Source organism: Mastigoproctus giganteus, chromosome 11 (genome assembly GCF_048544385.1).
Source record: "Mastigoproctus giganteus isolate SK-2022 chromosome 11, ASM4854438v1, whole genome shotgun sequence".
Lineage (NCBI taxonomy): Eukaryota > Metazoa > Arthropoda > Arachnida > Uropygi > Thelyphonidae > Mastigoproctus > Mastigoproctus giganteus.
In genome coordinates, this window is record NC_143585.1 from 30729663 (window position 1) to 30801751 (window position 72089).

The 72089-nt window shown below is 38.2% G+C and overlaps 1 protein-coding gene across 1 annotated transcript; it reads left to right on the plus strand.

The window, feature by feature from the left end:
- The first annotated feature begins 17646 nt into the window (after positions 1-17646).
- trus (programmed cell death 2 like trus) lies at positions 17647-51068 on the plus strand. The gene is made up of 7 exons (XM_090384381.1): positions 17647-17857; positions 26903-27069; positions 33796-34021; positions 41620-41801; positions 44335-44448; positions 45777-45934; positions 50926-51068. The coding sequence occupies exons 1-7, from the start codon at positions 17756-17758 to the stop codon at positions 51066-51068; spliced, it is 1092 nt and encodes a 363-aa protein (XP_090240507.1). The 5' UTR covers positions 17647-17755.
- Positions 51069-72089: the final 21021 nt, after the last annotated feature.

Sequence of the window (72089 nt, forward strand, 5' to 3'; positions counted from 1 at the left end):
ACTTCACGCCCTCATGCATAGCACTAGTGGTATGATCACCGTCCTCCCAACACCGGGTGGAAAAGGCCTGGGTTCGAATTCGTAAATGACGCAAGGAACTCTTATGGGCCTTTTTCCAAAACGTGGTTCAGTTAGTCGGTCTCAGGCGAGGACAGCATGGTTTTTTCTCACGGCAAATTGGATTTTACGTAAAGAAAACAACAAATCGACCACAGGACATACACAATTTACAAACTTATTATATAGGGCGCATTATGGTGTGTTTCTGATGCACCTAAGACCGAACAACAACAACAACAACAACAACAACAACTCGCATATCTTGAGTAGCTAAGGCTGCTGTTAAGGTTTTACTCACTTGTCAATGCTTGAAGCTCAATTGAAAAAATCAACTGTTGTCTTCTGTGAACTCCGTGCCTCATCATTAAAAAAAACAGAAAAAAGAACTAAACTATTTTATTAGGGTCACTTGGAAATTTAATTTTAACTACCCATGTGTATTGTGTCTGTTAATTGCGTGTGTTCGATTTCCTGTTTGCTGGACGAAAAACCCAATTTTCCAGGAGAAAAAACTGTGTTATTTTTGCCTGAGACCAACTAACTCAGTCATGGAATGAAAAAAGTTCCTCGCGTCATCGACAGGATTCCAACCCGTGCACTTTCCACCAGATACGTCCCGTCCGCTCGAAATAAATAGAAACGGGACTCATCAGACTAGGAGACCCGACTCGAAACATCCAAGGTCCAGTGCCGTTGTTCTTTCACCCAGTTGAGGTGTAGAGTCCTGTGTCGTGGTGTTAGCAATGGGACTCTGGTGGGTCGCCGGCTCCCATAACCTATTGTGGCTAATGATTGCCTGATGGTCTTGGTGGAGACGTTTCTGGCACTTCCCTCGTTGAAGTCGGTGGTGATTTGTACCACTGTTGCTCTCCAATTGGCTGAAACAATGAGAGACAGAAGTCGTCGGCCATGTTCATCCAGCATATTTTCTCCACCCATATTGCTGCCCACGATTAGATATTATTCCGAAAATGGCGTATTCCCGAAACAATCTTGATATTGTCGGGGATAGTGCAATTTCTGTACCACCTCTGCGATAGAGTGAGCCATGCATCGGGCATCCACTACCATCCCTCTTTCAAAGTCGGTTAACTCACGACGTTTATCCATATTGACATCGAATTACCGTCTACGTGGATGCAGTGTACCTATATACATGCCAAGCGGTGGTTTCGTCCACGAGAAGGGTGACAGCCCAAAAACCAGGTATCCCATGAATTTTGTCCTTTTAATGTACAGGGTGTCTCAAAAATATTGGTACAAACGTTTAGGGGATGCAGGTAACATCTAAAGGAATATGAATCCCATAGGAACCCATAACCGGAAACGTCACCGTAAGTCGGTACACGGCGCTGTTCATCAGTTCGCGAGAGGGAAAATTTCTGGTTTACTCATTCAAGCAGCAGTCGCCGCACGAAGAGCATCCATCGATATACGAACTGTGAGCTGACAGACATGCACCTAGTGTATGGATTAGCAGAGGGCATGGACGTGCCGCTCAACGAATTTATGGAGAATGCTTCCCTGACAGACATGTACCGGACCACCGTTTGTTTGCCCGTGTGCATCAAAATTTGTACGATTATGGGTCATTTAGAGGTAACAGGAGTAGTGGGGGCAGACCACGTTCGACGCGAACTCCCGCCATGGAAGAAAGTGTGTTGAATGCCGTCCAGAATAATCCTACTACCAGCACACGTGCCGTTGCCTCTGCCTTAGGAGTGTCTGGCACGACGATTCCTTACACCTATTTCATTCTCCAAAGGGTTCAGTTACTGCTCCCCGAAGATTATCCTGCATGTGTGGCTTTTGTGCAGTGATTTCTCCAAGAAAGTGTTCAAGACTTGAATTTTCCAGCCTATGTTTTGTTCACGGATGAGGCTTATTTCACTCGGGAAATCTTATTCAATCAGCACAATGCTCATGTGTGGGCTAACGACAACCTACATGTTGTGCCGAAGGGATATGTGGGCAGGAATGGTCGGTGACTGCTTAGTCGGCCCATACCTGTTACCATCCCGCATGAACTCCGCTAAATATCGGATCTTTCTTGAACAAGTTCTACCAGAGTTACTTGACGATGTTCCAGCAAATGTGAGACGCAACATTTGGTTTCAACATGACGGGGCGCCTGCCCATTATGGACGGTGTGTTAGTGACCATTTGAACAGGCGTTTTGGACGTCGATGGATTGGCCGTGGTGGATCCGTTGCCTGGCCCCCATGCTCACCTGATTTATCGAGCCTTGATTTCTTTCTGTGGGTATCCCTCAAATCCATCGTGTATGAATCGCCTGTGGAGACGGAAATGGATCTCGTGGCGAGACTCGTCTGCGCTGCTGCTACTTTCTAGGCCGCCGTAGCCTAGTGGTCAGGCGCGGAGGTGCATAAGTACACGTGCCTTGAGTGACCGGGGTTCAAGCCCGTGACTACTGAATACGGTGCTGTTTCTTGTATTCCATCTATCTTGTGAACTCCTCTGACCGTTTGGTCGTCCCGGAGTATAAACAGAAAATTTATTTTACTGTCAAAGAAACTCCAGGTGTGTTCAACCGTGTGCACCAATCCATGCTGCTTCGGTGTCATGCATGCATCGCGTCTCATGGCGGAACCTTCGAGCATCTGTTGTAACATCATGAAATGCATCCAACTCGTACTCCATTGTTAATATTATGTCAAATAAATGTTTGCCACTAATTACTGCCTTGTGTCATTTCTGCTTCTTGTGCCTCTGCTACTTCTTTCCCGTGACGTTTCCGGTTATGGGTTCCTATGCGATTCACATTCCTTTAGATGTTACCTGCCTCCCCTAAACGTTTGTACCAATATTTTTGAGACACCCTGTATATATGCTGCGCTAATGTTCTCTAGTATGTGTTGTGAGTGTGAGGCCTCTTTGCCACCCGGGATCAGCCATCACATGGAAAACTGCTGCCCAGTGCTCAGCCTCAGCCCGTGGCGCCGGACCTGTTTCCTATCTTTTATTGCATCTACTGGAGGCAGTGTAAAACCAGTGAATACACTGATCTCCTACTCAGGTTGCCCAGTCCAGAATATCGTACTCTCGTAGCCCGGGTCTTTTCTACTGTCTGTGCGCAATTCTCAAAATCCTCACATCAATAATAAAAACTAAACTGTTATATTCCGGTCACCGGGTAATTTCTTAGATATACACGCATTTCTGTCTGTAAATTGCGCATGTCTGGTCGAGTTGCCTGTTTTTTTGGACAAAAAACAGTTCCTTGGGAAAAAAAAAAAAAACTTGCTGTTTATGTCTGAGACTGACTAACTCAGCCACGGAGTGAAAAAAGCCCATTAAAATTCCTTGCGTCATCGAGGGGATTCGAACCGGGGTCTTTTCCACTACATGTGGGGAGGAGAGTGAGACTACCACTGTGCTACCGGGTAGACCCTCATATCATTAAGTGTAAAGTGTAATTGTGTCTAGCGGCACCGGGGTTTCCCCCATCTCCGCATTGCTTTCATTGTAGGTGTAACAGTTCACTGTAAAGGCCAGAGATTTAAAAGTGTATGGATTTTTTAAGTGTAGTGTTGTGTATCGTTGTTCTTCTGGCCATTTAGACGCTAATCCCCTGATGGGGTACAACGTTGCCCACACTTAGCCTCATGGAGGCAGACCAGGTACCCAAAACCCGAAAGAGTTTTGCGTGCGCGGTTTGAATTTGGACATGTTTTAATTTTTGACATTGTGTGGGACATTATTTTATCATCATTATCATCATTATTATCATTATTAGCCATATGGTACAAGGAAGCCTGAGGCTTATGCTGCACCAGCAAAAAAAAAAAAAAATTCCCATTACCCTGAGAGAGAGAGGAATCACCAAGAAAGAGAAGAATCATGATATCCAGCTCAGGACCCTGGGTTTGCCAAGCCCATACTCACCAGATGTGAGCCCCTGGAGTTGATGCGCTGGTGTATAGACAGAGTAGGGGAGGAAGACTGAAGACTGGGGGGAAAAGTCAGGAGTATGGGGACAATAGAGTAGGTGGCCCCAAAAGCAGTGGGGTAGGCCCATACCAGTGACTTAGCTACCATGTAGGCTGGTAAGGCGATTGCCTCCGGGCCCGGGCCCTTTAGGGGCCCGGGCCCGGAGGCAATCGACGTCTTTGGCTGTCTCCCCTTTTTGCAATTTTCATTAATTAAGTGGGGGCCCGAACATGTTCTTTGCCTCCAGGCCCGAAAAAGGTTAGCTACTGGCCTATATATATATATATATACCCCAGAAGCGGGAAGTGGCAGGGGAGGGAGGGAACAGCAAACCATCTCCCTCCTACCAGGGGATTGGGAAATAAAGGTGAATAGGACTAGGGAGTCCTATTCAGACCGCCATATGGCGTGCCGCAGGTAGTTCCTGCATTTATGTCCAGTCCGAGTTTTTTGTCAATTGGTTTGTTTGCATGCACTCATCTTCGTCGGGGAGTTCCTGTGGCTGTGTCTGACCAAGTTCTTTGTCACTGCTATTTTCTTTGATCTTTGTAGGATCCCATTAGGTCCTTTGATCAGTTTGTGGCCTCACTTCGGTCGGGGTTGTCTTCTTCCATGCTCATTTGATTTCCTCTTGCTCTTTGCAGTTTTATGGGGTGGTAGATTTTCTTCGAGTATGGAATGTCCTTTTATTCATTGTGGATGGCAATTTCCGTTCTTCTTCGATCGAAGACTTCTCCTGCAAACCGGCTGACAGCCACATAGTCGTCTTCTGTGTCAAAGAGATGATGTTCTTGGTTTTTTGGTATTTTAGTTATTAGTACGCTTCTGTGTTCCTCATAGTACTCACAGTCGTGCATTATATGATGCCATGTTTCAGGCTCATGTTCAATTTTGCCTTGAATGGGCCATGGCCCGTTAGTAAGTAGGTTGTATTTAACCCACGGAAGGGGACTTTTGGATACATCTTGGCAACCAGTGGTATGAATCTCTTCGTCACTTCGCCTTTGTTTGATGCTGTCCATCTGTCCTGCCACAGCTGTAGCAGGTGTGCCACGATTCTATGCTTTTCTCTTTTGCGGTTGTTGTTTGGTTCTAGGGTGAGTCCATAGATTGTAGTGGGTGTTCCCTTAGACCAAGTGATACATCAGCCCGCAGCGAGTCACCTCCAGGTCCAGTGGGAGAACTCCTATCAGGACGTGGATGGCGTGCGTGCTCACTGTTCTGCATGCATAGGAGATGATGAGCATAATGCTATACTGGATTGTGTCCAGGTGTCTTTTATTTACTACTGTTCCTGCTTTTTTGTACCATATCGGGGATCCATAGGTAATGACTCGGATGAAAATTGGTTTGTAGTACAGGGACAGGGTTTTTCTGTTTAATCCCCAGTCCCTGCTTGAGACTCTTGCTATTAATGCTGCGCAATTCCTTAGTTTTTCTTTCAGGTGGATGACGTGAGGAGTGAAGGATAAATTACTGTCGATTGTAATTCCTAAGTATCGTATTTGTTTTGCAAGTTCGATGATTGCTCCTGCTATCTTTATTTGCAGTGGTCTGTGGATGTCGAGCACCCCTTTCAGTAGAACAGAGTTCCTCTTCGTGGGTGAGATCTTCAACACGTGTAGCTTCACCCAATCCTGTATCACCTGTATTGCCTGGTTTGCATGAGTCTCCAGGACCGATGTAGTCCGCCTCCACCATCAGAACCAAATCGTCAGCAATGCCTGGCAGTTCTCTTCGCCCAAGTCCTGAGCCAGGAAGTCGTCAAAGACAATATTCCACACGAGCGGCCCCTGGACCGAGCCCTGTGGGCGGCCCGTGCGGACCCATCGAGCCACTTTTCGAAAAGGTGTTAGCACCTCAATTCTTCGGTCAGTTAGGTAATCCTTTATACACTTGTAGAGGTTTGTTGGTGGGAGCGCTGCCGAGGACGTTCGGCCACCACAGGATGTCGAACGCCCTGGCGAAGTCCACTGCGATGACTAGGAAGTATTTCCTGTCGCATTGGGTTGCTTTGAATTGGACTGCTTCTATGGTTGATAATTCCGGTTTGAATCCATATTGTTTTGGTGATTCTAGGTTTGCGGCTTTGTAGTGGCTCATAATTCTTTTATGCAGCAGCCTTTCATATAGTTTACACAGGGTAGCCAGTAAAGTTATCAGTCTGTAGGAATCTGATTGTTCTGGTGGCTTGTTAGGGTTCTTCAGGATGAGTTTCAGATTTGCAGTTTTCCAGGAGGTCAGAAATTTCCTTGCTTGCAGGCAGCAGTTTAATAGTTTGAGCAAGAGGCGAGGTATGTGTTCCATAGCCTTTTTGATCAGCTCTGGCTCCAGAAGGTCCGGTCCCGGGCATTTCCTATTTCGCATCGTGCTGCAGCATTTTGTAGCTCCTCCATGGTGAAGGGCGGCTCCATTTGTTGCAACGTGTATGCCTCGTTCGCTTGGGAGATTTCTTTCTGCTTGTCACTAAGGATGTCTAGGGTTCTAGAATGATTGTATTTAGAATGTTAATAATTGAATCATCCCATGTTGTAGTGACGGATCCTTGAGGCGTTTTTGTTGCTGTCGTTATTTCCCCCCTGGGGAGCTTATTTGTGGTTATTTTGTATACCACCCCCCAGGGGTATTCATTTCCGGTCGCAGAGACTAGTCGCTCCCAGGAGGCTTTCTTATTTTTTCAGTGTTGGCATTGCGTAGTTGTTGGTACTGTTGTCTCAGATAGGCTACCTCTGCCGGTGGCCAGTTCTCCGCGCCTTCTGGTATTCTTTTCTCTTTATTTGGACTTGCTTTCGTAGTCTTTGTAACTTCGGGGTCCACCACGACATGGCTCCTACGGAGGGTGTCTTCCTTTTCATCGCCATTTCCGCTGCAGTGGTTATAATGCAGAGCCTATAGTGACTTTCTCCTGCATACTGTCCACGTTTTCCATCCCATCTCTCTCCCGTCCGGTCACTTCCTCCTGTTCTTGTGCTTTGCGGATCAATTGTTCTCGAAAGAGCTCCCAGTTTGCCTTTTTGATGGCGAACATGCTCGCCATGTATTTGCCATTTGTTGGTCTTGGCATCGTTCTCTTGATATTGAAGGTGATAGTGCGGTGATCCGATGTGGTCCAGTCGTTTTGCACAGTCCAATCGGTCACATGAGCTTCTATGTTTCTTGTGGTTAGCATGATGTCTATGGTTGATTCCCATAGGATGTTGCAGTATGTCGGTAGATTGAAGGGTTGATTCTTTACAGTGAAGATAGAATTTGCTAGGACTCTTCAATCCTCTGTCCATTCCTGCTACCTCGTCAGTCCGGTGTAGTGCTGTGCCAGACAGGGGAGCGGCAGTTTACATTGGCGCCGATTACGAATCCTTGTCCTGCTAGGGTTTCTTGCACCGTTTGTAGGTAAGTGATAGCGAAATCTATTTCTATTCAGGGTCTGCAGTACAGCAAGATCCTATAGAGGCTGCCAACAGAGTTAATCATATGGGCACATGCTGCCCATGGCGTGCAGAGTTGTGGTATTTTTTCTTGGTTATCTCCGGGTTCCGTACTACCACCGCTGCTCTCGGTGTGTCTTCTTTGCATTGTACAATTTTATATCGGAGCGGGTTGGCCCTGACTTGCCCTGTGTGAGTGTAGGGCTCCTGTATCAGGATAACATCTGCGTTAGCCTCTCATCAGCGTTTTGCCGTACTTGGTCGGCCACTGCTCTGGCCCGCTGCGCGTTTATTTGGTGCACCACTAGGATTCCGTTATTAAATTTCTTATGGTGTATCCCCCATAATTGATTCGTGACTGGTATGAACTCTTAGCTTTCTGGAAGGTTGGGTAGTTTGTGTCGCGTGTGGAATAGCATGATCTAACCTCAGAGATTTGCAGTTGGTGCAGATGGGATCTTTTTCTTTATTTGGGCAGCTGTTGTAATTGCGGCCCATTTCAGAGCTGTGGCCACATGTTGTTTCTTTTTTGAGTGCAGATGTGCGTTGTGTGGCCATACTTGCAGCATCGCAAGCACCTTGGTACATCCACACGTTCTCTAAATCTGTGACTTCTCCACTCTATGTATATGGTGTTTTGCATTCGTAGGATCTGCCATGCTTCAGGGGCCAGCTCTACCATCCAGTTGCAGTTTGCACTATTTCTAGATTTTATTCTGTACTTGGGTATAATCAGCTGTTTTTCATCCTTGTCAGGTGATTCGTTTCGGAGGTTTTTCCTGTATATCTATTCCCTTAGACTTTCAGATGTCATGTCCTGGTCAATATCAAAAATGATTACAGATGGCCCTTTTCTTTTGGGGGCCTCCGCGGTAAGGCCTAGGGTGAAGATCTTAGGGTTTGTTATTATCTCCTGTGCTTCTTCTTTGGTTGCAGTTTCAACAACTATTCCGGGGTTCCTGGTTTTTCGGATAGCTTTGATTCTAGTTGCGCCGAAGTCCTCTTTCAAGTTGTCTGTGACTTTCTCCTTTATTTCCTCACTGGTGGATTGTTCATTCCCTACTGGTCGTACAACCACTTTGTTGGGTGTGGGCAGAAGGGTTTTTCTTTGGACCGGTTGACTTTTGGTCTGTACATTTGTAGGTTTCCTCGGCGTTTCTGCGTAAGTGGGTGCCCGCTGTGACATTTGTTTAGCCGCACATTCCATATAGGCCTCCAATTTGGCCTTATTTGTTACCGCTTCTACGTGGATCTTCTGTAGAATTGTTTTCAGCTTGGTCCAGATGGTCCCGATTTCTCCTCTGAGGGCAATGGTTATTCTGCTAGAGCTCTTGTTTTCGAGTTGTTTTCCTTCAGCTTGTTTTCGAGTTGCACCGGGAGGGCCAGCATCTGGTCCAGAACAGGACCCTCGGGCAACGTATGGTCCATGGCGGGGGACTTCGCATTTTTTGGTGCGTCGTTGGCATTCCGTTTGTCCTCTGTAATGTCATTCTGTGTGGCAGTTACTTCATTTGTCTCCTTTTACTCTTAACGGAACACCTGCAATCTATCTGGCAAAATAGATGGAATCTTACCACAAAAGGGCAAGTCACCAAAAAATTTATACCCGATGTCAGCAGGGTATATCCTATTTCCCCGTCCTGGTTTTCCCCTGGCTTGCACACCACCTTCCTTCTTACGGGACATGGCTCCTTCAGAGGAAAACTCCACGAGCTGGGAATCTCTGACAACCCGAGCTGTAACTGCGGTGAGGAGGAAACATGGGAACATCTTATCCATGACTGTGACAACTACGAGGACCTCAGATGTCAGCTATATACACGCATCAACTCCTTGCTAAAAAACCAAGAAGAAATAATATTGCAAGAAGAAGATAATTACCGGGCTTTCACCGTCTTTGCCCGCGAACTCTTTGAAAGACAAAGATCCCTGCCACATATCACTAACCTATGAAAGACTGCGAAACTCTGAACTAGTGACCACCTGAGGCAGATACAACACATGAGCGTGACGAACTGGACCTGACTTCTGGACTTGGACCACCACTGAACCAATGCAAAGACGAAGATTGCAACTTGGACTCGGACCTTGAAGATTACATCTTATGATGCCATACAGCCATAGTGCCCTGGCTCTGTCTAGCCTGCTTTTTACTCCTCTTTCCCTAGCAAGGGGGGGAGGGGACGGCCTGCTGTCTCCTCCCCCTCCTGCCACCCCTCTTTCTCCTCTGGCGGGGCATGGGCATGCCCCACTATTTCAACAGGGGTCATCTTCCCTATAGACCCCTTACTTCCAATTTCCAACCCCCCAGTCTTCCACCTCCCCTCCCATCTTTCTCTTTACAACAGCGCTTGCCCCACACGTACAAATTTAAAACACCAAAATTCATGCCCGATCCATTAGGAAATATTATTACCTCCAGCGCTTATTCCTTATAGCCCCTCTAAGTTGCGTATAATGTACCATCTGTGCCGAAAAGAAAAGAATTATTATTTTAATGTTTTTTTTTTTTTTTTATTATTATTTTTATTTTATTTTATTTATTTATTTATTTTTTTTTTTTTTTAGGTCCTAGCCACTGAAATCTCAGGAAAATAGGTGGTAGGACCTGCCAGAGCAAACTATAAGGGAACACCTGGCTGGCCTCCACGTGGCGGAGTACGTAAACGACAGGTCCCATCTGGGGCCTGGCGGCTAACAAGCCAGAGGAACAATGGGCACAACATATTACACAATACATGATCCACACACTTTTAAACCTCTGGCCTTGACAGCGTACTGTCCTCGATACAAAGAACATACGCGGAGATGGGGTAAATCCCTGGTGCCGTTAGACCCAAAAAAATACTCTATACTCCTTTTACTCGGATTGCGAGCGTGTTTTCCTTTCTGATTTCGGGACGGTCATTTTCCAATTTTTTTCCTTTGGTCGGGGGGGGGGCTCCTGAGCGGGGGTTCTCCGTCTCTTCTTTGTTTTCTATCAATATCGAGTCATTATTTTGATCTTGTTCCGCTGCGACGGTAGTTCTGTCCGATTTTCCCTGCATTTTGTTGGTACTCCGGATTAAAGAGGTTTATCGATTATCGGGTTTTGGGCGTGCTTCTTTAAAGCAAGGCTCCAAGAGCTGTCGATGGACACTAACCACAAGTCTGTAGGTTTATTAGGTGTCTTGCAACTGTTAATCGCAAGCTTGATTTCTCCCCTTGGTCATGTGTTGAGGGAAGGGAACAGCCAAGTACTAAAATGCACCCAGAGAGATGGTATTAGTTCCCTGTGGTGTTTTCGGGGAAGACGATAGTGACATCACGATTTCAAAGTATCGCACGAATAAGAAGTTCACGCGTCACCATGGTAAGTTTAAGGGAGAGGGGGGAGGAAGCACAAAAGTCATGATTTCCTCTATAATATCGCTTTAAACAGTCCAGAAATATTGGAACATTGTTTCTGTCCAAGTTAACACAAGGGGCAATCACTATGAGGGTAACCTCCCCAGTCAACGGCCAGATACAAGCGTACCAGCCACGTTATATTGGTCAGCTCTCTATTTCCCTGCCGTCAGCCACATGGTGATCAGTGCGGTCCGGCAACAAAGGAAACAGATATATGACGCTGGGATCTAACTAAATACCGGGTAGAATGCAAAACGTTTCTCACCAAGGGACTCCCACTGTATATCTTCTTGAGATTACACACTGTAGAACATAAACTGTAGTTTAAACACATTTTTTACACAAAAATCACGGAGCGATATATCGTACGTCCGAACACAACGGCGGCCATATTGGAGTCCGACCCTCACATCATTAGTATGCAGGAAAAATTTCGATTCGTCAGACCACATCACAGCTTTTCAATCATCAACAATCCAATTTTTATTACTTCTATGAGCCGGTGCTGATATTAGTCTTTTTGGGTCCCCTCCTTCAGATATTCACATTACATGAAACGTATAGAATTTACACTTGTTCAATCTTTATATGGCCAAAATTCCAGAAGTGAGGAATATTTTGTCCAGTGTCTGTATAAAATGACGCTCAAAAAAATTGCACCACTTGCAAAATTTGTTGAATTTCTTCTAAATGTGGCAATATATCACATATGTTTTGAAATAGCATTACCCTATTGCATCATCCATCTGTGGCAAGCTCTCTTAGATGATATCACGAGCGATACATGATTTCATAACACTAACAAAAATATAAATATATATAATGGCTTTTATAATGGCTAAGTTTGCCCAATTAACGACACCACCTACGAAAAGTCTTGATGCTGCGTTGAATGCAAAAGAACGTTTTATCATGAAATAGCTAAAAGGATTCACTGTAATCAGCCAAAAGTGGCACATTCATTATGAAAATTGTTATAAACTGTCAGTCTAAACAGAAAGAAAGGAAGCTGGCGTCCACAAATATCTGCTGCAGCGCAGGACGGTTTCTGGTCCGTCTGTGTGTCCGAAACAGAAGATTCTGATCGACAGATCTCAGAGAAGCATGGGAGGAGGATACAGGAGTAAAGCCAAGTACTATTACAGTACGTAGACGCCTTTTCTTATCGTGATTAGTACATCTCGCCCAAGTAAAAAACCGCTTTTGACGCAAAAATGAAATCCCACAGTCTAAAGTGGACAAAAGAGCATGCAGGTTGGTCTATAGATCAGTGGAATGTGTTACCTTCTCTGATGAATCAAAATTAAACTTGTGTGGTTCAGACATCCAGTAGACTGCTACACGAAGAAGAGGAAAACAATAGCATATTGACTGTACCATATCCACAGTGCAACATTTGCATCTCAAATGATATGGAGATGTATTTCACAAAGAAGAATTCTATTCTTACAGGATTCTAGTCATTCTTCATTCAGTCAGGATTCTATTCTTGAAGAATTCTAGTCTTGCAGGGTATGAAAGCTGAGACAAGGACATCCTTGAGACAAAAATACTTTCCACAATTAGAGATCACTATGGAGACGCTACCAATTGCATTTTTCAGGACAACTCTGCTCCATATCATGGAGCCAAAACTGTAAGTACTACTTCATAATATTAACAAAAGTTTTAAATTTATGAACCTCAGCACCTTTGCTTAAATAAATATAATTTATTTCGCTGTTTTTACTGTCCACAGATGCAAAAATGGTTAAGAATAAATCAATTCGTACAATAACATGGCCTAGAAACAAAAAATCAAATTATTAGGGTCATCCGTAATACATTACATAAATCCATATTTGTGTCTGTAAATTGCGTGTGTTTTCTGGTCGATTTGCCTCTTTTGCTGAACGAAAAAACCCCAGTTTCTGGGGGGATTTTCGTCCTTCTACGCCTGAGACCGACTAACTCAGCCACGGCGTGAAAAAAGTCCATTAAAATTCCTCGCGTCATCAACGGGATTCGAACCCGGGCCTTTTCCACCCGGTGTCTGGGAGGACGGTGACGATACCACTGTGCTACCGGCATACCATGGCCTGGGAACAGTCCAGACCACCATCCAATTAAAAATTGTTGGAACAAAATGTGTGTTTTGGTACTGCAAAAGAAACTAAAAACACTTAAAAAACCGCAGGAGACATTAATCCTTGTTTGGTACCATGAGATTTACGAGGAATACATTCAGAACTTTATCCAGTCGATGCCACGATGATGTGCAGCAGTCAAAGCAAGGGTATGGGTATATTTACCCATAAGGCATAAAAGTACATTTTTCTTCATATGTGTATTGTTATTACTTATTTATTTCTAAAACATTAGCTGCAGGTGTAAGTACAAACAACCTAAAAATGAGATGATGCAATTGTTTTGAGTACCACTCTATATCAATCTTTTGGAAGAATTTTCCTCTATAAACTGATTCAGTACTTATGCTAGACAAGTAGGCTACATTTTCCTGCAAAGTAGCCTAAATCCTATGACTTTCTTATTCACATAAGAAAGAAGTGAAAGATATAAAATGTTAGGATAATACTAGGGCTCAAACCAGAAACTAAAGACAAAAGTCATAAAGGAGGATAAGAAAAGTAAATGGTTTGTAAACATTTCGAATATAATATTATATGGAATATATTCTGTGGCCCATTCCCTGTAATTGGATTGTAATGCATAACAATTGCTTCCAAAGTATAAGTTCCAAAGGAAACTTGAAGAACGGACTTAAACAATGGATAAAATCCCTTTTTGGCTGCAACACGAATTCCAACCACATGATTATCTTGTTTACCTACGCTGTAAATTATTGAAAGTCATAATCTAAAGCAAGCTTAATATTATTACTATATTTAATACCAAGTGAAATTAATAATATAGTTTATTAAGCAATCGCCTAAACCATTATACATTAAGGCGACGTTTCAAGCATCTTGCCGATACCCATCATGAGACCATGCTGCTGACAATCTCCCACGTTCGTTCATCGATGCTACCAGAAGCCTCGTATACATCCCTAAAAATCTCAATGGAAAACAGCCACGTAACTTCCGTCCCTGACTATTATTATTATTAGCCATATGGTGCAAGGAAGCCTGAGGCTTATACTGCACCAGCCAAACAAAAATTTGAGTTACCCTGTGAGAGAGAGAGAGAGAGAGGAGAGAGAGAGAGAGAGAGAGAGAGAGAGAGAGAGAGAGAGAGAGAGAGAGAGAGAGAGAGAGAGAGAGAGAAGGAAAACACCAAGAAAGAGAGGAGAAGAATGAAGAATGAAGAAGAATGAATCCAGGTGTGCCAAGCCCATACTCACCAGATGTGAGCCCCTGGGGTAAATATATTAAACCTAGGTACAGACCAATCACAGTCGGTCTCATTGTAAAATTCGAAAATTTGAGGAGAAAGCAACTCTGCTTTAACAAAATAATCTCTTATGCACGCTTTCCTGTGCATTTTCCAAGGTGCACCTCCTGTGACAAGCGTGTCATTGATTCATGATCGTTGCTCTAGAGAATCTGAGTTTGGAGCGGCGAGCATCCACAGGTGTTTCTATGTATCCTAACCAGCAGCATAGTGAATATAATCACCGTCCTCCACATACCGGATGGTGAAGGTCTGAGTTTCAATCAGTCTGCGCAGTAGCACAGTGGTATCGTCACCGTCCTCCCCACACCGGGTGGAAAAGGCCCGGGTTCGAATCACGTCAATGACGCGAGGAACTTTATATGGCTGAGTTAGTCGGTCTCAGGAGTAGATAGCAAGGTTTTCTCCCCAGAAACTGGGGTTTTTCCTCCAGCAAACAGACAAATCGACCATAGAGCACACGCAATTAACAGACATAAGACACACAGCAAGGCAGATGAATTTAATTATTCGAGTGGCCTAAATATAATAGTTTTTTTTTTTTTTTAGTTTCAATCACGTCAATGATGCAGTATGCAGGGAGCATTGTCGAGGCCGCGTTATGTCAAGGAGCTGTATACGCCATAACCTAAAATTTCATTAGTTAGACAACATTTCCTCCTCGCCTTTTCTTACAACCGAATACATCACGAATTGTCAAAATAATAGAATAAAATTATCTGCGAAAAGATCTAAACCTTCCAAACACTTCATCGTTCGTTCATTTCAAAAATATACGTGGTCTCAGTTATAATCTCAGTGATGTCCATTTTCATTTCCAAACCGCATCTACTTCTTCTGAAAGAATCCCATTTATCGGTTGATTCAACCACTGTCTCCGATTTATTTGCTGTACGATTCTCTTCGCTACAAAGGTGAAACTTGTGCATATGTCCGTTCTGGTATTCCCTTCCAGAGACTTAGTAATTTGGAATCTCCTTTTTCTGGTCTTCTCTGACTTAAAATCTCTCTACCACAATCTATTAAATTCATCTGTTGCCTCTTTCGTTCCCCCAATTTCACTGATCACATGAAAATCCTACACTTCCTCTCTCTCTCCGAGACTTGACTTTCCTCCAGTCCAACTTTCCTAACAGTGAGGTACTTTTCTGTGGTGATTTTAATGTTCACAACTCCAACTGGCTTCGGATTTCTAGTCACACGGATCCAGCTAGTTGAGATGCCTTTTGCAATTACTAATGCATTCTAATAGAAAATTTCATTTACCGGTGCTTTCCAGTCCACTTGGAAATTTCCTCATATCCAGCCAGTTCCTCAAAAGGGTGACAAATCGCTCCTGTCCAATTATCGTCCCATTGCACCTACTACAATTTCTAAAGTGACGAAGAAATCAATTAACCGTAAACTCTTAACCTAGCTAGAAACGTTCCATCTGATCAACGATACGATTGCCAGTATGGATTCCGTCAGTGTAGATTCACTGGTTATAATCTAGCTCATTTTACCCATCTATGGAAAAATTCAATGGAAAAATTTGGTAAAACTCAGGCAGTTGCTGTTGACATTTCAAAGGCTTTTGATCATGTTTGGAATAACGGTCTTCTAAATCTGATTGACAACTGTTTTTTCTTTTCTGTTTTTTTTGTAATTGGGTATCCAGTTTTCTCTCTGATCGCTCACTGCGGGTGATGGCTTTCTGCCTTCTAGCTTATCTACTAATGCTGGTGTTCCTTAAAAGTTCAGTTCGTTCTCCTACTCTTTTCCTTTTGCATATTGACTGTAAATCCTATCCACAGTTTTTCTGATGACAGCATATTACAGAAATTCAACTTATTGAATATTCGCTACCAATTCCTGGTAGTGGAAAAACAACTTTGTTGATTTTAATCCTTCTAAAACTGAGTCCTGTCTTATATTTCGCAAAAACAATTATTCTGCTCCTATGCTTATCTTCGATGACATTCTGATTTCTAGGCCATATCATATATGTCTATTGGAGATTGTCCTGACTTCTAATCTCTCCTGGCATAAGCACATTACAAATATTGCTTCCTCTACATGTAAGAAACCGAGTTGTCTCTTTCGCTCTCCGCGTTACTTTTCTTCCAACCAGCTGTTCGCTCCCTACAAATTGGAAATCAGCCCTAATGTAGAATCTTGTTCTCACATCTGGAGCAGTGTCCCCATAACCTCTCTCAGGTTTCTAGATTCCACTCAAAAAAGGACAGTTACGCTAATTAATGATTCTTCTCTAACAAAGTCTCTCCACTCTCACTCTCATGAACGTTCTATTTCTTCTGCATGCCTTTTTGTATGGATACTTCCATTGGCACTGTTCTCTGAATTTTATTCTATAATTCCCAGTCTCTCTTTGAAACCAGTCCAAACACATGCCGCAACAAGTCAACATCATTTTACTGTACAACTTCAAACTGACAGAACCAACTTTTCTTCTTCCTTATTTATTCATTGAATTTCTGTTTTCTGGAACAACCTTCCTTCATATGTATTTCCTGAAAATTACAATCTACAGAAGTTTAAGTCTAATGTAAACAAGTATCTTCTTTCATGATCTCAACCTTAGACTCCTGTTTGTTGCTAAGTACCATACATTCTAATACATCTCGCGTTGGGGGTTTCATAAAAAAAAAAAAAAAAATTACAATGAATGAATATGTATTTTTGGAATACGTAGATGGAAGATAATCTGTCCTAACCCAACAAACAGCACGCTGGGAAAACAAGACATTAAAAAAAAAAAAGACTATCATATTAGGGCTTCCCGAGAGTAAACTCATCTGCCTAGGTGCAATATCTCCATAAATTGCATGTGTTCTTTGGTCGATTTGCCTGTTTTACTGGACGAGAAACCAGTTTCCCGGGGAAGATTGTGGATCCTTGCTATATATACAAGGCTGAAACCGAACTAGCCACGGAGTGAAAAAAAAGCCTATAAAAATGTTCCTCACGTTATTTACGGTATTCGAAAGTGGAAAGGCTCGGATACCGAGCCTTTCCAATTTCGAATAATAAATAAAAATAATAATATGCTGAAAATATAAAGTGCTGTTTGAAGCTATTTTCAAGTCAAATATGTGAAGAATTCTCTAATTCCACCCACAACACTGGGTGGAAGCCTTTCCACCCGGTGTTGTGGGTTCAATGGTGATTATAATCACTGTGGTCTCCGAAAGAGAAAAAGAAGATATACGAAGGGTGAGAGAAAGATGTTTAGAGAATTCTTCACATATTTGACTTGAAAATAGCTTCAAACAGCATTTTATATTTTCAGCATATTATTATTATTATTTATTATTATTACTAATTAATTTTTTATTTTATTTTTTAATTCAATGCAAACCAAACTTATTTAGTGTACCGTGCCATTGTTTTTCTTTACCATATGGCCACGTGCTCTTGTTGTTGTTTTTGATGTAATTTTGTGTCTTTTCAGAATTGTGTACTGTTATTGTTTTTAACGAATAAGATTTTATGTTTAGTTTTAGGAAGAACGTTGAATAAGCAGAGGAGTGAATATGGCAGAGAATCGTGTATTGCTAGGTTTAAAGGATGATGAAATAACTGCAAATAAAAATTTGCAGTGTAGTTATAAGTTAAATAAAATTGGTGGGGTTCCTGTAAGTATGAATTAAGAATTTTCACTTGTTAAAAGATGCAGTTTTTGTACATTGAGTAATTTGCTTTTTAGTGTATTAGTAATTAGGGTCGGCCCCAGAATCGTTGAACCTAAAAGTTGTCAGTGTCACCACTCGCCGTCAGGTTCCCCTAAATGACCTGTCAATAATCTGGCGCCACGGTCAAAGAATTTGTTGCTCACTGTTAACCGTTTCTAGTGTTTGGTATTCAGGACTAGTTGAGGAATACGTTCAGGTGTATATATACGACCAGCTCCTTTTGTAAATAAACCTATCGAGAGGCTAGTCCAGGGGTGTGTTGGCAGTTTAACAAGGGACTCGCTCGAGAAGAATTTTAGCTAGGGCCACACCGGTAAAATAGCCTGTTAAAATTTATCGTACTAATTTTTTTAACAAGGGGACCACACGAACCCTCCCTATAGATCATGAAGAGGACTTTTGTATGGGGAAATAAGGAAAGCATTGAGATAAGAAAGCATTGTATGATAAATAATTTTCCTAATTATGTATAATGGTAACTCTATAATGATGCGTTACATGCACTTTTTCTAAAGTGTTTCATAACAAAGGATGAGGCCGTCTTTGTGAAATAGTGTTTTAATACAGAGAAGATGCCCATCATTAGGATCAATAGGAGGAAAGAGGAGAAAATGGTGGCAGTGGGGTGAGGTTTTTTTTAGAGTTTGTAGTAGTAGTATATGTATGTACATTATCGCCTTGGTCCTCTAAAAACAAATTGAAATTATTCCCAACCAAATCCAAGATTATGGTTTTTAAACACAAATTAGACTATGGCAGACCACTAGTTGTAAAACCCTACAAGAAATCACTTCAACTTGTCAGATGCATCAAATTTTTAGGAATCATCATCGACAACTGGCTTTCCTTTACTGCACATCTTCAACACGTATCTGTCAAAGTAAAGAGTTTTACCACAATGCTGCTCTGAATTACCAGACAAGACTGGGGTGGGAAGGAGCAGCAGTGCTTAGCATGCGCTTCTTGATTAGACCGGGGTTCGAGCCCGTCACCACCAAATACGGAGGATGCGGAAAGGTCAGAGAATGACCACCGCATATTCCCGGAGCAATATGGCCTTAGTTGCTAATGCTCCTAAAAAACCAAATAACAACAACAAGACTGGGGGTTGAATGCCAAACCCCACATTTATTTTATAATGCTGCAATAAATTCAGTCACAACCTATCCTGCCAGTCTTTGGTTTAGATGTACTGCACTTAAAACTGTACAAACTAAGTTATCCACTATACAACCTTGTTTTCTCCTTGGTCTTCTTCACCTTTGCCAAACAATATCAACTCCAGCTCTAAAATTTCTACAGAATTTCAGGGAATCGTTGTTAATCATCAAGCTGATCCCAAAACTGAATGAACTCAATGGGCTTCACTCTGAATTTGGCAGAATAGATGGACTTGTACAGAAAAAGGAGTCATTACCAAAAATTTTGTTCCTGACATAACTACACTACTTCCATCATCCACCAGAAAATGGTTTGGACCCTCGCTGTGTACCTCCTACATACTAACTGAATATGGTTCGTTTAATGCAAAACTTTACCAATTTAGACTTTTTAATATGACTTCCTGTCAATGTGGGCTACTGGAAGACTTCTCACGTCCTTTTTTGAGTTCCCTATTTACTAGGTGGCAGTGATCACAGTGTGCTGAAGTGGGATTTACTCAAAGAGGTAACTACCATTAGGGGTAAAGGGAAGGGTTATTGCTTCCGTAAAGGCGACTACGATGGACTGAGACAGTATTTAAATTCTATACAGTGGGACCAACTGATGATGTTACCAACAGCAAATTCAAAATGGGAAGCTTTCAAAGAACTTATCTTGGAAGCTACTAGGCTTTACATACCAACTAAGAGATATTGTTCAAGGTTTAGGCCAAAATGGATGTCAGATGAACTAATGAGGCATATGGCAGAGAAGAAAAATGCATGGGATACATACAAATTAACACATGACACAGAAGCCTATGATAGATACAAGTTGATATGCAACCAAGTTACAAAGGAGGTTAGGCAGGCGAAGGCAGATTACGAGAAATCCTTGGCAAGGGATGCAAAGAAAAACAGCAAAGAGTTCTTTACTTATGTAAACTCTAGAAGGAAGGGGGTGAATCAGATTGGTCCACTTGATATTGATGGGTCAAGTGTTGATGATCCTGCTCAGGTAGCTAACAAACTAAATCAATATTTTGCATCGACATTCACACATGAGGAGTTATTCAGCGAGGGGAATGCCAGAGGTGTATTCAACTCTAGCAGTAAGCTACAGAATCTTGAAATAACTGGAAGTAAAGTGGAGGAGAAACTGTTGAAGATAAACACAAGAAAGGCACCCGGGGTGGATGGGATCTATCCAGTTATATTAAAGGAGGCAGCAAAGGAAGTAAGCAAACCCTTAGCCATAATTATGAGAGCTTCCTTGGACTCAGGGGAGGCACCCATAGACTGGAAATGTGCAAATGTGACCCCAATTCACAAAGGAGGATCAAAGGCTGACACAAGTAGTTATAGACCTGTGAGCTTAACTTCTGTTCCAGGAAAATTAATGGAGGCACTGGTTAAAGAAGCACTGCAGGATCATTTAGACAAGACTTCAGTTATAGCTCAGACACAGCATGGTTTTGTTAAGGGGAAGTCTTGCCTGACCAACTTGATTGGATACTATGATGCAGTCACAAAAGAACTGGATGCAGGGAATAACTTTGATATTATATACTTGGATCTTAGAAAGGCTTTTGATACTGTTGCACATGGAAGACTGCTACACAAATTGGAGCAGTGTGACATTGGAGGCAAATTGCTGCTATGGATAAAGGGGTGGTTGAGGGGGAGAAGACAGAGAGTGGTAATCAATGGACACTGCTCATCGTGGACTGATGTTATTAGTGGAGTCCCTCAGGGCTCAGTGTTGGGTCCATTATTGTTTTCTGTATTTATAAATGATATTGATGATGGTATATCGGGCTTAATGTCCAAGTTTGCAGACGATACAAAGGTTGGCAGGGTTGTCAAGGACACTACTGACACTATGCTGCTGCAACAGGATCTGGAAAGGTTGAGCAGATGGGCTGAGAGGTGGCAAATGAAGTTTAACATTGATAAATGTAAAGTACTACACATGGGAAACAGCAACCCCAGAGCAACGTATCAACTCTGTGGTACTACACTGACAGTGGTAGAGAATGAAAGGGACTTGGGGGTGGTTGTGCAGGCAGATATGAAGTTCTCTGAGCAGTGCAGAAGGGCTGCAAGAGTAGCTCATGGAGTATTGTCAATGATATACAGGAATTTTTCCAGCAGGGATAAGGAGGTGATTATTCCATTGTATAAGGCGATGGTCAGGCCACACCTAGAGTACTGTATACAGGTCTGGAGGCCTCATTTCAAGAAGGCTGTAGAGCTGCTGGAACGTGTACAGAGAAGGCAACAAGATTAGTGAATGGAACAAAGGGGTGCTCTTACGAAGAAAGGCTTAAGTTTTGCAAATTACAGTGTCTGGAGACTAGGCACCAGCGAGGTGATCTGATAGAGGTGTATAAAGCCTTGAATGGTTTAAGCATGCTCAATGCTGATGGGATTCTTCCTCTAGCTCAGAAAAATCACCTGAGAGGGCATAAATTCAAATTGAGGAAAGACAGATGTAGGATAGACGTGCGGAAATTTGCCTTTAGCCAGCGGGTGGTTGGTTGGTGGAACAGACTTCCATCCCTTGTGGTGGAGGTTGATAGCCTAAATAAGTTTAAGGCTCAGCTGGACAGGTATTTTGAACGAACAGAGGGGTGAAGTGGAAGTGGGTTTTTTTTTTTTTTTTTTTTGGCTGATGCTGCATAAGCTTGCTTTCTTGCATCAAATGCCTCTACTAATGCTAATGCTAATGCTAATTTACAAGGACCTAAGATTGGCTCTTAAGGCAACAGTTCCATACTTGTCTCCTGGATGTGAGGAGTTACTCATACCTATCAATAATTTCCAAGGCTCTTCAAACCTTCTGTAATGCTGATTTTAATTTTAGGAAGACTTTCAACCTCAATGTTAATGCAAGCAATCAAATTGAAAACACATCAAAATTTAAAGTACAACCTGTTGCCTCTGTCATCCTAATGACATCATGTACAAAATTTTGCTAGTTTTTCAAGAACACAAGACGGCATGAAAATTTTAACAGATGTTGCATTTTTTTGGATAACTTTACTGCTGCTGTTTGACTGAAGACTTTTTCTCTTTGTGGACTACTTTGGGCAGCAGTGGATAAAGACATGGTCGAGCAGTTTCCCTTGTCATACTACACTTTTTTTTCTTCCTTTATGCTATTTCTTTGTCTTCTGCTATCCTGTCTCCTGAGTGAAAGGGAAAGATTGTGTGCGTGTGCTCGCACACACGCTCTGATGCCAGCTTGCTGGCACAGAGTTCTTTTCAATGGTTCCAAACTCGCTTTGGACATTCAGTGTGTGACTGTTGAGGTTGGCATGGTACATGTGCAGGTGTTGCCCGCCTACCTCCCCATGGTGTAGATTGGCACTGGGCAGGCCTTCCTGGAAACATAATGGCCAGAAACAACTAAACAGCGTAAACACACTGCACAAACATAACACTACACACATTTTGTGTGTAGTGTTATGTTTGTGTCCAGTTGTAGGATAGATGTTCAACATCTATCCTACAACTGGTTTTCCTCAATTTGAATTTATGCCCACTCAGGCAATTATTCTGAGCAAGAGGAAGAATTCCATCTGGCCTTTTACAGAGTTCTGTATTCATCACAATGTACCAAGGCAGAGTTGAACTGATGTTCAGGTGCCATCCTATATAAGATACTATATATGTCTACATATATAAGTGAAGTAGGAATTGGGGGCAGGGGGTTAGCCAAAGTTGAATTGAACTTATAGCAACACTGTGATGTTTGGTTTTTTGTTTGTTTATGGGCTTTGCCATGCAAGGGCACTATAATGCACCTAAGTATGGTAATGTTAAATACATGGTTTGTGATATTTGAAAGCAATTCATTTTTAAAAACAGTCTGCTATAACTTGCATGACATCTGAGAGATGCACTGGTTTTCCTTTTTTTATGTTAATTTTGTAAATTTAGGAGTAGGATTGTATCCTCCAATGTACCCACTAGTTTCCTATAAATAGTGATGCAGTATTTTCTGTCCTTGTCATTTACTGTGTAATATGTGAGGTTTATTGCTTTTGGCAACATGATGCAGTGAAGCAAAGCTTATACAACATTAGCCAAAAAAAAAATACATTTTCCCCCATTCCTTCCAATAATTTTCCCAAACAAATACTACATTTTCCCATTCCTTCCAGTTATTTGTCCAAACAAATGCCACATTTCATCATTCCTTCTAATAATTTGCCCATTTGTTCCAAAAATAATTCATTAATCCTCCAGGACAGATGTATGAAGGAATGAGAGCAGTACCACCATGCCTATGACATCCTGTAGCAAAATTATACTTATTATTTTATCATTATTATAACATATTCATTATTATACTAAATCAAGAAATGGTTACCTTTTGGGGAGTTCTGTGCCCAGTTTTATTCTGATATGGGCACTGGAGTGCTGGATTTATAGTGGTATTGGTTCTGTTCAGAGTAGTGACTTCTTGAAATTAACTTATTTCAAAGTTTTGTAAATTAGGTAAAAATGGGAGCATAATGGGCTTCACTCTAAATTAAATTGGCAATTTTTATGCCATTATATGAGGGTTTAGAGTCAAACGTTAACTACAAAATCATTTTGTAGTAAACATTTTTGTAATTAACCAAGAAAAGTCATTTGGCATTTTCTTGGTTTACTGGAAATGTACTTGCAGCCTAAGCTACTTTTTAAATTACTACAGAGATACAGTTCTATGACATGATTTGCATTGTTATTTTTATAAAGTGAAACTAAAGTTGTGTCAAAGCAAAAATGCAATTTTGTAGTTAACATTGTTTGACACTAAACCCTCGAATTATGCCTTTAGTCTCATTTAATGAAATTGTCTTATTGTACCATTTTAGCATTAGTAAAGGCATATGATGCAAGAAAGCAAGCTTATATAGCATCAGCCAAAAAAAAAAAAAAAATCAAATTTCACCCAACCATTTGCTCCCAATTTTTGTTTAGTTCTGCCTGGAATCTATTTAAGCTATCAACTTCTACAACGACAGATGGAAGTTCCTTCCAGAAATCAACCACACGCTGGCTAAAGGAAAACTTCTGCACATCTATCCTACAACTGGCTTTCCTCAATTTGAATTTATGCCCTCTCAGGCAATTATTCTGAGCAAGAGGAAGAATTCCATCAGCATTGAGCATGCTCAAACCATTCAAGGCTTTATACACCTCAATCATATCACCTTGCAGGTACCTAGTCTCCAGACACCAATTTGCAAAACTTAGGCCTTTCTTCATAAGAGCAACCCTTTGTTCCATTCACTAGTCTTGATGCCCTTCTCTGCACTCGCACCAGCAGCTCTACAGCCTTTCTAAAAAGAGGCTTCTAGACCTGTATACAGTACTCAAGGTGTGGACTGACCATTGCCTTATACAAGGGGATAATCACCTCCTTATCCCTACTATAAAAATTTCTGTATATTATTCACAAGACACCATGAGCTACTCTTATAGACTGTGTGCACTGCTCAGAAAACTTCATATCTGCTTGCACAATTACCCCCAGGTGCTTTTCATTATATACCACTGTCAGTGTAGTACCACACAGTTGATACGTTACTCTGGGATTACTGCTTTACATATGCAGTATTTTACATTTGTCAATGTTAAACTTCAGTTGCCACCTCTCAGCCCATCTGCTCAACTTTTCTAGATCCTGTTGCAGCAGCGTACTGTCATTAGTGTCATTATCAACCCTGCCAACCTTCCTATCATCTGCAAAATAGTATTTTAAGCCTGATATGCCATCATCAATATCATTAATAAATACAGAAAACAACAATGGACCCAATGCCGAAACCTGAGGGACACCACTAATAACATTAGTCCATGAAGAGCAATGTCCATTGATTACTACTCTGTCTTCTCCCACTTAACCATACCTTTATCCATAGCAGCAATTTGCCTCCAATACCATACTGCTCCAATTTGTGCAGCAGTCTTCCATGTGCAACAGTATCAAAAGCCTTTCTAAGATCCAAATATATGATATCAAAGTTATTCCCTGCATCCAGTTACTTTGTGATTACATCATAGTATCCAATCAAATTGGTCAGACAAGATTTCCCCTTAACAAAACCATGCTGTGTCTGAGCTATAACTGAAGTCTTGTCTAGATGATCCTGCAGTGCTTCTTTAACCAGTGCCTCCGTTAATTTCCCTGAAACAGAATTTAAACTCACAGGTCTGTGATTACTTTTGTTGCCCTTTGATCCTCCTTTGTGAATCGGAGTCACGTTTGCACATCTCCAGTCCATCGGTACCTCCCCTGAGTCCAAAGAAGCTCTCATAATTATGGCTAGGGGTTTGCTTATTTCCTTTGCTGCCTCCTTTAATATAACTGGATAGATCCCATCCACACCAGGTGCCTTTCTTATGTTTATCTTCAACAATTTCTCCTCCCCTTTGCTCTGAATTATTACATCATCATCTAACTTACTGCCAGAGTTTAATTCACCTTTGGCATTCTCCTCTCTGAATAACTCCTCATGTGTGAATGTAGATGCAAAATACTCATTTAGTTTGTTAGCTACCTGAGCAGGATCATCAACAGTTGAACTATCGATATCCAGTGGACCAATCTCGTTCATCCCCTTCCTTCTGGAGTTTACATAAGTAAAGTAATCTGATAATCAGATGAAGAGTATTACTCCCTCTAGTTGCCTCCCGAACATGTTGATTTAGAAAACAATCATCCAATAAACCCACAAAAGCCTTGTTAGTGTGTGAGTGACAAACCCACAAATTCTAGTCAATATCTGGGAAATTAAAATCCCCCATTATAAGACTCTCTAATTTACTGGCCCACTCTATTTCCCTGTACAGTTGTTTATTGTACTCATCAGAGTCATTATCCCTATAGCACACTCCTACTCTCAAAAGTACTTCCTTGGATTTTATGTATTTCTTAACTAATAGCATAACCTATCCTATACCTATATATAACATAATATTCCTATCCTGTCTTTGCTTCCCATACACACTGTACTCCCCAAATTCCATTTCTGTATTCCTTATATCTGTGTGACACCACGTGTCTGATATCTCAACAATATCTGCCTTTGATGTTTTGACCAACTCCTCAAATTCATCAAATTTATTTACCAAACTCCTAGCATTGGTGTTCATGCAAGTATACATGCACCTGTTCCTATTCTTAGCTACCCTAACACAGCCCATGTATTTATATGTTCCACAACAGCTCTCAGCAGTCTCTGGAATCCCCTGCACCTTGTTTTCCAGGCTGCTGCTCATTCCATTAGAAGCAGTGCAAGAATCACTTTCACCTCTGCCAGCAGCTACTGTTAATCTATTAGTCTTTGTATCCCCCCGCAAGCTAGCAGTTTTCCAACCCATCTAACACTCTCCCTCGATAGCATCAGCAATATTCTTTCACCCTTTCTATTTAAGTGTATCCCATCCCTGTAGATGCAGTCTCTCGTGTTAACAAGCATAGACCAGGCTTAGAAAAATTCCACCTCTTGCACCTTGCATAATCTCTCCAGGACAGAATTGATCGACAAGACTCTCATCATATACTCCCGCCTATCGTGTCTGGGCAGAATTGTAGACACTTTCAAATTCAACCCTAATTCACAGCTTTTTTTTTTTTTTCAGCATCATTTTATTTAGCATCATGCTACTTTTGGTACCAGCATTGCAGGTTTGCCAACCCCTATAATAAATATTTAAATTGTTGTGGATTATAAATAAAGAGTATAATAAAATATTCCCATTAGATAAAAGAAGTTTAAATTTTATTTGATATTGTTAAAGACAATACCCAGATTTTGTCTGCATGAAAGAACTTTTTTTCTAGAACTGGTGCCCATGTTCACAAGGGTTGAGCAATCCTTTATGTCATATTTGCTCAAAGAGAAGCATTCTGGTTGTACAGCTTTACTGTCCTATAGGTGTTTCTTCTTACCACAGGACCTTGTATGTTTTCTGTTGTAGAAGATCACAATGTTGGAACCAGTCTCTTGGGTAAGCAATACGAATAAGAGATCTAGAAATAATTTAGAATATTCCTTTCAATATTATAACACTATTATAACTGAATAATTTAGAATGTTCCTTCAACATTATAATTTCTGCCTTGAGAGTCCCTCTCAATTTAATAAAATTATGATGATCATTCAAAAAAGTTTTTACCGTCACTATTACTAAGGAATTGAGTATTAGCTTTAAATTTTTTTATATGGCCCCTGAAATAAAGTTATACTTTATCAGTATCATAAATTATTCATCATTATAATGAATGCTGTTTACTTTAGTTTAGACCTTGGATTGTTATCAAATTTTATGGTTTTTCATAAATATTTCTTTTGTGAAATTGGCAAGGTTAGTGCCGCAAATGTTGATGGACAAACAAAAGAAAATTTAACTGCAAAATCAGTGACATGTCTGGAGTTGTTTCAAAAAATTCTGGAGATTTTTAATTGCTGTTAGTCGTCATGGGTGAAATATATAGCATCACTTTGATTCAGAAGCTGAACAATGTCCTGACCTGGATATCATTATTCTCTTTCTTGGTGATTCCCTTCTACTTGACTCTGTCTCTTTCGGGGTAACTTGTGTTTTTTTTGTCTGGTGCAGCATAAGCCTCACACTTCCTTGCACCATATGGCTAATAATAATCTGGGGATAAGGGTTTTTTTTTTTTTTTTGTTTTTTTTTTTGTGAAATCAAGATGAATTTTATTCAAGGTGTTTAGGTTTTGAATTACCACTGGACCTGTTGGATTAAGTATCATAAATAATTATCTATACATATATATGTATGATCTTTCTTAATCAAAATAGAAACTTTTATTATAATTATTTTTTTTAATAATGTGTTTTAATACTGGTTCAGTTCTAGTGTAACAAGAAGTGAAACATAAGTATAGTTACCTCCTTATCATTTAATTACTAAGATTATAACTTTATAGAACACTTAATAAAACTCTATAGTTTTACATTCTTTAAATTTAGCTGTTCAGTTTAATTAACTGTATAATATTTATTACTCTCCTCCTATATTCGAGGACGAAATTTTCAAGATTATATAAATGATGCTAGAACTAGGGGACATAAATTCAAGTTACGCGGGGAAATGTTTAGATTGGACTGCAGGAAGTTTTATTTTAGCCAGCGAGTTATAAATTACTGGAATAAGTTGCCTTCATGGGTGGTAGAGGCCGACAGTTTGGGGAAATTCAAAGGTCATCTGGATAGTACTTTCGGGTAAGGGAAGCGCATAGGATGATAGGATTAATTTCCTTTTTATTTAATTTTTAATTTCATTTTATTATTTTTATTTATTTATTAATTATTATTTATTTATTTAATTTTTGTTTTTATCATTGTTTTGTTCGGATTTTTTTTTTTTTTTTGGCTGGTGCAGCATAAGCCATAGGCTTTCTTGCACCATACGGCCGTTACTAATACTAATACTAATACTATATACGTTTATTTATTTTTTTGTTGGAAAAATTTTGTCTCCTTTACATATATATACACGTGTGTATCTCTTCACAAGAAATACTATGTTCACGAGTCTTAGATAACAATATGTGTGAAGTGTGCACAGATTGTCTAAATTGCATTAAAACTACATTTAATGTATGAATTTCTTTTTCTATACAATTTGTATGAAAAAAAGAAATAACAATTGCTGAATTTCTGTTTGTCTGATTTTAATGAAATTTGGAATGGCTTGACAAATGTGTTTAAAAAGTCTAAATATAAAATATGAAAATCCGTCAATTGGGAGTCGAGTTGTTACTTGTGGACAGAGGGACATGGTGAAGACGGTAAGCATATGTATGTGTATGAATGTGCCTAAAAATTAGAATTTTGAAAGTTTGGTTTTTCTTTGTGCTGGTGTGGGTGAGAGAGGGTTAGAGAGAGATTGAATTTAGTAATACAGTATAATCTTAGTAATTCTTCATATGCTTATTTTTTTTCAATTTTAAAACAGTATAAATTTCTACTCCTTTTAATTTGTCATGTTGGTTAATTCATTACAATTGTTGGGGTCCCACCAGTGACAAAGGCGCCTCCGTAGCCAGGTTGGAAGGAGCAGCAGTGCGTAGCACACGCTTCTTGATTAGAACGGGGTTCGAGCCCGTCACCACTAAATACAGAGGATGCGGAAAGGTCAGGGAATGACCACCGCATATCCCGGAGCAATATGGCCTTAGTTGCTAATGCTCCTAAAAACCAAACAACAACAACCAGTGACAAATTACCAAGATTATACTGTATTATTTGTTTCCATATCTGAAATTTTGATTAAAAATTCCGTACGAGTACTACCAGATCAGTTCATTTCAATTTTCTACTTTTCCCACCCCAGAATATGCTTTTGTGCTATGCGTCAAATAGTACAGCAGCATTAATTTGCTAGGTATTATTTGATTCTGGGCACAGTATATCAAATTTTGGATTGACGTGATATAGTAGTGTTCTCTTTTGCCTTCAGATATGTAATTTGCTAAGTGTTGACTAAAGTCTTATCACTATGAGAAAACTTTGTGTAGCTTCTAGAAGCAGCGAGTTTTACAAATTGTAACCAACTTCCTAAGTTAAGGTAATAGCTACGTTTTGAAAATAAGGGCTTTTAAATTTCTTTACATGATTAAATTTGTTCCTCTATGTGGATGTAATAATTAAAGACAAAAAATGTGTTTTTAAAATTTGGGACGGAAAGTGTGAATGGGAGTAATTGTCACTTTTTATACTTTTGATTAGGAGTAACTGGTGGGAGATATATTGTGAAGTTTGATTTATGTCAACAAACACATTGCTTAGAGAAATTGTGGAAAAGCTTTCTGCAGTGTTAAAAGGCTCTCTTAGTCAACTTTTGTAGAAAATATTTTTGTAGAGATATTTAATTTTTTGAAAAAGCTAATGCAGAAATAGAAAAAGGATAATACAAATTCTAAGAAATGAGCTCAAAAGTGAATACTTTATTGATGTATGAAAATTACATATGATGGAAGTTGCAACTGCTGATTGTTGCTAACTGGAGGAGCAATCAGTGGTTGAATGTTAGTCAGGAAGTTCATTGCCATACAGTTTTCTACTATATTTTATTTTTTCAGATATTTTCTTCTATTCATAATTTACAAAGAATATATATAGTAATTGAAACAATTTTTAGTTGAACGAATAAAACTATAACCCCAAGGGCTCACATCTGGTGAGTATGGGCTTGGCACACCCAGGGTCCTGAGCTAGATATCATCATTCTTCTCTTTCTTGGTGATTCCTTTCTCTCTCTCTCTCTCTCTCTCTCTCTCTCTCTCTCTCTCACACACACGCACACACACAGTGTAACTCAGGAATTTTTTTTTTTTACCTGGTGCAGCGTAAGTCTCAGGCTTCCTTGCACCATATTGCTAATAATAATAATATCATTCCATGTTTGTACCTTATTTTGTTTTTGTTTTTGTTTTTTTAAGTTATCTGAACTTTTTTGAAAATTCGTGCTTTGTTAAATTCATACCGTGATTATTATCTGAGAACCAGAAAACTTCCAAGATGTTTTTGCATCAAATTTACAGAACAAGGTATGACATTTCAAGCCCATAATCAGTCCTTGATTATTCAACTCGTAATCAGTCCCTAGATAATTTTGCATTTTCAAAAAATTTTTTTCTGTAACTGCATGCATCTGCTCAGTAGAAATGGGGAAAGATGTAAACACCCAAGCCTTGGCATGGGGAGGGAGTGGAGAGAGGCTTAAATGTTTATTAAATTGTTATAATATAGTTATAACAAAAGGTAGGGGTCATGGAAACCAACCATGCACCCATTTCCCAAGATGTAATTCTTCAAGTCCTTCACAGGTTGTATATCAATGGCTATACACAGGACTGATCCCAAGTTGGGGCTATAACACCTTTATTTATAAAAATATCCTATATTTTAATCATGGGGAGACTATACACCCTAGATCTAAATAATGTGGATATTTTTATTGCTACATAGTGATTAAAGCTTAATGATTTTTCAAAACACTTCTTTAACCTCCCTTTCTCCTCTAGAGAATCCTTGGATTATTTACCATCCAAATGCCCTTGGCTGTTAACCATACTAAAGAACCTCAATTTAAAACTTGCTGCTGTCAAACCTTTATCAGCATTGGGGCTATTCATAGAATTTCCAAAAAAATGACATTTCAATGTGTGAAACGTATTCCAATGTGAAGTGGCAGGAAGACAATAAAAACAAGTATTTTTAAAAAGTGAAATCTGATTTCAGATGTTATATAAACAGTTATTTTTTTTTTTCAATTAACTTTTTAAATAACATTAATTAATTACTGTTTACCTTCTTACATATCGCATGTGGGCTGCAATACTGGCACAAAAAAATGTCATGTCTGGTAACATGTGAAATCAGTCCAAGCTAAAATTGTCAACTTATTTTATGGTTGAATGGGATAAGTGCCAACTTCAAAATTGGATAAACCATCATCTTATTTCTATAATTAAGTATTACGGACTTGAGAGATAGAATTATTACCAGTTTGTAGGTAGTATTAACTCAAAAATCATGTTTTATGATGTGTTAGTATTGTAACCCATATGCGATATTATATGTTAATGTAACATGAAAAATATATGTTAATAGTATATTTTTGAACCTTTTTTTTAACTCTCCTAATGAAAAAAGGTCCCAGAATGCAAAAAGTTTTAATAGCTGATATCTATGTAATTAAACAAAGCAAAAAAAAAAAAAAAAAAGTCATTTTATAACATACAAGTAAATAAAATAAACAACTCTTTAAAATATGGTTTATTACATTTAATGAAATCATTCATGATTTACGATTTTTCCTCTTGTGTTTATTATTAATCTTAATTATTTATTTATTATTAATTTGCAAAAAAAAAAAGTTTCAAAGTTTACTTCTGGTACATTCTATCATTGTACACAGGTCCCTCTTTCAGTAGAACTGTGTTAAAAGTTTTATCGATCTCTTTTTCTCAAAGTTGGCAAATATGCATCTTTAATTCAAGGGATGATTAATTTTAGGCAATTAGAATCACTTTTTGGGAATAGGTATTACATATAACAAAGTCTTGTTTTTAGTGCCACATAGCTCTTGATTTGGTAATGTAAAAAATTACAGCCCTGTTATTGTAACAAAACCAAACACTTTTTGAAGTGTAGGGGGAGGGCTCTTAGGACAATGCCATGCACTGGTATGCCATTCAAAAAATATATATAATAAATATTTTATTATATTGACCTTTTCATAAGAATATGACATCTCTTGACTTTCAAGTCATATGAAGATTCATATAATCTTTCAATTCAGACTATGTATATAAAGTGCTTAGCATCATAATACACAGCCATTTCTGAATAAACGGAAAATTTTTAAGGTGGCATCGTTTTAGGTTATATCTCATATTGTGAATACCTTCACAACGAGTTGCCATGATATTGCACTACTTCGAATAAGTAACGCTTCATCTAAGGAGAAGACTAGTGTTACTTATTCTCAGATAGGTACCACCACCCAGACAGCACTGTTTCAGGGCTGTTTGGCCCTTCGTCAGTGAGTGGGTAGGTACCCAAGTGATGCAATGAATCACTTGCATCACTTGGGTACCTACCCACTCACTGACGAAGGGCCAAACAGCCCTGAAACAGTGCTGTCTGGGTGGTGGTACCTATCTGAGAATAAGTAACACTAGTCTTCTCCTTAGATGAAGCGTTACTTATTCGAAGTAGTGCAATATCATGGCAACTCGTTGTGAAGGTATTCACAATATGAGATATAACCTAAAACGATGCCACCTTAAAAATTTTCTGTTTATTCAGAAATGGCTGTGTATTATGATGCTAAGCACTTTATATACATAGTCTAAATTTGTTCGCAGCTTGAGGCTCTAGCCCTAAATGCGCCTTAGTCTAAATCTTTCAATTCTTAATGAAATTTTGTGAAATTTGTTGTATCTCCCTCTTCTTAAGCACCACTTGTACTGCTATTTTCATGGAGCTGTCAGTGTAGTTGGACTTAAGTTGACAATCTTTGAACTACGCAACAAATGTTTGAGGGTCACATAACAATTTTCTTTTAAAGGCTTTTTTCTTGCTAAATTATATCTACTTGGTAATAATTCAAGGACATAATGTATTTTCATTTTTATTATGCCATCTGATAAAGTAATAATATACTTAGTATAATCTCTCAGTTAGTCTTTTTTTTTAGTTACAAGTAATGAGTACTTGTAATTTTCAAGTTATTCCTTTTTACTTTTAAGGCATTAATTTTATACTTAGTTTGAAACTTGCTAAAAGTTTGTAAGATGTACTAGTAAATCTTCAGAATACTTGTTTCTGAGTTGTTCCATTTTGTTTTATAATAATGATGTACATGTGAATTCTAGGGATTTCTAAATAATTGAGTACATTTTGCTTCTAAATTATAAAATCATTTTTGTGTTATTTTGGTCTTCTCAAAATTTTGAAAACTAATTAGGACTCCCTTTTTCTCTCTTTTGCTTTGTGGCCATCAGGATTTCAATGCCTACAGCAGAACGAACTTTTGGCATTTATCACAGTTCACAGTAAGGGTGAAATTTGTTCTGCCATAAATATTAAGGCCACCTCACTTAGAAGTTGAAATCCTGCTAGCCACAAAATCATAAGAGTGGATGAGAAAGTCTTCCTACTTTTCATAATTTTAAGTTTATATTACTTTTTTTAGTTGGCAGGTATTAAGATGCCAGTTTCAAGAATCAAATGTACAGACATGCACATCACCAGTTAAATCCTCAACTGATGATTGGCTAGATAAGGAAGATGACTGGGGTGATGAGTGTGTAGCCGATTCTGATATGATAGATATCAGTACAGCGGGAGCAGTATGTCCAAAACAAGATGAATTAGGAATTGTGACAAAATTAGATGGACTTGCTCTTTCTAAAGATTCAGTAAGTAAATATTATTTATACCCATCAGTTCATAGTATTATATTATTTATATCCATCAGCTCATACCTTCTCTTAAGCTTCATCAACATTGACTGCTTACATTTATATACTTTTAATTCTTGCAGTTGTGATTATAGAGATCAGGTTTCATATGTTAAAGTGTCTTAGAATACACATTTTTCATTAATATGGTAAAAGCATATATTCCAGGTTTATTAGCTCTCACAACAAGCAAATCACTCCATAAACACACACTTATATAGACATAATATACATCTCCATCCCTCTTGCCATATCAGTCTCATAATATCCCTTATCAATATCATATTATCTGGAATAGAATATTACAAGATTAATATGGACTTCCAAACTCAGTTTATTTAAGCATTCTTCCTCAACTTTTAAGGATGACAAACTTATAATTCTTCTCTACAAGCAGCTGATACATCTTGTTCTTCTTCCAATAGGCCTTGGGGGTTGGGAAAGTTATGACTCATAATAACTGCAATTGAATATACCGAAACTTCATTAAAAATGTACTGTTAACTGTAGAGTTAAAAAGCATTAAAAATAATATAGACAAAAATAAAATATGTAAAGTTAAAAATACACAAATACTGCAAATTAAAAGCAATAATTCCCATGCTCCTACAGTAACACGAGAGCTGTGATCCTGTTGATGTTATTTAAAGATGTGCCTGACAGTAAAGTTCTGTTGTTGATAATGGATGTGGTCGCCTTTGAAAGCTACAGTTCTGGTTTTGTTGCTTTTAATTTTCAATATTTTTTGTGTATTTTATGTATTTTATTTTTATCTATATTTTTATCTCTTAATTCTACAGTTGTCAGTGCATTTTTATTTTTACATCAAAATTTTATTCTGTTTTATTTTATTTTGCCTTAAATGTTTGGTCATATATGGTTGGTATGCAGCTGCAGTTAGTATAAGACTTCCTGGTTTTGATTATTGTGATATTATTTTGTCCCCACAACAGGAATATCTTTCTCATAGACTTGAATGAATTCAAATCAAATTCATTGAATCCCTTTGATTTCAAAATCTTCTTGCCTTTCATCGTTGAAATTATGACGGATTTTTTTATTGTTTCAGAATTGGCCCTCTACACTCAAGATGACAGCTCTGTGGTCTCTTTGTTTATGGTATCACTAACTGTTATTGATTCTCTGTCTCTTCTTGAACAAATACCTTTCACTATACTCTGCTTGAACTCTCATCATAACACTTATTTATCAGTGCTTATTCCTTGTACGTGACATTTATTTGCTGGTCTTCTTTTCCATTTCCTTCAAGTATTAAGTAATCACCACACTGATTTTGTGCTTAAACTGTGTGTAACACATTGCTTTTTACTCTGTTTCATTAATCCTTATTTTGTATAATATTTTAAAAGAACTACTTTGTATTCTCTATAATGTTACTACATATTGGAATGCTCAGCTTTCTCACCAAAGTTTAAAGTTTGCATATCTAAACAAATAAATAAATATGCCAAGAGTTTAACTGATTTCAACTGGTAATCAGTTATTACCAAATTAGTAAAGTCAGACTATATTAATGAATTAGCATTAGCATTAATAGTACAGGCATATGATGCAAGAAAGTAAGCTTATGCAGCCTCAGCCAAAAAAAAAAAAAAAAAAAAACACTTCCCATTTCACCCATCCATTCACTCCAAAAGTTGTCCAGTTGTTCCAGCAATCAAGTACCTGCTGGCTAAAGGCAAATTTCTGCACATCTATTCTACAACTATCTTTCCTCAATTTCAGTTTATGCCTCCTTAAGTTTGTAATCTGAGCAAGAGGAAGAATCACAGAATTGAGCCTGCTCAAACAATTCAAGACCTTATACACCTCAATCAGATCACTTCGCAGGTGCCTAGTCTCCAGACATTGCAATTTGCAGAACTTGAGCCTTTCTTAGTAAGAGCACCCCTTTCTTTCCCTCACCAATCTTGTTACCCTTCTCTGTACTCATTTTAGGAACTCTACATCCTTCCTAAAATGAGGCCTCCAGACCTGTATGCAGTACTCAAGGTGTTTTTGGCTGACAATTGCCTTATACAAAGGGATAATTACCTCCTTATCTCTGCTAGCAAAATTCCTGTATGTCATTGACAAGACCCCATGACCTGCTCTAGCAGCCTGTCTGCACTGCTCAGAAAACTTCATATCTGACTGCACAATTACTCCAAGGTCTTTTTCATTCTCCACTACCCTGAGTGTAGTACCACACAGTTGGTACATTTCTCTGGGGTTACTGCTCCCCATATGCAGTACTTTGTATTTGTCAACGTTAAACTTCAGTTGCCACCTCTCAGCTCATCTGCCCAACTTTTCTGGATTCTGTTGCAGTAGCACACTGTCAATTACTATCATCAACAACCCTGCTAACCTTTGTATCATCTGCAAACTTGGACATTAAGCCTGATATACTTTCATCAATATCATTGATAAATATACAAAACAACAATGGGCGTAACACCGAACCCTGGGAAACTCCACTAATAACATTAGTTCACAAAGAGCAGTGTCCATTGATTACCACTGTCTTCTCCCACTCAACCATTTCTTTTATCCATTGTAGCAACTTGCCGTTAATGCCATACTGCTCCAATTTGTACAGCTGTTTTCCATGTGCAACACTTTCAGAAGCTTTCCTGAAATCCAGGTATCTGATGTCAAAATTATTTTTTGCATCCACTTCCTTTGTGACCACATCATAGTATCCAATCAAATTTGTAAGACAAGACTTCCCCTTAACAAGCCCATGTTGTCTAAATTATTACTGCAGTCTTGTCTAGATGATACTGCAATGCTTCTTTAACAAATGACTATTATATTCCTCGGAACAGAAGTTAAACTGTCTGGTCTATAATTATTTGCATCACCCTTTGAACCTCGTGTGAATTGGGGATACATTTGCGCATCTCCAGTCCATGGGGTCTTCCCCTGAGTCCAAAGATGCTCTCATAATCATGTTATTATGAGAATAACATGATTATGAGAGCATCTCATAATCATGTTATTCTCATAAGGGTTTGCTTACTTCCTTTGCTGCCTTTTTTAATATAACTGGATAGATCCCATCCACCCCAGGTGCCTTTCTTATGTTTATCTTCAACAATTTCCCCTCCACTTTGCTCTCAGTTATTGCAAAATCATTTAGCTCCCTGTGTTGGCGCACTATAGCCTTAGATGCTGATGCGCCATAAAAATCCTAATAACCAACCAACCAACCAACCAGCTCCCTGTTAGAGTTTAATAAGCTTGTGTCCTCCTCTTCCCTACAGAATTCCTCATGTGTGATGAATTCTGTAGGGAAGTGGAGGGCAGTGGGTTGGACCATGGACCATGGGAGGATAATTATTGAAGTTACTGAAGTAAAACATTTATTAAGAGTTTAGTTAGACCTTAAAAAAGACTAATGCAATAAAGAACACATGATAACTCATTATGGAAATTTGTATCATATATGAAAAGAAATTCATAATATATACTGTAGTTTGAATTAATTCATGTTAATGTATAAATGCTATTTGAGTAATGAATAGTTACTTGAGATAGGAAGGATTTGAAAAGTTTATTTAATATTTTGATTCTCATTCAGTTTTGGTCACAGAAATAAAGCTGCAAACTGATACTGTGATAGTAGGCGTGGTGGCTTGTTGACAGCAACAGTCTTATATGTGGAAAATCATTTATATTTTCATTTGGTGAAATGAAATTCTGTAAATAAAAACTGCTTTTTATTGATTCTCTGTAATGTTTAGGAATAATTCCATACATAGCCGTTTTTGCTTCTTGCCAAATAGGTACTGTACTTGCCGAATAAGTGCAGCATCTACTGGGTACTTGTATTGCAATATCCAGAGTTGTCTTGAATAATGGAATACAATGTTCTCACACTGATATTTGTGTTTGTTGACACAGTGGATATAGTCACATGCAGTGGGTTGGACCATGGCATGTTAGGAATATTCAGATTAGTGGCAGTAATGTTTTAATGCTGCAAAATACAAGTTTTACGCTTGGGAAATAATGGTGTTAGTCCCCCAGAGTAACCTGTGCACTTAGAGAGGTTGAATTAAAAGCTGTTCAAGAAAGAAAGGATTTTGAGAGGTTACAATGTGGGTAGATGTGAAATTCTCTGCAGTATAGATAGGTAAGGAAGGCTCATGGTGTCCAGTTGATTTATTGAACGATTACTTGTAGGGACAGTGAAGTTATAATTTCACAGTACTAAGCAATTATGAAAAGCTACTTGAAATACCATATCCAGATATGGAAGCCACACTGAAAAAACAAAGATATTGAGCTCCTTCAAAAGGTTCAAAGGTTTAAAACTGAGAGGAGGCAGTAAAATGACTGAAGTGAAATTTAAGTGGTTCTAGTGTCACCGAATACTGTGAAAAAGTTTCATAGTATTAAGTGACACTAGAACCAGTGGGCATAATTTCCAAGTGAGGAGAAAGAATTATAGACCGGATTATAGAGAGCTTTCCTTTTGCCAGTGAGCTAACCATTGGAATATTATAAAGCTGATGGAATATATATGAAGCTGATGGCTTGGGGATATTCAAGCCATTAGTCTCAAAATGCCTGCTGGGTATCCTCCAGAAGAGGAAAACACAGGTTTTTTTTATTTTTTATTTTATTTATTTACTATTTTATTTTTATTTTTTTTGGTACAGCAAGGGCCTCAGATTTCTTTGCATTGTGTAGCCAATACTGATACAGTGCAGTGCCCAAAATCTGCAACCTTGGGACTTGGAAAGTTCTCATTTTTTTTTTTTTTTTTTTTTTTTTTTAATTTTAGGACTTTTTAAATTTATTAATGTATATATTAATATACTTGTTGTTATTAATATATATGTATATAATTTAATCCACTAAAAAAATAAAATAACAAGGACAAAATAAACAAAATAATGCATGGGATATTTTTTGCAGGATGATTTTGCATACTTTTTAGGAATAAAAGCAAAAGCTTCAGATTGTGACCAACACAGAACACCTTCAGTTACTTTTAAATCAACACAAAAAAGTCACTTCATAGAAGAAAACATACACTGTGCTGCCACTTTATTAGGTACGCTTCTGCTGTGCACACAAATGGTTTGTCCCACGACATTACAAGTCACATGACCAAAGTTGTGGATATAAATGCATCAGAACAACCTTTCTAGTATTGGTTAAGCGTCAAACTGTAGCAAGAAAGGGGGAAATGAGTGATCTAATGGACTTCGAAGGTGGCATAGTAGTTGGTGCAAGACATGCTGGACAAAGCATCTCTGAAACGGCAGTTCTCCTGAACTTTTCACGCACCACAGTGTCAAGAGTGTATCGAGAATGGTGCAATGAACAGAAAACATCCTCTCAATGGCACTCCTGTGGAAGAAAAGCGCTTGTTGATTAGAGAGGTCAGAGGAAGATGGCTAGAGTTGTGGAAGCAGACAGCTCAAAATTTTGCACATCACGTCAGAATACAACCTTTGTGTGCAGAACAAAATATCGCAACGGACCACTAGTCTCACTTTGTCACGAATGGTCTATAACAGCCGATGGCCACATTGCGTACCTTTATTATCAGTGAAGAACAAGAGAGCACGCCTCCTGTGGGCACAGCAACACCAGCACTGGACTATTGAGGATTGGAAAACAGTTGCTTGGTCTGACGAGTTGAAGTTCCTGATGCATCATGTTGATGGAAGGCTCAGAATTTGGCAAAAACAACATGAATCCATGGACCTGTCATGTCTGACGACTACTGTGCAAGGTGGTGGGGGGTGGTGTTATGGTATGGGGAATATTTTCTTGGCACACGTTGACACAATGACTTTTTTTTGCTGCAGTGGCCCGCTCAGTTCCTGGACTCAATCCAATCGAACATCTTTGGGATGAGCTGGAAATGACTATTTGCTGGAGGCCTACACCTCCGTCAAATCTCAAGGAACTGCGTGATACACTCGTCTGCATGGTATTCCATTCCTGCACAATGTTTTCAGCACCTTGTTCAATCCATATCTAGACGAATTCAGGCTGTTTCAAAGGCTAAAGGGGCCTCAACACATTACTAGGTAGGTGTACCTAATAAAATGGCAGCACAGTGTATATTCAAAGTGCGAAGTCTGGAACACAACCTTTTTCTTGTAATGTAAGATGTCAAACAATTTATTCAGAAAACTTGAGACAGAAGATAAGCAACTTTTTAGTTTTTCAGTTTTCTGAACAATACATGAACCAACAACAAATACCTTTTGTTGTTGGCTGATTGCATTCTTGAACATCAGATGAAAGTGGCCAATGTGAGCAAAATTCTCTGTGCTGTATTCAGATGCCTTTAATACAGTATATGCATGCTTGTTTTACTTACAGAAATATTAAATAGTTATACAGTAAATAATTAAGAAAAGGCAAGATTAACAAATATGGTTGTAATAAACATCTGGGACAGTGCTGTGATTGTTTATTAGGCATTTTGGATAGCAGATTTCCAATATAATGCAAACAATATAGCCCAGAGATGATACCCTCCCTCACTTTAGAAAACTATGAAGATTTAATTAATATTAATTAAGATTAATAAGAACTAATCAATAAAGATCAATAAGTACAAATCAATAAAGATTTATTTTCAGGAATTAGTTGTATCGAATAGTAACTCTAATGTGCTACCATTAGAGTTGGAAATTCAGAAATATATGCAAAAAAACTACCTTTCCTGTTAATAAATTAGTAAAGGCCACCCTCTCTGACAACAAAATAAGATGAAAGGCACATAATGAATGTCACATAGGTTGATAGATAACAAACTGATTGTAGCACAGCATTTCATAGCAATTTTTCCATAGTTTTTATGTAGTGGAAAGGTACTGCCATGTTCCTGTGCAGTTTTCCAAAAATAAATAAATAAATTTAGGTAGATTATGAACTTTGTTTACCACCGGCAAACTTTTTATTGTAAGGCTATAATGTGTTTATTTGTGGCAGTTGAAAGTGCTAGTTGCCAGATATAAATACATCAGTACAAAGCTACCAATGGAGTTTTCAAAGGAATTAAGACGTGTTATTTAATTTTACTTTAATTACTTTGAATGGAATTTGGAGAACCAGTTCATTAGCAGTATTCAGAGAACAAGTTTTGACTCAAACTGAAATCATGCAGTTTCACTCATGAAAAAAAAGATTAAAAAAAAAAAAAAAAATCTTAAGGTCTGGATTTCGGACAATTCCAGTTTTTAGATAGCCAAATTGTGGACATTCCACTTGTACTAATATCATCATCATTAGTTGTTGATCTCACAGAACTGGCTGATAATTTTTCTGAACCCAGTAAACTTTATAACAGCATGTTGGTGCTATTTAAATGATTGTAAAACCTGATATACCATAATCTCTTTTGCCTGATCATATGGGTTTGGTTGATACTGCATTCTTAAGTGCTATGATATGAATGGATGTCTATTGAACCTATGTTATAAAGTTTACATATTTTTCAAAAGTATAAAATTTACTGTATATTAAAGAATTCTTTAGCAGTATGACTTTTTACAAAGAATTTCTTTTACTTTGAATAGGAATCACTGGAAATTAAGTGTAGTGAAAAATCAGAAACTGAAAATGAAAATCAGATAGCTTTTATTTCCTACTACATCAATGTTATTGAGGAGCCCAATGAAGGTGACATGAATGTTGATGACCATATTAAAGCTCTGTTAAGAGAGTATGAAAGTAATAGTGGAGATATGAATACACATGTGTAAGTTGTAATTATTTCACTTTCAGATATAATGAAAATTAAAATTAACATTTTGATGGTAAAATAATTATTATAAGGTGCATTAGCTGGAATTACTGTTGTTGTAAAAAGTGATATGTATAATTCAGTACTTCTCAGATACTACTCTTCTTACTAGTGATATATGCAGGCTCTGCTTACTAAAATAAAACACTTTTATTTAGCTTTCTACCCACTTGAATGGGATATTGAACTTCCTTCCCCTTTCCTTTTAAAGTAGTAAACATTGCATACAAGAAATGGGTTCCGGGCCAGCTTCCACATCATCCCCAGGAATGGTCTGATTTTTAATACTGTTTTGGTTAATTTAAATGGGTTATTGATATCCTGGTTAATAAAACTGCTTTATTTTACTAAAAAAAAAAAAAAAACATGAGGTTTACATCAGTGGTGTGAGCATAGTTGGTTGCTATATTGTGTGATGTGAGATGAAAAATTTATTGGTTCCTTTTTCTTTTTTTGTTTTTTCTGCATTCTCTTTGTCTGTAATGATGCATACTGTAGAAGTTTCTTAGTAATACTTTTAGTGGAAGAGGATTCATCAAATGTGGATAGGAGGGGATATTGAAATTTCTGTATTCTAGGACAGTCATATGGCAAGAGGAATATTAACAATTGCATAACTTTTTCTTGCCACAGCTGTTATTGTTTGTTATTTGGTTTTTAGGAGCATTAGCAACTAAGGCCATATTGCTCCGGGAATATGCGGTGGTCATTCCTGACCTTTCCGTATCCTCCGTATTTGGTGGTGACGGACTCGAACCCCGGTCTAATCAAGAAGCGTGTGCTACGCACTGCTGCTCCTTCCCACCTGGCTATGGAGGCGCCTCTTGCCACAGCATTCAATTAAAAATTGGCTGCACATTTTTTGTGGGGTGTTCCTTTGAATAAGCCACATGGTCAATTTGAATGAACCACATGGTCATGGCTGTATGTAATTTTTAATGTAAAGGATATTGTTTTTTTGACTGACATTAGAAGAGAATTCCACTGTATGTGAGATACAGCACAGCAAGAAAAATTTACTTTTCTTACTTAATCAGTTTTGTTACAAAATACAGGATCAGTCTGCTTGGTGCTTTTGAAGTTATTTTTTTTATTCATAGTTTTTTATCCAAATATTTGAGAAATGCTTATTGAATATGATCAAAATAATCCTCAGAAGTGCAGTATCTTGTATTTTATTTTACAAATACAAGATACTGGCAAGTGCAGTATCTTGTATTCATAAAATATTGAAACTGCGCTTGCCAGTTTCAGTTGCCAGTAGATTAAGTGACATTGGAAGATATGTCACTTAATCTGCTGGCAGGTGTCATAATATTTGCCATTCAGTTTTTAACTTGTTGGTAGTCACATGGGAATTATTTTAACTCTCATTTTTTTTTCCAGCTCTTTTGCAATTGAAAACCAGTATGTTCGTGTAGAAGTTACTTACAAATCTTTTCAAGGTTACTTACAAATCTTTTCCATAGTTTATTAAAAATTTGAGAAAAAGGCTATTGAATTGGGTCATTTGAAAATTGGTCTTGAAAATGATCTTGAAAGATGATTTTAAATTACTTCCAGCAGGCTGAGTGATGTTGGAAAAACATACATTTAATGTTTTCCATTCAGCTTTCAGAGTATCTTTGAAGTTCATTTTCATTTAGAATTTGGTAAATAACAATAACAAAAAAAAAAATGACTTGCTTCTTTGCTTTATAAAGTGTAAAAACTGTTGTTAGAAGTCTTTAGCCTCCTTTTGAGTTGCAGTGTAGTGTGCCCTTTTTAGATTGTTATATATGGACTTAAGTTCATTGAAGATAATATACTTTGAGGATTTTTATGGATTCACTTGATTCTTTTTCCCATAGGCTATGGATTTGATATCAGTAACTGTCATTTCAGCAAGATCACAGCAGGGTTTCACTTATTACTGAGTGAAAATGCGGAAATAGTGTTTTCAGGTAGATTTTCTGAGGTTAAATTGAAACTGTCATACTTTGCTATCCTTATTGCTTGATATAAATATGCATGGCTGTTTCTTGTGAGAGACATCTCAATGACAACGCCCCAAACAGTAGTCCACACAATTACTGATTTTGATAGTGGCAATAGATCACAAATTGTATTTAGTCTCCGCAGAAACTTTGTTATTCGTGCTCAGGAATTTTACAGGTTTCCTTTAGAATTTTGTGTCCCAATTGCTCTTAATAAATAGATTTTACTGGTTATGTTGTCAGTTTATATCAGTTATTTAATGCTTTGATGGTTTCATAAAGTAATGAATAAAATTATTGAAGTATTAAATGTGCCTATGAACTTGTTAAAAATATTGAAGTCAGCTGCATATTATTTACTATGTTGTTAGAGTAAACAAGTACCTCATTATTATTATGCATTCAGATGTGTTATGAAACTGGGTAGTTAATGGATAGATAACTGTGATAGTAATAAAATATAAATGTAAATAAATGTTGGCATTTATTTACATTAATTAATCTTTTCTTAGCAATCAAAAGTCCAAATTACTTGAGCAGTATGAGAAATCTGAAGTCATGCATGGAGATAAAATGTTTCATAAGTTTTGTAAGAGAATTGCATGCTATCCTCAGCAAATTATTAGGTAAGTTCTTTTTTCTTTTTTTTTAATAAAATAAACTTGTCTCATTGGTTATTGTAAAAATGAAGTTAAAATAAAAATTAGTTAAACTGTGTCACAAAGTGGTATGTTCTTAAAAGTGGAGTAAGTTAAAATCTTCTTTCAGGTGGAGGGATTAAAGCTTTCCCGGTGAATTATTCTATATTGGTTTCAGGCATACACAATAAATCATATAAACTGGTATCTCATATGAATTGGAATTCTATTCCAATTCATATGATTAATTAAAGTTTCAATTAAAGTTAGAAAACATTAAGATTATAAAAAAGAATTAGAAGTCAGTAATTTGAGAAAAAAGTTTGAAACTATTAACAGCTAAATGTTAGGGAAACAAAAATTTTTTTTCTAATATAATTTGCATTGAAATAAATTTAATCCAAGATCTCAATTAATTTTTTCCTTGAGATTTAATAAAATTTGAATCTGATGCAATTTTTATCTAGAAAATGCTTTAATTTGTACCAAGTATTTGTAAGCATACAGCCTCTATGCAAATAGTTATATCAGTAATGGCTAATAATAATAATACTAATATAACTGTTACATGGCTTCTCCTTGTCATGAAAGGCTTTTGTCTGTAAAGGTTAGTGAAAAGTACCTGTTCAGTTCATTAGCAACATCAGTTGACATACCCCTTGAAGTTATTTAAGCTTATTTCCCAATAACATTAGCTTCCTGTTCATTTGAAACATCACTATCCTTAGTATGTCTTGAAACAACATTGCCTTTTGCAGTTGCAGACAAAAACTCTGTGTGTAAGAATTACTTTGGGCCATATAAGATAAATGCATGTCTATGTTATCCTGTCCTCCTCCTCAGCTTGCAGTTTCCCTGAATTCATAATCCCTCCTTAATGATATTGGCAAAGACTTTTGCACACCTTTGTTGAAGTGTTTTCCGTCTCTAAAATAGTTCTACCTACTATATGCCCTTTTTGACTACATAGTGCTGAGAAGTGCAGTGTCATCACCTCTTTACTAGAAGTATGTTTAAAAGATGTACCATCTGTCTTATCAGCAAGCATTTGATTCTGATAGCAAATGAGAGGATTGAATATTGAGAGAAAGATGAGGACCGGAAAGAAGTTGTAATGAGAATGAGGACAGGAAAGTTGTAATAATTTGAAGTCAGTTGTTCATTGTATGTCAGTAGAACAATTTATTGTTTATCTGCAGATTACTTGTAGTCAGCAGATTTTTATGTTGTTTATATGAAATACTTGTGTATATCATGAAATATGCTTTTCCATGGCTTATTTTAATAACTGATCATCTGGATATTTTTAACTGTAGGTATAATTGGCAGGGTAAGCCTCTATATTTGAGCAGTCAGAAATCACAAGATGTGTCTTTACCCCCATGTGAGTACTGTAAAGAACCCAGAGTATTTGAATTGCAACTGATGCCAGCATTAGTAGAAAATCTTGTGTTAAAAGAAGCAAAAACAGAAGGTAAAAGACTTAAAAGAATCTTTATTTTGTAAATTTAATTTTTATTATTTCTTACCTATAATTACGGGTAGTATGAAATCTTAAGAATATTTTAGTATTAGTATTAGCCATATAGTGTAAGGAAGCCATGGCTTTTGCTGTATCAACCAAAAGGGGAAAAAAAGTTGATATGAAAATACAAATTATGCATTTCTCTCCTCACATAGCTGTCCAGTTGATCTTTGAATTTCTTCAAACTTTCAGCCTCAACTACCTGCAGACTCAATTGTTCCAGTAATCAACAACTTTCTGGCTAAAAGAAAACATCCTACAATCTAGTCTAAACCTCTTCCTCTATAATTTGAATTTATAGCGCCTAGTTGTGGAATTCTTTATAACTATAATTATTTCCCCTTATTAAATTCTCATTGCAGGCAGAAGTTAAGAAATAATCAAGAAGAACTTTTATAGACTTTATTCATGTACTTTGACCATGGTACCCCATCTTGGTGCATTGTTTCCCCCCCCCCCTTCCACAAACTCTGGTTTTTATACCACAAACAAGGCAAACCAGCCACATAATACTGGCAATTTTCAGGTATATTATATCTTAAATTTCAATATATATATTGAAGCCTCATGGTCTTGCTTGCCTAGGTGTAAGTTGTAAAGAGCTCATCCCTTTAAATTTAACAGCACTGATGCCTGTATACAGTTTTCCCTTTTTGTTCAAACTTCATATAAAAGTAAAAAGTAAAGTTCAGCCATTATCAATCCACTGCAGGATGGAAGCCTCCTCAACAATTCATGCTGAGGGGAAAAATGGACCATAATCTGCCACGCTGGTCCAGTGCGGGTTGGCAGATCGACCGTATTCAGCAGTCAGGGGCTTGAACCCCGGTCTACTCAAAGAACGTGTGCTACTGCACTCCCGCTCCTGCCCACTTGGCTACGGAGGCCCGTAGCCGAGTCTTCATATAATGTTTCTATAAATATATCTCTTGTTGAATTATAATAGTTTCTGACACTATTCCACAGCTTAATATCTAATCTTTAACGGACTGAATGTTAATATATTTTGCGAACTAAGGATTTATAATTCTAAATCCTGAAAATGAATTGGTGGAATTTAAAAATTAGTTGAACTATAGTGGAGAAGACTCTCTAAGCCAAATGAGATGCTTTGTGAATAGTAGTTTGGTGGATTAGAAAATATGTGGAATAGTTCTGGAAGAGCTCCATGGCAGCTCTTCTAATATATGAAATTTTGAGTTAGAATTTAGCAAACATAATTCAGTAGACTTTCAGAATAACAGCACCTTTGGGGGTTCGAGGTGCCGTTATTTCAAATTTTCCATTATCTAGAAAGTTTTATTTTTTTATATATTTAATGCAGAAATAATAAGGTAAAACAAGAAATAGAGAGATTAAGAATGCAATTTTATTAACTGCACATAAAAAACGGATGTGTTGACGAACCAATGTTATATTCTGCCATTAATACATTCTTGCTTATGCCCTGTTATATTTTCTTTATTATATCAAGTTTAGTCTACGCAGTAGCACAGTGGTATCATCACTGTCCTCCCCACACTGGGTGGAAAAGGCCAGTGTTCGAATCCAGTCGATGATGTGAGGAACTTTTGTTGGCTTATTTTCACTCCTTCGCTGAGTTAGTTGGTCTCGAGCATAGATAGCAAGGTTTTTTCTGCCAGAAACTGGGGGAAGAACACACAATGCACATGGGTATATGAATTAACGTTCCAGGTGACCCGAATATAATAGTTTGGATTATATCAAAGTTTGTCACTAAGCTTCTGTAACGTCTACAGAAAGGATAGACAGGATAGGAAGGGGGGAGGGGTTATGCTATTAGTTAAGAAACACATAAAAACCAAGGAAGTGAAGCCAGTCGACATCGCTGGACAGTGCAGTGTCAGTTTGGTGTGACATAAGCATTGGGAGATCAAAATTGAGAGTAGGAGTGTGCTATAGGCCTAATGACTCTGATGAGTATAATAAGAAACTGTACAGGGAAATAGAGTGGGCCAGTAAATCAGAGAGTCTTATAATGGGGGATTTTAATTTCCCAGATATTGACTGGAATTTGTGGGTTGGTCACTCACACACTAGCAAGGCTTTTGTGGATTTATTGGATGATTGTTTTCTACATCAGCATGTTCGGGAGGCAACTAGAGGGAGTAATACTCTTGATTTGATTATCAGCAGTTATTCTTCATGCATTAAGAATCTGCAGATAAATGAACCACTAGGTGGCAGTGATTACAGTGTGCTGAAGTGGGATTTACTCAAAGAGGTAACTACCATTAGGGGTAAAGGGAAGGGTTATTGCTTTCGTAAAGGCAACTACGATGGACTGAGACAGTATTTAAATTCTATACAGTGGGACCAACTGATCATGTTACCAACAGCAAATGCAAAATGGGAAGCATTCAAAGAACTTATCTTGGAAGCTACTAGGCTTTACATACCAGCTAAGAAATATTGTTCAAGGTTTAGGCCAAAATGGATGTCAGATGAACTAATGAGGCATATGGCAGAGAAGAAAAATGCATGGGATACTTACAAATTAACACATGACACAGAAGCCTATGATAGATACAAGTTGATATGCAACCAAGTTACAAAAGAGGTTAGGCAGGCGAAGGCAGATTACGAGAAATCCTTGGCAAGGGATGCAAAGAAAAACAGCAAAGAGTTCTTTACTTATGTAAACTCTAGAAGGAAGGGGATGAATCAGATTGGTCCACTTGATATTGATGGGTCAACTGTTGATGATCCTGCTCAGGTAGCTAACAAACTAAATGAATATTTTGCATCAACATTCACACATGAGGAGTTATTCAGCGAGGGGAATGCCAGAGGTGTATTCAACTCTAGCAGTAAGCTACAGAATCTTGAAATAACTGGGAGTAAAGTGGAGGAGAAACTGTTGAAGATAAACACAAGAAAGGCACCCGGGGTGGATGGGATCTATCCAGTTATATTAAAGGAGGCAGCAAAGGAAGTAAGCAAACCCTTAGCCATAATTATGAGAGCTTCCTTGGACTCAGGGGAGGTACCCACAGACTGGAGATGTGCAAATGTGACCCCAATTCACAAAGGAGGATCAAAGGCTGACACAAGTAATTATAGACCTGTGAGCTTAACTTCTGTTCCAGGAAAATAATGGAGGCACTGGTTAAAGAAGCACTGCAGGATCATTTAGACAAGACTTCAGTTATAGCTCGGACACAGCATGGTTTTGTTAAGGGGAAGTCTTGCCTGACCAATTTGATTGGATACTATGATGCAGTCACAAAAGAACAGGATGCAGGGAATAGCTTTGATATTATATACTTGGATCTTAGAAAGGCTTTTGATACTGTTGCACATGGCAGACTGCTACACAAATTGGAGCAGTGTGACATTGGAGGCAAATTGCTGCTATGGATAAAGGGGTGGTTGAGGGGGAGAAGACAGAGAGTGGTAATCAATGGACACTGCTCATCGTGGACTAATGTTATTGGTGGAGTCCCTCAGGGCTCAGTGTTGGGTCCATTATTGTTTTCTGTAATTATAAATAATATTGATGATGGTATATGAAGCTTAATGTCCAAGTTTGCAGACGATACAAAGGTTGGCAGGGTTGTCAAGGACACTACTGACACTATGCTACTGCAACAGGATCTGGAAAGGTTGAGCAGATGGGCTGAGAGGTGGCAAATGAAGTTTAACATTGACAAATGTAAAGTACTACACATGGGAAACAGCAACCCCAGAGCAACGTATCAACTCTGCGGTACTACGCTGACAGTGATAGAGAATGAAAGGGACTTGGGGGTGGTTGTGCAGGCAGATATGAAGTTCTCTGAGCAGTGCAGACGGGCTGCAAGAGTAGCTCATGGAGTATTGTCAATGATATACAGGAATTTTTCCAGCAGGGATAAGGAAGTGATTATTCCCTTGTATAAGGCAATGGTCAGGCCACACCTAGAGTACTGTATACAGGTCTGGAGGCCTCATTTCAAGAAGGCTGTAGAGCTGCTGGAACGTGTACAGAGAAGGGCAACAAGATTAGTGAATGGAACAAAGGGGTGCTCTTACGAAGAAAGGCTTAAGTTTTGCAAATTACAGTGTCTGGAGACTAGGCACCAGCGAGGTGATCTGATAGAGGTGTATAAAGCCTTGAATGGTTTGACCATGCTCAATGCTGATGGGATTCTTCCTCTAGCTCAGAAAAATCACCTGAGAGGGCATAAATTCAAATTGAGGAAAGACAGATGTAGGATAGATATGCGGAAATTTGCCTTTAGCCAGCGGGTGGTTGGTTGGTGGAACAGACTTCCATCCCTTGTAGTGGAGGTTGATAGCCTAAATAAGTTTAAGGCTCAGCTGGACAGGTATTTTAAACGAATAGAGGGGTGAAGTGGAAGTGGGTTTTTTTTTTTTTTTTTTTGGCTGTTGCTGCATAAGCTTGCTTTCTTGCATCAAATGCCTCTACTAATGCTAATAATGCTTAATGTTATTCTTCTTTTCATCTCTGTATCAGGTTTATTAACTTTAGGAGCCATGGTGAGGAGTTTTTAATTTAAAATAAATGTAAAACAGTGGTATAATCCAGGATATCAGTACAGAAGTCACTTTCAAAGTGACGAACGTAGATAAGTACAGTAATCACGCAACTTGCCGGTTTTTTTTTTTTTTTTTTTTTTGGCACTGCAAGACATCTGTGCTGTATGTAAACATTCAATCTCAATGTGCCGTTAGCTCAAATATTACATTATTTGGAGTGCCGTTATCTCAACAGTCTACTGTATTATGTATTGTTAGTTTTTTTTTTATTTATATATCTTTATTAATTATGCTTTCATATTTTCTTTGTGCTTTTTTATATCTAAATCAGTTATTTATGAAATTTTCTAATTTATCAAAAGGTTTTTATAAATGTCATCAGAAATTATATTAAAACAATTTTTTTTTTTTTTTGTTCTCATTTCACCTATGTATAGGTCCAGCAGTGGAATTTGGGACCGTAATTATAAGCTCATGCAGCAACAGTTGTTGGAAGGAAGGGGATTTATTTAAAACTGAGCATGTAATTTTTCATCCATATTCTGATAACCACCTTATTAGCAAAACACCGCTTTTATAAAAATTGGCATTGTGTATTTCGTCTTGTATAAATGCTGTAAATCTATTAAATATGTATTTATTCTATTGTTGAAAAGTAATGAGAAATATGTACTAAAAAAATTTAACATCATTTTCTAAGGATTCTTTGTCCACAGGTTAACCATTAACCATACTGACAGAAATTACAAAAAATTTTGATTGCATTACAATTGACATAAACGGTATGTGACTTGTCATCCATGACAGTACAGTCGTTTTGTCCCTTGTTACTTATTGCTTCAATTCCTGTCAATGAGGAATTTATAAAGTCCTCTCCAATTGAGGCTGTTGTTAGCTGATTTCAGGTGGAGGAAGCAGGGCTTTTCTTCATAATTTATTCTGAGTTTTTCAACACAATTAACCTACAGACACACTCTTGTACCGATATAATACAATTTGGCCAAAAGGCACAATTTTACCTAAGTCTAATGTGTGTAAAACCTAACAGCATGTGGCCCCTGAGATATACAATTATTAAATATAAAAGGTCTTACAAATATCTGTTGTCATATGCAGTTTAATACATTAGATGTTTGAATTGCACATCTTGTAATGTTTTGCATGTGTTTATTGTGATCCAAACTCTTACTTTGGAATAAAAGACTAGTTTATTTCTTTGCTAATTTTTTCACATTTTGTCAGTGTTATCTTTTGCTTAGTTGATTGTGTGAGGTCAGTTTGCATAAACAACTGACTTCAAATATTGCCACAGAAAGAAATCAGATGGTGACAAGTCAGGGTGCAACCCCACTGCACCAAGCATCTTATTTACCTGCCTCTGATGTTTTTGTCTAAGCATCCTCTGACTGTACAAGTAAAATTAGAAGGATACCATACTAGACATAGTGTCCTTCATTATAATAGGCTGTGGTTACATGGCCTCGACTTCAGATTCTGCAAAAGCAATCATTTTTTTACTAGACAATATTCCAGTGCAGAATTAAAGTGCCACCAAGGTTTTCGTACTTATTTTTTAGCATTGCTGAGGAGAATGGGTACCAAAATATGATCAAATTACACAGTACCAAAGAGGTATGTATTCAAGTTGCTTGTTAATATGAAAGACTTTTTACTGGATAAGATAAGCTCCAATATGGGATGCAAGAATATTTACCAATGCTGAAGAAGTGAAAGTTAGGTTGGAAAACTGCTAGTTTGTGGGATATGCAGATTAATACATTAACAGCAGCTCTAAGCAGAGATGAAAGTCATTCTTAGACTTCTGTTGGGGCACAGAAAGCAAGGCTTTGAGGTTACAACACCTGCTGGGAGTCCTCATGTCACATGCCAATGTTATTATTATTAGCCATATGGTGCAAGGAAGCCTGAGACTTATGCTGCACCAGCCAAAAAAAAAAAATTCCTGAGTTACCCTGAGAGAGAGAGAGAGAGAGAGAGAGAGAGAGAGAATTAGAAAGGAATCAAGAAAGAGAAGAATGATGATATCCAGCTCAGGACCCTGGGTGTGCCAAGCCCATACTCACCAGGTGTGGACCCCTGTGGTATGAGGTGTGTTAGGGCTACAAAGAGCAAAAACAGGTGCACATGCTCATATTTGTACGCATACTAATGCTAGAAGTATAGTAAACAAATTTAAAGTTTGTCATCACAAATGTGGACATTATAGTGTTATTGGAGACATGACACTCGGACATAATTGATGTGGAATTTGAATGTGGCAAGTACGACATAGAAAATACATGGCAGAAGGGAAGGAATTATGCCCTTAAGAAGCACTTAGAAGTTAAGACAGTGGATCCAGTTGATGTAGGTGATCTTGCCATTGGTAATACCACATGACGAGGCATACCCTTGTGGGTAGCAGAGTTGGTAGAATCGCTGCCCTCCTCACACCTGGTGGAAACTACTGAGTTTGAGTCCTGTCGTGGCGAGGAATTTTTATAGGCCTTTTTTTCACAATGTGGCTGAGTTAGTTGGTCTCAGGCAAGGGTAGTATAGTTTTTTCTCCCAGAAACTCAAGTTTTTCATTTAGCAAGCTGAAAATCAACCACAGAAAATATGCAATTTACAGACAATATATACAGAGCAATATGGCCTTAGTCGCTGATGCTCCTAAAACCCTACTACATAAACACAAGGCATGAACTCTATAAGGGACCCTTACTGATGACAGTCATTTTGTGTGATGTAAACACTAAGTAATCAAAAATTAGAGCAGGAGTATGTTATAAGCCAAATGACTGACAAGTATAACAAACAACTGCACAGACAGAATGGGCAAGCAAAATCAGAATGGGTTTTTAGGGGAATTTAAATTTCCAGATAGTGACAGGAACTTGTGGGTCAGTCACTCCTATAGTAGCAGAAATTTTCCGGATTTATCAGATGACTGCTTTAGCATTCAATTATCACTTCAAATTTTCATTTTTGAAATGGAAAAAAATTCTTGATTAAAGGTAGATTTGAGTCTTTGAGTATATATTGTGTCACCTTTTGCAATGCCGGTGGAGCGTGTTCAACTGGCACACGTTGGAACCTCTAAAGGGCTTTTATAGACAATTTTTTTGCCTAATTGGTCCCCCATGAAATTTTAAACAAGAAAATATTTACTCTTAATAAATAAATAAATACTCTTTTTATTCAGTGGTATCCCTGAGCCTGATGCTTAGCTAAAAGTTCTATGTTTGGTATGACGTTGTTAAGTTTAATTCTAATGTCTTCTCTTGAACATGTATCAATTGTTTCTTTCCTTTGTTAATATTTTATTTACTGAACTAAAACCACTTTCAATCACATAAGACTGGAAAACAAAGAAGTACTTTGGCCATTTCAGACTATATTAATGGATAAAGAAGTTTAGTTGGTTTTGATCCCCACTCAGCCATTCCACCTTTTTGAATTTTTATTTGCATTCTTCGTTACATTTTATTTCAATGAGTTCTTGATTTTCTTCACTAGCAGACCCGGCATCACATCTAAATGGATCTAACATTCATAGCTTCACTTCAAAAGAAAATAAATCTGAAAATATTTTTCATTTCATGTTTTAAAGAACACAAATAATCTGAATAATTCTTAAGATCATTCTCAGTGAGAGATTATTATTATCCATATGGTGCAAGGAAGCCTGAGGCTTATGCTGCACCAGCCAAAAAAAAAATTTGAATTACTGAATTACTCTGAGAGAGAGAGAGAGAGAGAGAGAGAGAGAGAGAGAGTAAGAGAGTAGAAGGGAATAACCAAGAAAGAGAAGGAGAAGAATGACGATATCCAGCTCGGAATCCTGGGCGTGCCAAGCCCATACCAGATGTGAGCCCCTGAGATGATTCATTGATTTCATCTAACTGTTGCATACCATGAAATTGCTTTCAAATATTTCCATTTTTCAGTGAAAACTTCAATAGTTTGTAGTCTATAGTTTATTTATTTAATAGTTTGTAGTCTATCACCATAATTTCCCTTGAAGTTGAAGTGAGACAACATTACGTTTTCGAAAAATCCAAGCTATATAGCATACTGTATGTTGTTTTTGTGTTTGCTGATCTGCTTTGTTTGCTAAATCTGTGTCACTTTCACTCTCTAAAAAACTAATTATTGTATCAAAAAAGTTTACAAGTCTTGTTAGACAGTTTCTAACTTCTGTACGTAAAAGAAGCCTCACATACTGTTCTACATATCAACACAATTTTCTGAAAAGGCGATCATGATTTGCCATGCGACTTTATTTTATTGATGGTTTTAATAACTATTCAGAGATTGATAAAGAACTGGAGTAATATTTTTTGCAGCCAGATGATGGTGCACAATGCAGTGTATTGCAAGAACTTCTGGACATACTTCGTTTAGGTGGACTATAAAATCTTTGTCTTCCAACCATCAGTGTCACAAGATACCAAATTTTCCAATGGTGCTTTTTTCATCAAACCATGCTTTTACAGCAGAAAAAATGGATGCTTCAGTACAGTCGGTTTCTATAGATTTTACAAACTACATCTCTTCTTGAATTTTAAAATCATCAAAATAATGAATGTATACCATTAGGAGGGCCTTATTGTTAGTAACTGTGGATTCATCAATCTGAATAGAAAATTTTCTAGTTTTTAGTTTGTCAGCTGCTCTTCAATGTTAACTGACATCTCATCGATTTGTCTTTGAATTGAATCGTTGCTCAATGGCAATGCTTTTAAAATACTGGAAGGATTTTGATGCATCACTGTTGAAATTAGTCTAATGCAGGTTGTATAACAGTCTCAGCAACTGTATGAGCACTACCTGTTTCTACAATTTTATAAGACAATCATTTCATCTTCATTTATTTCTGTGTTCTTAAATAAGGAAGTATTTCTGCAAAAATTTATTTTTATTTTGTTACACAGAGCATTAAAACTACGATAAATGAATTAGCTTTCGGCTGGGTGGCAGCCTTCATCAGATTAAAATACTTTGAAAAATCTGATGAAGGCTGCCACCCAGCCGAAAGCTAATTCATTTATCGTAGTTTTAATGCTCTGTGTAACAAAATAAAAATAAATTTTCGCATTATGAATCCAGAGCACGTAGGCCTGTTTTATTATGAAGTATTTCTGTTTTTATTTTATTTAACAGCCCATGCCACTCACAAAAGCACTGCAGATCGAAAATAAACAACTTCCACAGGGAAACAATAAATCAATACTAATTGTCACATAGAAAGCAGAAACAATTTATTATTATTATATTAGGGTTACCCGTAATTGATTACATTAACCCATATTTGTGTCTAAATCACGTGTTCTCTGGTCAATTTGCCTGTTTTGCTGGACGAAAAAAAACCCAGTTTCTGCAGAAAAACCTTGCTATTATGCCTGAGACTGACTAACTCAGCCACAGAGTGAAAAAAAAAACCAAGTTCCTCGTATCATCAATGGGATTCGAACCTGGGCCTTTTCCACCCAGTGTGGGGAGGATGGTGATGATACCACTGTGCTACTGCGCAGACAAGTAGAAACATATATATATTTTTTTAATTTGTGTTTTGGCTGGCTCCTAGGACATAGGTTCCTGTCCGCCTCGTTGCTCTGTTCAGTTTTAAAAACTTAAAATAAGGCCTTGTGTACTGAAAAAAAATTTTTTTTTCTCCTATTTTTTTTCCGTATCAGAAAGGTCCAAACCATGCAGGGTGAGGGTAGAGGGAGAAAGGTAAAAATAAAGAATTTAAAAAAAAAAAGCTTTTTTTAGATGTGTGTTCTGTAATTTAGTGTTTTGTTTTGGCCTTTTGGCTACCCTGAATGACCGCTTCCAGGTACTGGTCCCTAGCTGCGGGAAGGCCTCCTTGTGGAAAGAAGAATTTCCTCGGGAGAAAAAGTAAGCAATCAAAGGGGAAGGGGAAGAGAGGATGGGGAACTCCCTAGCCCAGAGAAGTCCCAATCCAGGATGAAATGCAAGAGGGGAAAAAAATTAGAGGATGTGCTGTGCTACCCTGACCTGGGGAACCCCAGGAGAAAGCAGATTGCGAGGAAAAATTAAAATAAATATATCTAAATAAATAATTTTAAAAAATAATTTTTTTTCACCCTTTTTCCTTTTTTTTTTTTTTTTTTTTTTTCCTCCTTTTATTTTCCTTTTTTTTTTTTATCTTGACCTGCACCTTGGTTGTAGAAAGGAGAAGAGCATTGGCCAGAGTGCCAACTACAGGATGACAGATTTAAAAAGAAAGAGAAGAAGAAAGTTTTTCATCCTGCTCAGGATGGAGATTGTGAGGGGAAGATTATCAGGAGAGTGCTGTTGCTACTCCTGAGCCAGGAGAGTCCCAGAGCAGAGCGCAAAGAGAATTATTAGAAAAAAGTAAATAACAAAATAAAATTAATTAATAAATTAAAATTAATAAAATATATAATAATTAACAATTTAAATTTTTTCTTCTTTTTTTACTGGGCAGAGTGAGCCTGCAGATCGAACATAATCCAGGACAATTTAAGTGCTTGTCGTGTTGGCTCTAAGAAATAGTCTTCCTTCTATAAAAGATATGAGGAGCAAATGTGTGTAGTAGTGTAAGGCTCTCCAGGTTCAGGAGCCAGTCTAGATGGTTAGGTGAGACGTTTGGGTTTTCAGTTTTTATTCGATTCCTGTATTTGTCATAATGACATTCAATCAAGATGTGGTGCCAGTCCTCAGCTGCCCCACAGAAGCAGCGGTCCATGGTGAGCAACCCCAGAAACAATAAATTATTATTATTTTAGGGTTGCCCGTAATTAAATACATTAACCCGTATTTGTAACCTGTAAATTGCGTATGTTCTATGGTCGATTTTCCTGTTTTGCTGGACGGAAAAACCCCAGTTACTGGGGAGAAAAACCTTACTATCTACGCCTGAGGCCGACTAACTCAGCCACGGAGTGAAAAAAAAACCCAGGCCTTTTTCCACCCGGTGTGGGGAGGACCCCAGAAGCAATAGACAAACATTTCCTCATCCCATCCATGTCTCATAAATTGACCAATAAAACAAAAGGATAAATAAATAAACCATACCGCCACCAAGGTCTTACCTATCAGAAAGGTGCAAATGCCAAGGATTGCAGAGATATTACCTCTGAAAGCACTTAGGCATTTAATGCTTATGAAAATCAAAGGTGGTTGAATTAAATTATGCCCACTATCTTCCTTTTATCAAAATTTCTCACTCATTGCTAATATAATATGCCTATATATTAAAATTCAATTGTCTCAGGGGAAAATGAAACCCAATGAGAAATTAAATATTAAGAAATAAGATGTCATGGAGGGTTGGACTTTGGAGGGCCACAAACCATTATAATACCCATGATTTTTTCGCCCCTTTGGGGGCAATATCGTCCCCGTTGAGAATCCCTGATCTAGAGGCATCTCTGAACAGTCCAGGTTATGTGTTGCATCCCTTCATGGTCATCGTGCACCCACGGCAGTGGATTCTTCCAGCAGGACAAAGCCTCCCCACAGAACTGCGGTGACTAGAACATGGTTCGAAGAGCATTCCGCAGATTTTACCACCATGGAATGATCTCCCTGTTCATCAGACATGAACTCTGTGGAGCATCTTTAGGATGCTATGGAAAGGTCTATTGGAGCTTTGGATTCTCCACCCAGAAATGCGGCAGAATTATGGTCAGCGGTGCAGCAAGCATGGATGGAAATACTCTTGGAACGCTTTTGTGAACTAGTAGACTCAATGTCTCGCCGTATGACTGGCCTTATCCTGGTGAAAGGTGGGCCTACCAGTTACTAGGTAGGTATCTCATGATTTCCATCCACTCAGTGTACTACTAATCTTCGGGACTTATGTAACGATTGCACTGCTGTTGGGAAAGAGTCCTCCATGACAGTATATAGATTTCACCTCTTATCACTTCTTTGGAAAGGTCTGAATTTAAGTCCCAACATAGACTGGAAGAATTTCTAAAGGCTTCTTCAACTGGGGCTGTAAGAATTCTGCATTTCTGGTTTTTTTCCACTTCCCCCTTATCTGTTACATGTTATATTGCAACCTCTGATGATACAGGTTCAATGGATGGGGCATCATCAGAATCGCAAGTCACAAGTGGTACAGACATACACTGCAGAATATTATTATTAGCCATATGGTGCAAGGAAGCCTGAGGCTTATGGTGCACCAGGTAAAAAAAAAAAAAAAAAAAAATTCTGAATTACCCTGAGAGAAAGAGAGATAAGTAGAAGGGAATCACCAAGAAAGAGAAGAATGATGATATCCAGCTCAGAACCCTGGGTGTGCCAAGCCCATACTCACCAGATGTGAGCCCCTGGGGGTAGGGTCTAAAGTCACTGATGTGCTTAAAATGTTACAGCAACAATAGCAAAGATACCGAAAATATCTCAAAGAACACTGAAAGAGATAAAAACAGGGCCTCTGGAATGCTTTTAACGGCATAAAAACTTTGGAATTTGTTGTGTCATATCCCAAAGGGATGTGACAGCAAAATGAAGGTGACGTGAAATACTCGATAAGTAAAATTTCTTTTAAATCCAGAAACCTTTTGATTACACCTCATATTCTGTACATAAATTAGAAAATATTCATTTTTGATGAATATGAAATGATGAAAATATACAATGGTAAACAAATATTAAGGTATAGTCAAATTTGCATGCTTAGTTTGCGTACTCTTTGGAAATCAAACTAAAATCATACACGTAGATCAACCCACCAACGAAGACGAAATGAGCTCATGTGAACAAAACATGCGAATTCCGGGGGTTTAAAAAATATATCTGCGCGTCAACTCAGTTCATTTGTGTGCGAATATAGCTTCTGAATAATATTTGATGGTCCAATAGCAAAAAAGTGAGTCAACTGTAGGTGGAAGTGGAAGGTGTTCTGAATATTCATAATGTTAGCTGATTCCAACTGCACTTGCGACAGCAGACTGTTTGCCAACTTCTTCACTTCAGGCTGTAGTTCGCATAAAACCTAGAATATGGCTGCAGCTTACGGTCATTAATATATAAGGGGTACTCTTACAAGAAAGGCTTAAGTTCTGCAAGTTGCAGTGATTTGATTGAGGTGCATAAGGCTTTGAACGGTTTGAGCAAGCTCAATGCTGATGGGATTCTTGCTCTTGCTCAGATTATGCACTTGAGGTAACATAAATTCAAATTGAGGAACGACTTCCACAATCTTCCATTGTGGAAGTTGATAGCTTAAATAAATTTAAGGAAGAATTGTACAAACTTTTGGAGAGAATGGATAATTAAATGGGAAGTGTTTTTTTTTTTTTTTTTTTTTTTTCTTGGCTGATGCTGTACAAGCTTGCCACTAATAATGATCTTGGATTTCTCTGATGTATCAATGGAACACCAGAAGTCTTATAATGGGGGATTTTAATTTCCCAGATATTGACTGGAATTTGTGGGTTGGTCACTCACACACTAGCCAGGCTCTTGTGGATTTATTGGATGATTGTTTTCTACATCAGCATGTTCGGGAGGCAACAATAGGGAGCAATACTCTTGATCTGATTATCAGTAGTGATTCTTCATGCATTAAGAATCTGCAGATAAATGAACCACTAGGTGGCAGTGATCACAGTGTGTTGAAGTGGGATTTACTCAAGGAGGTAACTACCATCAGAGGTAAAGGGAAGGGTTTTTGTTTTCGTAAAGGCGACTATGATGGTCTGAGACAGTATTTAAATTCTATACAGTGGGACCAACTGATGATGTTACCAACAGCAAACTCAAAATGGGAAGCATTCAAGGAACTAATCTTGGAAGCTACCAGGCTTTACATACCAACTAAGAAATATTGTTCAAGGTTTAGGCCTAAATGGTTGTCAGATGAACTAATGAGACATGTGGCAGAGAAGAAAAATGCATGGGATACATACAAATTAATGGGCGACATGGAAGCCTATGATAGATATAAGTTGGTCTGTAACCAAGTCACAAAGGAGATTAGGCAGACTACGAAAAATCTTTGGCAAAGGATGCAAAGAAAAACAGAAAAGAGTTCTTTACCTATTTAAACTCAAGAAGGAAAGGGATGAATCAGATTGGTCCACCGGATATTGATGGTTCAACAGTTGAGGATCCTGCTCAGGTGGCTAACAATCTAAACGAGTATATTGCATCTACATTCACGCATGAGGAGTTATTCAGGAAGGAAAATGACGTAGGTAAAGTAAACATTGGCAGTGAGCTAGATGATTTTGTAATAACTGAGAGGAAAGTGGAGGAGAGATTGTTGAGGATAAACATAAAAAAGGCACCTGGGGTGGATGGGATCTATCCAGTTATATTAAAGAAGGCAGCAAAGGAAGTAAGCAAACCCCTAGCCATAATTATGAAAGCTTCTTTGGACTCTGGGGAGGTACCCATAGACTGGAGATGTGCAAATGTAACCCCAATTCACAAAGGAGGATCAAAGGCTGACACAAGTAATTATAGACCTGTTAGTTTAACTTCTGTTCCAGGAAAATTAATGGAGGCACTGGTTAAAGAAGCACTGCAGGATCATCTAGACAAGAATTCAGTTATAGCTCAGACGCAGCATGGTTTTGTTAAGGGCAGGTCTTGCCTGACCAATTTGATTGGATACTATGATGTAGTCACAAAAGAATTGGATGCAGGGAATAACTTTGATATTATATATTTGGATCTTAGAAAGGCTTTTGATACTGTTGCACATGGAAGACTGCTGCACAAATTGGAGCAGTGTGGCATTGGAAGCAAATTGCTGGTATGGATAAGGGGATGGTTGAGTGGCAGAAGACAGAGAGTGCTAATCAATGGACACTGCTCAACGTGGACTAATGTTATTAGTGGAGTTCCTCAGGGTTCAGTGTTGGGTCCGTTGTTGTTTTCGGTGTTTATGAATGATATTGATGATGGTGTATCAAGTTTAATGTCCAAGTTTGCAGATGATACAAAGGTTGGCAGGGTTGTTAAGGACACTACTGACGCTGTGCTGCTGCAACAGGATCTGGAAAGGTTGAACAGATGGGCTGAGAGGTGGCAAATGAAGTTTAACATTGACAAATGTAAAGTACTACATATGGGAAACAGTAACCCCAGAGCAACGTATCAACTCTGCGGTACTACACTGACAGTGGTGGAGAATGAAATGGACCTGGGGGTAATTGTGCAGGCAGATATGAAGTTCTCTGAGCAGTGCAGACGAGCTGCAAGAGTAGCTCATGGTGTCATGTCAATGATATACAGGAATTTTTCTAGCAGGGATAAGGAAGTGATTATTCCCTTGTATAAGGCAATGGTTAGGCCACATCTTGAGTACTGTATACAGGTCTGGAGGCCTCATTTCAAGAAGGATGTAGAGCTGCTGGATCGGGTACAGAGAAGGGCAACAAGATTAGTGAATGGAACAAAGGGTTGCTCTTACGAAGAAAGGCTTAAGTTTTGCAAATTAGAGAGTCTGGAGACTAGGCACCGGCGAGGTGATCTGATAGAGGTGTATAAGGCTTTGAATGGTTTGAGCATGCTCAATGCCAATGGGATTCTTCCTCTTGCTCAGAATAATCACCTCAGAGGGCATAAATTCAAATTGAGGAAGGACGGATGTCGGATAGATGTGCGGAAATTTGCCTTTGGCCAGCGGGTGGTTGGTTGGTGGAACCGACTTCCATCACTTGTTGTTGAAGTTGATAGCCTAAACAAATTTAAGGCTCAACTGGACAGGTATTTCGAACGAACGGAGGGGTGAAATGGGAGTGGTGTGTTTTTTTTTTTGTTTTTTTTTTGGCTGATGCTGAATAAGCTTGCTTTCTTGCATCATATGCTTCTACTAATGCTAATGGTAACACAAATGAACTGAGTTGACGCGCAGACATATTTTTTAAACCCCCGGAATTCGCATGTTTTGTTCACATGAGCTCAATTCGTCTTCGTTGGTGGGTTGATCTACGTGTATGATTTTAGTTCGATTTCCAAAGAGTACGCAAACTAAGCATGCAAATTTGACTATACCTTAATATTTGTTTACCATTGTATGATATTTCATATTCATCAAAAATGAATATATTCTATGCTTCTACGGCTTCCTCTCTTTTTTCCTTCTAGCGGGGGAATCCATTCCATTGCTTTTTTGGTAGCCTTTCTTCCTCCATTCCCATAACATGTCCATACCATTCTAGTCTTTGCCTTTAGTCAGCTAGTGGTTGATTGTTGGAACAAACTTCCATCTGTCATTGTGGAAGTTGATCGCTTAAATAAATTTAAGGAAGAACTGTACAAACGTTTGAAGCGAATGAATTGATAAATGGGAAGTGTTTTTTTTTTTTTTTTTTTTTTTTGCTGATACTGTAAAAGCTTGCTTTCTTGCATCATATGCCATGAAAAATGCTCTTCGTCTTCTTGGATTTCTCTGTTGTATCAATGAAACGGTTGTCCTCGGCATAATTTTTATCCTCCGCTCTTTTCTGCCCTCCGTCCCCGTTCTTCAATATCCACCTTTCCATAGCTGCTCTCTCTTCCTCCATTCATGTGCTTCTAGGTTTTCCTCTCTTTTTCCTTCTAGGGGGAATCCATTCCATTGCTTTTTTTGATAGCCTTTCTTCCCCCTTTCCCATAACATGTCCATACCATTCTAGTCTTTTCTGTTCTATTCTGTCCATGATTTTTTTTGAACGTCCATTGCTTTTCTTATATCTTCGTTCCTGACTCTTTCTAACTTAGATTGGGCTGATCTCCAAAAATCCATCTCAACAGCTCAACAGCTAGTAATTTCTTCATTTGCATTTCCTTTATAGTCCAAACCTCAGATCCATATAGTAGATTACTTTGGAAAATTGCGTTATATATTAATCGTTTGGTTTATTGAAAGAATATTATTGCTCCATAATACTGGGTTCAACATTCCCAAGATCTTTTTTCCCTTACTAATTCTTCATGAAATCTCATCATCAGATGAACCGTCCATCTGCATAATAGCTCCTAGATATTTAAACTGCTTCCCATTCTTTATCTGTGTCCCAATAATATTCAAAATGTCCCCTGTTGAATTCATATATTCCGTCTTACTGAGGTTTATTATCAACCCCATATTTTATATAGTTCCAGTAGCTTTCTACATGTACTGCGTGGTTATAAGTTTCCCTGTTCAGGAGACTAGAGTCAAAACGGTTAGAACTAGTGTTGTGTAAATCGGTGGGTATGTCATTTAAAAGCAGAAAGGCCTACGCCGCTGTCAATAACCATTATGGTTCTTGCAAAACACTACCAGTCAGTAGTGCCAGAGGTGTGTCAAGAGCAGTGGTGTATTCTGGCCGGAACAACGTTCGGGTACTTTTTCTAAATGTCATAATAGAAAATCATTAAATTTATACACCTATTATGAAACAATAGCATAATCAAAGGGAAGGGAGAAATATCTATGTTACCCATTGCTACTAAAAATATATATTAATAGTAATCTTTAAAATTAATAGATTTCTTTAAAAAAATTATTTAAAAACAAAAATATAAATTTCGCAATGAAACTTGAACGTTTCTTACTAAAGTACAATGTGTTAGATAAAGAGATCCAACGAATGAGATATTCTGTGATGCGTGCGAATGCTGCATTTTGATTCGCCATGAGCTGAACGCTAGAACTGGTTGTTCTATGAACCATAAGTCTGAAGTCTGAAGTCTGATTCAGTTACTGTACAGTCGATGTGGCGTTATCATATAGCCTTCTGGAGAACGAGCGTTCCGGTACTATTTTTTTAGCAATACACCTCTGGTCAAGAGACTAGAACCTTCCTTGGTCTACTGTACGTAAAGTGCTTTGAATAATTTTATGCTGGATCCCATACAAGGTTCACGTAGTGCAAGAACTAAGGTCTTGTGATCAGCAACAACGAATAGACTTTGCTCTACGATTTCTGGCTCGAATGAACTTGTGGTCTGACGAGGCACATTTCACTCTTCATGGGGCTTTAAATGTACAAAACTGCCGACTATGGGGAACTTCTCGTCCATCTGCTGTGCATGAAAGACCACTACAAAGTCCATACATGACAGTATGGTGTGCATTCACAGCAGAGTTTATAATCGGACGATTTTCTTTGAAGAGTCTACACCTCATAGCCCTGTAAGGTGTACGGTAACTAGTACACGGTACTGCGCTCTTCTAAGAGATTTCCGCTCTGCAAGAAAGGCAATGCTTGGAGACCGTAGTGTTCATGCAAGATGGTGCCCCTCCCCACGTTGGTCGACAAGTGAAGGAACTGCTCCGTTCAACATTTGGAATTAATTTCTAGAGACTTTCCACAGTTCTGGCCAGCATAATCAGCAGATCTCAATCCCTGTGATTTCTGGCTATGGGGATACCTGAAAGACAGAGTTTACCGTGGCAGCATACAGACGCTTGTCGATTTTAAAGCAAGCATTAAACAGCATGTAGCCAACATACCCAATGAGATGCTACTCAAAGTGTGTCACACGCAGTCCTCCGATTTCAGAACGTCATCTCAAGTGAAGGAAAGCACATAGAACAATATCTGTAGATTTCTAAGTTCTGAAATTAAAATCTAATTCTAAGTTTTTCTTGCTTTCTTTGCTTTATTGCATCATATGCCTCTACTAATGCTAACGATAATGCATTTTCGAAAAGCAAATGAAATAAAACCGAAACACTGAGTGGTAGTGTAACAATGCATTAAACTAAAATAAATAACAATAGGAATCTTTTTTATTGTTTTCAATTATCTAAAAATAATTGACTTAGTTTCGTATAATTCCTGTTTAGTAATGCATAAAAGCTAATGGAGCTGGTTAGTTTTATTGCTTTCATAATCTTAGCCGGCAGCAGTATTTCACGATTGTCTTGTTTTTATTTCCCAGCTCAGAATATGGCTATTATACCACAGAGCAGGAACAATGAGAAGAAGCAGATGGAAAGAGATATCACTGTATTTCAACAACCATATTATAATCTTCCTAACTTATATCCCCAACAAGGATTTCCTCCAAGAAGCTTCCAAGAGAATGACCCTGGATACAACCCAAGCATTCGACTTTTGCAACCAATTTACGGTATCCAGCCCGTAGATAAGTTTCCACCAATCAGGAGGCAATCGAAACAAAATCTGTATGGGACTGTTATGCAACCGTTACAATCGTATTTTCCTTATATGATACAAGAAACTAATGTTAGATCGCCAGAATCGAGGAGAAATAATGTGTATCTTCCCAAAATGGTACGAGAGGATAATGGAAAATTGTCAGAAAAACTCGGAGAAGTAAACCTGAGGTTACAAGAAAGAGAGAGATTTGTGAAAAAATTACTAAACCAACCGTTCTCTGAAAAAGAAACTCAAGAGACGAAATTGGCTTTACCCAGCACTCAGGAAACGCCTAAATTTAATAAGATTCGACCGCAAGAAGAAGCAACCATAGGCTATGTTGATAAAGGTTCAATAGAAGATGCATCACCATATCGTTTCACAACTTCTGATGATACAGGTTCAATGAATGATGCATCGTCACGTTATATTGTAACCTCTGATGGTACAGGTTCAATTGATGGTGCATTGTCAAAGAATCCTCTAACCTCTGAAGATAAATATTCAGTGGATGGTGCATCACCAGATTCACTGGATAGCGAAGTAACAGAAACGAATGAGTTTGCTCCTTCATTTTTTCGTGGTGGAACCACCGAAGTTGTGAGATATACAGAGATCATTAAAAACAAAACTTCTATAAGAATAGGAAAATCAGGTGATAAGCTAAGTCCTAATATCATCAATTTGTTTAGACCTACTGATGGTTCAAGGGAAGTCATTGTTTGGTCTCTTATGGGAACTCTGTTATTGGGTATTATCATACTCAGTTGCATTGTAATTAACTTTGCACGGTCAGTTTTTGGAATGACAGCCCAGAAAGAGACCAAATACACGAAAGAGAAAGTAAAAGAAGAAAAAGGATACAAAGGATACAAAGAAGAAAAGAAAAAGAAAAAGAAAAAGAAGACAGAAGCGTCTCTTTCGAGTACATCAACTGTATTGTGGGATGTAAGTCAGTCAGACCCGAACTCCCCGACAATCCTCTCCCAAGTTATCCTGGAAAATACAAGTGATTTATTGTCATACAGTTCAGCTGAGGAATCTGGGAACATAACGACGGAAAATCCCGAAGGAGAAAATCCCAAAAAAGAAGGTGAGGTCACCACTGACTTGTGACCCTAATAGTGACGTTGTTGGGATCGTCTCCAACAATAAAGCTAGATCAATACTCTACAAGAGCAGCTAAGCATTTTCCATTCAATTATCAGAGTCTAAAAATTTCAATCGTGTAGAATTTTTTTTAAATAATAAAGTATGTGAGGAAGTGTGTTATGTAGCGTTGTAGTAATTTTCCTGTTTTTACTTCATTAAGTCAGGATCAATAATCAATATTTTTATACATTATTACAATTTTTATTCAGCGTCCATTTTAGTGACTCAGTTTCTTAACGAAGGAGTGGCAGGGAGATTAAAAGGTAAAAATATTTTTTCCATAATTTTATTCCCCATTAGTGAGAATTTTGGCTTTTTGATTCTTGATTTATATGAATGTATATATGAAGGTTGTTCAAATGTCAATGAACACTTTTATGCAAACTTTTATTGACGCAATTATTATTATTAGCTATATGGTGCAAGGAAGCCTGAGGCTTATGCTCCACCAGCCAAAAGATTGGTGATTCCCATCTTCTGTCTCTCTAGAGAGAGAAGATGGGAATCACCAAGAAAGAGAAGAATGATGATATCCAGCTCAGGACCCTGGGTGTGCCAAGCCCATACTCACCAGATGTGAGCCCCTGGGGTTATTGATAATATAAAAACGTTTTTATCTCTCAGGATTCTCTTCGCGATTTTTTTTTTAAGAAAACCCCAAACACGACAACTATTAGCACTATGCATGAGTTGAAGGTTGATAAGGTGAAAGAAGATACTTGTTGATATTAGACTTCAGTTTCTGTAGATTGTATTTTTCAAGAAATACGTATGAAGTAAGGTTGTTCCATAAAATGGAAGTTGAAGAAATAAATGAAGAAACGAAACGTAGGTTTCGTGAGTTTTTTGTCGGACAGTAAAAGGATGTTGACTTATTATGGCAGGTGTTTGAACTGCTATGGAAGAGAGAGCGTAATTATAGAAGCCAATTCAGAAGAACAGTGCCCATGAAACCGAAAGTGGAGAGACTCGGTTAAAGATGAGTCATTAATTAGCCAAACTGCCCTCTTTTGAATGGAGTCTAGAAGCCTGAGAGAGGCTTTGTGTGTGCCGCTGAAGATGTGGGAACAATATTGGCGTGGCGGAAAAGAGTAACACAAGAGAGCAAAAGAGAAAACCCAGTTTTTTAGATGCAGAGGAAGCAATATTTGTAATATGTTTATGCCAAGAGAGGTTAAAAGTCACAGTAATCCTCAAAAGAGATATATCGTCTTGACCAGAAACAAGAGTATCAGAAGATAAATATAGAAGCAGGAGAATCCTTTTTTTGCAAAATATGAGACAAAACTGAGTTTTAGGATTGAAATAAACTAAATTATCTTTCGCTCACTGGAGAATTTCCTGGAGACCAGCATTTAAGAAATTGGTAGTGCATATTCGAGAAGTTGAAGCCGTTAGTCCAGAACAAGGTTTCTCAAACTGGAAGGTGGAATGTAATGTGCTATCATCAGCAAAACTATAGATAGAATTTCCGGTAAATGGAAGAAGGTTATTCATATGCAAGAGGAAAACAGTGAGCGGAATAACTGAACTTTGGGAGATACCAGCATTATAGAAGACCTTTATGCCAAACACGATCGAAAGCCTTTGAGATGTCAAGAGCAACTGTTGCAAGAGCAACTGTTGCAAGAGCAACATAAGCCAGAATATCACCAGTGGATCGACACCAACAGAATCCATACTGGCGATTATTTATAAGATGAAAAGTTTTTAGATAGCTTAAGAGTTGGCGGTTAATTGATTTCTCCAAACTTTAGAAAAGTAGAAGTGCACTGGGACAATAATTGGATAGGAGGGATTTGTCACTCTTTTTAGGAACTGACTGCATATGTGCAAATTTCCAAAAAGAAGGGAAACCCCTTTGAATAAGAAAGTGAAATCGACACAGAACAGGAGTAAGCTCTGGAGCACAGGCTTTTAGAACAAGTGGAGAAATACCATCAGGACCTGAAGCTTTCTTAGCAACAAGATTGTTCAAAATCCTTCTGACATCCTTTTAACGGAAGATCACAGGAGGCATTGAATGGAGCGTATTGGGAGTGGTGGTTTACCAAGATCATTAATACACGAGTTAGAAGAAAAATAGGATCATTGGCTGAAGTGGCAATAGAACCATCTGGTTTTGACAGAGGTGGGAACAGATATAGGCAAAAGTTGCGGCCAATAGTTTTGCCAAGAGACCAGAATGTTCGGCTGCCATTTGGACAAGAAGCAAGTTTTCTACACTTATCCTGTTCGAAATCTACTTTGGACTGATTAATGACTGATTTACAGTTGGGGTAAGCTGTGGTGTAGGCAGAAAATGAACCTGGAGTTTTGGTGCAAACCAGTCGCGATATGCAACATTCTTACCTTGAACAGCCTAAATACATTTAATGGAAATCGACGTTTAGATAAAGGACGAGATTTTAAGGTGAAGTGTGGAATAAAGTATTTAATCCCTACAAGAATAATTTCCCTGACACGATCTGAGCAAACGTTGGCATCAGAGGATTTGAAACAGTAATCCAACCAAGAAAAGAAGAAAAGAAATCTAGGAGATCATCTCATTTTGCATTCTTGTAATGCCAAAAGAGAGAGACAATCACCAGTTGTTATCCGAGGTGCCCGAAGGACTACTCACTTCTACTCTGTACTTAGAAGGGTTGTTTGTGAGAAAAATATCAAACTTGTTGGATACGTTGTTAGAACTATCTGGTTTTCTGGTAGGTAAATGAACAATCTGTGCGAAGTCATTAGTAATTGCAAAAGCCTCAGCATCTCGACCTGCTGGTCCCTGTTACTAGCAAATGGAAGCCATCTTAAAATCACCACAGAAAATTACCTTACTGTTAGGATAGTTGGACTGGAGAAAGTCAAGTTTCAGAGAGAGAAACTGAACGAGTTCCAAGTGATTAATGGGTTGGAATAACGATAGCGGCAATAGATGGTTTTGACAGAATGTGGTAGAATGATTTTAAGCCAGAGAAGATCGAAAAGCGAGATTCCAAATTATTAATTTTTTGATAGAGAATTTTAAAACTGACATATGCATAAGTACCAGCTTTGAAGCAAAATGAATCATACAGCAAATAATTCGGACGACTGAGTTGAGCAGTGGTTTAATCAACCGATAATTGAGGCTCTGTCAGTAAAGTATATTGTATTTTGCAGACTGTAAGTGGAAGTGGACATCATTGAGATTAGAACTGAGACCACGTATATTTGTGAAATGAACGAAGAAGTGTTTGTGAGGTTTATAGCTTTTCGCAAATAAGTTTGTTATATTAGTTTGTATATCCATTCAGTAGTAAGAAAAGGCGGGGAGGAGATATTTTATGAACTAATGAAATTTTAGGATGTGTCGTACACACGCCAAGAATGTAACCAGCTCCTTGACATAACGTGGCCTCGACAATGCCCCCCCCTACTCGTACTCCCTCCAGTCACTATCTGACAGATTAGAGGCAGCGTGATTATGCAGTAGCTGATCCGGATACCTAATAGAGAATAGGTTCGGTACGGTGGACTATCTAGTGGCCGGCCTGAAAACACCGTTTTAGAGCTGTATCCTCGAAATGTAAGGAAGATTGGATCTTGCAATGATGTCTATCATAACCTAAAAGACATCAATCATACTGTATGATTGAAGAGATTAGAGGATTGCCAGAGGTTTGCTCGGGAGACTAAACATGGGTTTCACCACTTCAAGCCTCCAATAAGCAATTGGCGGATGACTCTCATCGGGTGATGAGAGTCATCCGCCACCTATTGTGTTATTGCTTAGTAACACAAAGGGCACGGATTCCTCTGTGTGGTGTGGGCGCCACACCTCGACTCCTGCTTATGTTGATTAGCACCCAGGTGGTATGCTAGGTGCCGTATTTCAGGACTTGCACATGGAGTTTATATCTAGGGTTGCTAACAGTCTCACCATTGTGAAGGTGCAAGCAGAGATTTAGTTGAACCGGTCTTTGATAACCAAATCCTGTGGCGACCGTTCGCCTAAATTAGGTCCACTTGACTTGAGTATCACCCGAATATCAGTTCTATCAGCATATTAGACTCCCGGGTAGCAAGCTCAGCTTCGCATACATGAGAGAATGACTCTGACAGCCTCAAGGACCGGGTTTTGAACAGAGTTTGACCACTCGAAATCATTGGCACATTGACTTAAAAGGATTATTTAAATAAATTGGATCAAAAATTCAAGTAATTTTAAGACAAACTCTCATATTACAGAATATAATTGTATAGGCTATAGTAATAGCTTCGGTTCTGTATGTAAGTACGCGTAAACTGAGTTTTCAGTTTTGAATTTCGATTACTATTTTTGGTGGAATGCCTGAGATGAGATACATATTTGTACATATTAATAGTTAAATTTAATGTTTCAATGACCTCTATTCCTATTGAAAGTAATGCCATGTGATTTTGTTGGAGAATCTCGGGACTCAAAACCAACTACGGTCGGTTTGTCTGTTTTGTGATTCAAAACAGACAAACCGACCGTAGAATGCACGCAGTTTACAAACACGAATGAGGGCTAACAGTCTTCGCTTCCTCGGGGACTGTAAACAACCTAATCTTAAACTTAATTTCTATTATGAAAAATTATGATGAAAAATTACGCAAAACTTTAATAATCAGCCAGATTAGAAGCAAACCGGATTATGTAGAAGCCTACTCTAGAATGAATCTTATCGTTGTGGACAACAGGTTTTCTGTTCATAATACAGACGAAAAGCAAATTTGTTTCAAATACAACTTCGTATGAATAACCAACAATTGTCAGATGACTTAATAAGTTTAAAAATACAACACACGATAAGAATGGAGCTGTTCAACAATGTATTTTTGTTGTAACTCCAAATTCTGTGGCATAATTGAGATCTTTTAATTCTAATTTATCATCTCATGAAATTGCATAGTTTCATTATTTTGATAGTTTCATTCGGATGCAATATTGCTGGTCAGTATTGTTTTTATTTACCAGTTAATAATATGAATATCATTCCACAAGGCAGAAATAATCGAAAACAATGGGTAAAGCGGGATATTGGAGTTCTTCCCCAATCATATTATGGCATTCCTTACGTATATCCTTTTCCAAAAATACCAGAGAGAAATCTAGGCCAGGGAATCGTGGGAGATAATGCAGAATATGATAATAGCATGAAAAACGCCCAACCATTTTACAATGTACATCCAGTAAACGAGCCTTTGGAAGTTAGCAGATCGCCAGTTGACAATGACTACGAGGAGCCTCTTGCACAGTTTTATCCTTACGTACTGAAAGGAATAAAAGTTAAACTTCCACATCAAATCGTGAAAATTCAAGGAATAGACCGTCGGCATGCTAATACTCGCTTTGGTCA

Bases quoted from the DNA above. Each gene is read 5' to 3' on its own strand.
- trus (XM_090384381.1), top strand. From the start codon at position 17,756: ATGGCAGAGAATCGTGTATTGCTAGGTTTAAAGGATGATGAAATAACT. The intron at 17,858-26,902 runs GTAAGTATGAAT...CTTTTTTTCTAG, and splicing joins ATAAAATTGGTGGGGTTCCT to AACTGGTGCCCATGTTCACA. The intron at 45,935-50,925 runs GTAAAAGACTTA...ACCTATGTATAG, and splicing joins AAAAGAAGCAAAAACAGAAG to GTCCAGCAGTGGAATTTGGG.